At 46.3% G+C, this 60,948-nt stretch overlaps 2 protein-coding genes, 2 long non-coding RNA genes and 4 other non-coding genes across 8 annotated transcripts; 2 read left to right on the forward strand and 6 right to left on the reverse strand.

The window, feature by feature from the left end:
- Positions 1–1,533: 1,533 nt before the first annotated feature.
- On the reverse strand, positions 1,534–1,615 carry TRNAL-AAG (transfer RNA leucine (anticodon AAG)). The gene has a single exon. It is a non-coding gene; the product is annotated as a tRNA-Leu (tRNA).
- Positions 1,616–6,652: 5,037 nt separating this feature from the next.
- TRNAL-UAG (transfer RNA leucine (anticodon UAG)) lies at positions 6,653–6,734 on the reverse strand. The gene has a single exon. It is a non-coding gene; the product is annotated as a tRNA-Leu (tRNA).
- Positions 6,735–17,072: 10,338 nt separating this feature from the next.
- Positions 17,073–17,154, reverse strand: TRNAL-AAG (transfer RNA leucine (anticodon AAG)). Its single transcript has one exon. It is a non-coding gene; the product is annotated as a tRNA-Leu (tRNA).
- A 3,910-nt stretch (positions 17,155–21,064) lies between these two features.
- TRNAL-UAG (transfer RNA leucine (anticodon UAG)) lies at positions 21,065–21,146 on the reverse strand. Its single transcript has one exon. It is a non-coding gene; the product is annotated as a tRNA-Leu (tRNA).
- Positions 21,147–27,500: 6,354 nt separating this feature from the next.
- Positions 27,501–33,522, forward strand: LOC126537558 (sperm-specific sodium:proton exchanger-like). The gene is made up of 2 exons (XM_050184669.2): positions 27,501–30,623; positions 32,104–33,522. Exons 1-2 carry the CDS (start codon positions 27,501–27,503, stop codon positions 32,455–32,457), a joined length of 3,477 nt encoding a protein of 1,158 aa, XP_050040626.1. The 3' UTR covers positions 32,458–33,522.
- Positions 33,523–34,811: 1,289 nt separating this feature from the next.
- On the reverse strand, positions 34,812–41,187 carry LOC126537425 (uncharacterized). The gene is made up of 3 exons (XM_050184435.3): positions 40,824–41,187; positions 39,284–39,567; positions 34,812–35,824 (listed from the first exon to the last, which is right to left on the reverse strand). Exons 1-3 carry the CDS (start codon positions 40,983–40,985, stop codon positions 35,533–35,535), a joined length of 738 nt encoding a protein of 245 aa, XP_050040392.2. The 5' UTR covers positions 40,986–41,187; the 3' UTR covers positions 34,812–35,532.
- Positions 41,188–46,621: 5,434 nt separating this feature from the next.
- Positions 46,622–49,096, reverse strand: LOC129386447 (uncharacterized). Its single transcript, XR_008613828.2, has 3 exons — positions 49,005–49,096; positions 48,799–48,889; positions 46,622–46,973 (listed from the first exon to the last, which is right to left on the reverse strand). It is a non-coding gene; the product is annotated as an uncharacterized lncRNA (long non-coding RNA).
- Positions 49,097–55,045: 5,949 nt separating this feature from the next.
- On the forward strand, positions 55,046–55,734 carry LOC140217129 (uncharacterized). The gene is made up of 2 exons (XR_011893633.1): positions 55,046–55,260; positions 55,627–55,734. It is a non-coding gene; the product is annotated as an uncharacterized lncRNA (long non-coding RNA).
- Positions 55,735–60,948: the final 5,214 nt, after the last annotated feature.

The raw sequence follows: 60,948 nt of genomic DNA on the forward strand, positions 1-60,948 counted from the left end.
GAAATATGTGGCTTGATGTAATTAATTAAAGAGCGAAATGGCGTAATTACGGGTAATTATTCGATTGAACATTTTGATCTCTCGTGAAAGTAAAGGCCGCCTCATGGAGTAATTCAGATCAAGAATTAGAATTCTGCTACCTGCCATAGCAAATCTTTAAAAAAAAAATATGTACAGCTAAAAGAACACCTTGTATAATTTCATTCCAACACTACGCTATGCGGGGTAACCCAGACAAACAAAACAAAAACAGTTTAGACCGACAAAACATTGTTTTAAAACATCACTTTGTGCATTGTTGTGCTTCAGAAAAATTCGTCACTATCGTTCGCTGTGGTCAGTAGCGCTTGTCCCGTCTGTCTCGCTTCACCGTACTCAAATATGAACCACAATCTCTCCCAAATTTTTCTACTCTTCAGAACAGGTTTCGAAACTTTGTTTGATAATTTTACGACAATAGGCTGATTGTTAGCTCTATAGCTGAATCAAAATTTTCCTTTTTTTCTTTCTTTTTCTTTTTCTTCTTCAGTTTCGCGCCGGAACCCCTTCGTCCGCCGGTACACGTCAGCGTGACGTCATGCATTTCCAAGTATGTCGCCTTGTTCTGGTTGTTGTGGCGCAGTATACTTTCCCGAAACTTTGCTTATATCGCAGAAGCATATAATACTTATACGGTGAAACCTACTTTTCTTCCTGTTAGTGAACCGTTTAACGATTAGGCTTTCTGCTCACTGAATGTTGATTCGTTACGCGAGAGCCTTTGCATTCGAATTCACGCACTAGGCTGCACGACACTACGTATTAGCCTAATGCTTTCATTTGCTTTTGCGCAAATAAAGAATATACATTCAAACCGGCATACTTTGTTGACAAATGTGTGCAGCAGGGCAATAAGACGGAATTATCGGGGCAATAAAAGGTGGTTATAGAGTGCACTGAGTGGATGTGTGAGTGCGTGCGTGAATGAGAGGACGCGGCAGCGAACATTGGTCTCAACTCGCTCAATGGCGCACGTGCCGAAATTGTAATGTAAAATCATATCATATCTGGTGGAGCGATGAGATTAGGAAAGTTGAAGCCTGCATAGGATGTGTGAGTGGTAATTGAAAGTAACACGGGACAATACTTTGTCCGATAGGTTCGTATCAAAGTAGGTGGTGTAGGTGGGGGGATGATGATTATGATTACGATGCTGTCCTTGCGAGCGCCTTGTTTCTCTTAGTACTATACTATATCTTTCCAGGTCACAAGTAGGGTGCATTATATGTTCTAGTTTTGATTGACAAGAGGAGTGGAAACTGAATGGCCATTTTAATCGACATAAATAGGCGCCTATCCAAACCGTATTCCCGCTGAGAATAACAGCAGATAGCTGTCATAATAAGTTAACGTACCAATAAAGCAAAATGTGAATCAAGTAAACAGTGAATGCGTGTAAGTCTTAGTGTCTTAAAAGAACCGCAAGGAAGATAAAGCAAGAAAGAAAGCTCCCCGAATGTTTATATGACTAAAAAGCAAGTTTTAAGAAAATCTTGGCAGCGGTGGGATTCGAACCCACGCCCCCGAAGAGACTGGTGCCTTAAACCAGCGCCTTAGACCGCTCGGCCACGCTACCGTCACATTCTATGCTCTGCGAGTTACAATCGGCCCTCGCCCATGTGCGCTCGATAGGCAACCTACTTCCTTTGCAGCTGCACGTCCTGCCCGCCTCATTAATGCGTCTAAACGCAGCCAGGATAAAAAAACGTATAAACTAGCGTCGCCGTTAACCCAAACACAACACGTGTTACTTTGTCTACGACCATTCGCACAATGCACACCGAAATGGGAGCCACATTCGACAAGAACAGTGACATTGTCTCTTCCGACAACAGAATAATTTTCGCTCTTTAAGTTATCCTGTGAACGGGAATTTCGCCGTTTTTCACTTCTCTCTCGTTTTGCTTTAGTGTTTCTCCCGGCATTTTTTTTTTTTCCTCTCTTTTCTGCTACTTCTTCTCGATTCCGTCATTTTCCCTTAGCTCATTTTTGTCATTGTGCCTTTTTCTTTTACATTTCTTCTTTGGTTTTTCCCCTCCCCCTTTTTGTCGTTAGTCATTTTTCTTCGTCTTTATTTTGTGCTGTTTGTTTCGCAAACAGCACAGAATGCGAAAAGAAGAAAAATGTGATGACGATCACGAAGGTGAATGCAAAACTTGCGTTTGCTCCCGTCATCACAATAAGTAATTTCTTATTGTTGTTAGCAGTACCATAAACAGTACTAGTTAGTAGGAGCAATAATAGCAATAGCAGCCATCCGTTACATTTGATCCAGTGTGGACCGTAATCTTGAAACAGGTTAAATATTATCCCGTTTTCACAAGAATAACAGCACCTGCTCGGTTACTCTCGTCAAAGCCCGTGGTGGCTTAGCGCCTATGGCGTTGCATTACTAAGCCTCAGGCCGCGGTATCAGTTCCCACCCATGGGGGCCACATTTCGATGGGGGCGAAATGCAAGAACACCCTTGTCCCGTGCATAGGGGGCACGTTAAAGATCCCCAGGTGGTCAGAATCAATCCGCATTCCCACACTACGGCGTGCCTCATAGTGAAATCGTGGTTTTGGAACGTAAAACCCCAGAATTCATTCACTCATTCACTTACACTGATCAACTGCTCGAAAGAACGACAGCGACAATCACTAACTATTGAATTTATTATTAAACGAAAATGTATACAAAAAACCTGGCAGGGCGCGCCACCTTGTGGCACCTCGTCCAGGTGTCGACCCCTGTCAAAATATCTCAGACGAGTCAACGCACTGAAAGCGCGCTTGTTATCTGGCAGGCTGCGGCAGACCGCGCGGGAGCGTCAGTTGGTTATCTCCCGTAGTTGACATCTGTCAGATAAGATACATGACATACCCTGTCTAGTGTGCATCGAAGAGTTCTGCGTATCAGACAGGTGCTTCCACCTTAAGGTTGCCAGAACTTACAGAAAAAGAAGAAAAAAGCCTTGAATTTGAGCTTGATAATGCAACACATTGTCCCGGGTGGATGTATTACTTTTTTTTCGACGATGTCCAATTTCACCGGAATATCACTTTTATCAAGTTTTCGCTCGGTGCAACACGCGCCTAAATAACCCGAAAATTTTCGTACGTTGTCTCCCATTCAATGGTAAATGGGGCGTGTCTGGTGAGATTGCGCGCAAGTCGCGAATATATTTGAGCATTGTCGAATCTACGCGAGCATCAGTGATTATTCGGGATGCTACGGTGAAGCACTTATAAAACGCGAACACACCCTCGCCATTATCATTGTGGTTTGAGCACATGGTTTGAGTGTTGCATGCGTATCCGGGCTCACCGTCACGGTAATTTCACCGCCACTACAACGTGACAGTAATTTCGAAACAAGCACTGAGCCACAAAGCGAACCCGTGCAGTTTCCGCGGAAACAAAGCTTCGTCATGGAAGAAAAGCTCGTCCTGGTCGGCCGAACATTTTTATTCAGCGAAGAAGCCTTCTTGCTGTTGAATTATGACATTATATTAGAGCATTATACCTACTGCCTATTAGTATTAAAGCCGGCATTGTTGTCCACAACGGATGGTACCGAAAATCAATGTGACGTCATCAGTATCTTGTATGACGTCAGTAGTAATACAGAAAATAGTAAATGGGATCACAATGTTAAAAAGTATTAATTATAGGTAATTCCTGTAATTTAACGTCAATTAAAGTGAAATAAAGAGAAGTAATTTGAATTAAAGTTAAAAAAAGTTGGAATAAGGTGTCTCAAGGTAGAGTAATGTGAATACAGGTGGATGAAGGCGGATTAAAGTGAAATAAGGAAGATTAAGGTTGGTACAAATGAGAGCAAGGTGAATTAAGGTAGAGTTGTGAAGTACGCGTGAAAATTATTACGCTACGTACATGAACGTAACCAAGCAATTCGAGAAGTCATGAAGATCTGGCTTTCAAATCACGTAAGGATGCTGACTTGACGCAATCTTTACTTCTTTTTTTTTTTTAAGCGACGAAGCTCCCTTTCTGATGAATCCCTATGGGTGTGCTTTGTATATAGTCCTTCTCATTTTGGGTAAATGAGTATTCTTAAGGCATGTCAAGGAAGGAAAACTTTTGATACATATTAAATAAAATCATTAAAAGGAAGAAAAAAATTGAACTTTGAATAACGAATCGTATACCGAATACTTTGTCATTTCTAAAGAAATATATATCCAACGTTTGCGTGAAACCCATTTGATAAGTAAGGCTGGCTTATGTTGATTCGTACATGCATATACCGGGTGTTTGAGCGTACACTTTCAAAATTTTTTAAAGGTTGCCTGTGGCAAGTAGCACAATTCTGCTTCATGAGCTGGTCTACTCGAAGAGGCGGACATTACTTGCAACAAAAAAAATGAAATGCATCGTCGACTAATAAAAAAAAATCATGAATTAACTTTTCACCTAATTACCACGTGGCTCATATTGCACTTTGCAAATTCTAACCGCGGAGTTCGCAAGGGATGCTCACTTGAAATGAATTCTCAGAATTACACCATCTTCAAGACAATAATTCCCGAATATTGCGGACAAATGCATTGGAGTTCCTGTTACTTTCTTAACAAAACGTCGTTTTACGCATTCAAGCACAAAAATGCGTTTTCTGCGCCGGACAAGCTTGCTAAGCGATGTTACCGAACTTGCGGTGACAGCAAGGAAGGATGTCAAATCAGGCACGGAACCACCCACATCCCCTGTACCACCAGTGTGGTTTCTGCGTTCTCACTCTCATATGGAAAGACTTACATTGGGCAGGCAGGGCGATGTATCAATAAGCGAGTTAGGGAACATGAGGGAGCAAAATGGGAATAATAATGCAGGCAAAGGGGCACATCTTGTTGCCCATCTTCATTCTTGCCGCAATCCTAAACCGCGATTTGATGAGACGTCTATTCTTGGCAGAAGCATGAATGAACACGAGTGGCTGTCCTTGGAGGCCTTCCACATAAAGAAAAAAAGCAGACGACTGTATCAGTGATACATCCTTCTCCCTGTAGTCAGCCGAACATAGTTTCTTGTGCGCCTGTCTTCGATAACTGGCTGTGGTGTAGCATGCGTATTTTTATGGCTTGCATTGCGTGGGCATGCGTGGTGAAGTGATTAAAGATATATATGCGCTGTAAATAGAATCAGGAACACCTTAGCCTTCTGTCGACCAAAGGCCCAGGTAGGATTCCGTAATGGCTACTCAACAATAGACCATATTCACACTATCAATCAGGTGATAGAGAAATGTGCGGAATATAACCAACCCTTATATATAGCTTTCATTGATTACGAAAAGGCGTTTGATTCAGTCGAAACCTCAGCAGTCATGGATGCATTACGGAATCAGGGTGTAGATGAGGAGCCGTATGTAAAAATACTGAAAGTTATTTATAGCGGCGCCACAGCCACCGTAGTCCTCCATAAAGAAAGAAACAAAATCCCAATAAAGAAAGGCGTCAGGCAGGGAGATACGATCTCTCCAATGCTATTCACAGCGTGTTTACAGGAGGTATTCAGAGACTTGGAGTGGGAAGAATTGGGGATAAAAGTTGATGGAGATACCTTAGCAACTTGAGATTCGCTGATGATATTGCCTTGCTTAGTAACTCAGGAGACCAATTGCAATGAGTGTGACCTGGAGACCTCACTGACCTGGAGAGGCAAAGCAGAAGGGTGGGTCTGAAAATTAATCAGCAGAAAACTAAAGTAATGTTTAACAGTCTCGGAAGAGAACAGCAGTTTACGATAGGTAGCGAGGCACTGGAAGTGGTAAGGGAATACATCTACTTAGGGCAGGTAGTGACCACGGATCCCGATCATGAGACCGAAATAACCAGAAGAATAAGAATAGGCTCGGGTGCGTTTGGCAGGCATTCTGAAATCATGAGCAGCAGGTTGCCACTATCCCTCAAGAGAAAAGTGTATAACAGCTGTGTCTTACCAGTACTCACGTATGGGGCAGAAACCTGGAGGCTGACGAAAAGAGTTCTGCTTAAATTGAGGACGACGCAGCGAGCTATTGAAAGAAGAATGATGGGTGTAACGTTAAGGGATAAGAAAAGAGCAGATTGGGTGAGGGAACAAACGCGGGTTAATGACATCTTAGTTGAAACCAAGAAAAAGAAATGGGCATGGGCCGGACATGTAATGAGGAGGGAAGATAACCGATGGTCATTAAGGGTTACGGACTGGATTCCAAGGGAAGGGAAGCGTAGCAGGGGGCAGCAGAAGGTTAGGTAGGCGGATGAGATTAAGAAGTTTGCAGGGACAACATCGCCACAATTAGTACATGACCGGGGTAGTTGGAGAAGTATGGGAGAGGCCTTTGCCGTGCAGTGGGCGTAACCAGGCTGATGATGATGATGATGATGCGCTGTAAGCAGAAAAAATTTGTTGTTATCAACGCCAGTGCTTGTATCGTCTCTTATTTGTGGGTTGTCTTGTGTGTGTGCGCTGATTTTTTTACCTAAGAAAAACGAACAAATCAGCTCCAGAACTACAGTACAGTGAACCAGCAGGTTATTCTATAGATAACTCTGCAGCCGTATCGGTGTCGTGCGCGGCGCTACAATTCATAATAAAACACGGCTTGAATGATCTTAAAAAGATTCTGGCAGCGGTGGGATTCGAACCCACGCCCCCGAAGAGACTGGTGCCTAAAACCAGCGCCTTAGACCGCTCGGCCACGCTACCGACGCCGAAAATGCGCTGAATTTTTCTGTGTGCCTCGGACGACGCTTCGCGGACAGATGGGTAAACTCTGCTGAAGTAGATAGGCGCGGGGTTCGGTCCCGATTAGACGCTCATTTCGGGCAAATAAAGGAGCCCGAGTGCTCCACGATGTCATCATCTCTTGTCTATCCGTATTCCCCGTTCCCTACTCTCGCAGTTCTGGCATAATAATTAACCGGAATGAAAGGGTGTCATGTTCGAACGTTTCTTTTGACGTTACCTTGGGTATGTATATGTTGAGACCAAAAAGAAGAACAAGGAAAAAGGAAAGTGGGCGGGCGATGAGAATAAACCGTATTTTTTTCTAAACCGCATTCTCTCCTGCCAAAATTAGAACCCCGTGCTTACAATGCAACTGCTTCGAGATTGGTGAAGCCTACGTAAGGAAAAGCAACTCGTTAGGTACGGAGCGCACTGCATGTCGACGAGCACAAGATGATCCGTAAAAAATTAGTTTCCGGTTCCATCAACGTCAACGGCTTCGAGGAAGTACACCTTACACATGCCCGCGACAGGTACCCGCAAATGACAATGTAATCGTAGCGTGGTAGTTGCTTCACGTCTTCACGTCGCCTCTGTCGGGCTTGCCGTCGTGTTTTCCGCACCGGTTAACGACATTGGGCTCACCTTCGTATCACAACCGGTTTCCAGCGAAACGCGTCGCGAATCCTGAAGCATGGCCTCCGCAACCACGAGAGCAGCGGCAGCGACGACTTCAGGTCGAACACTCTCGACGCGAGCAGCACCACGCTCTGAGGCATATTGTTTGTTTTTTTAGGACTCGCGCTGTATCTACCACATAAAGAACCTACGCGTGGCAATGCTGAAGGCATGGATACCATTTGACCCTGTCCACAGTTATGATTTCGAACCAGCATGTGGTCTGGAAAAGATCTAGACTGACGGAAGGTAATACCAGTGGTTTGTGTCAGAGACAAAATGCAAGTATCTTAAAAACGCATTTGTCCCGAGAAGCTATTCTGACCCAAAACAAATAAAGAACAAAGTAAGCTGCCACACCATAAATGCTATACACATGAGAGAAATTTATGAAACTAGACATACGCATAACGATCAAACTAACCCTCGGCTATATATTGTTCTTCCGTTTGACTAAAGAAAGTATAGCTTACTCTTCTTCCGTTGGACTAAAAAGAGTAACAAGAAGTCACGACAAATCTAACGTTCTGACCATCGCCAGTCGTGTCGGATTTCGGCCCAACCTGGCATATGGCGTCGGCCTGTGTGGTTCCGACGTGGCGTGCACGTCGACCTCCGTTGCAAGCGATTGGGTTGTGGTTCTCTTCCGAGATCCGCGGGGCACACCATGCAGTCTGGGCCAGTCGGGCGTGGCGTCACTGACTGGACAGTGGCCGGTTACGGCAGCGTGGGGCAGGACCCGGGCTGTGGAGCACAGCCACGGCGACGTCGTCAGGGCTATATGAAATTGGAGCTGCCTCCGACCAACTCTCTCCTCTCCGGTCCGTGACCATCGAAACTGCCGCTTCCCGTCTCCAGAGCACAGCTGGAGATGTGTCTGCCCTGCTGCTCATCCACGTCAGCAATGCTAACCCTGCAGCCTTTATCTCGTTTTTCCAGCGAAGCTGTAAATGAGAGTTTCGTGCATTTTTGTTCTGCGTGTGCAAAAACTAATATCCCGAATTTGATGCGAAATCGTTTGATTCTATCCAAAAGCTTATACGTCTGATCACTTGGGTATCCATTTTGAGTACGTTAGTTATCAATAGGCACTATTTTCAATGTCAGTAGACTCTCAGGTAGATAATAAAGGTTTCATAAACATTTGCCGTTGTGCGATCCGCGTCGGCCATGTTTACGTTCCCACCGCGCTCTCTTTGTCAGCGTTCCCAGCGCTTGCTTATCTGGTTTCCTTTCCTTCCGGTCTGCCGTGGTAGCGGTCCCGTCGAAACGTCACGCGTGTCTAGTTTCCTTCGGCTCCTCGGGGTACGGTCCCGCCGTCCACGCGAATATATATTTAAAAAACCTAGAAAGACAAGTTGTCTTTCTGCGTTTTGAATTTCACTTCTCTTCTGTCGTTGTAATGGAGACGCCGCCTATGGTTCAGACTACCGACGAGCAATGCGCCTACGAAGAGCGACGGCAGGAACAGAGACGAGAATTCCATCCAAATGACCACCGATCAAGACAATACATATGTGTGCGTACCTTTCGTCACGATGACAACCGATCAAGGCAATAAATTAGTTCGTCCCCTTGTTCAAAATTCTGTCACCTCTTGGTCGTGTGAATTTCGCTTGTCATCCATCTTGTCTTGTCTTGTCTCCCAAACACTGGCGTATATCCAGTATGAGAGATTGCCCAAAAAGCAGGCGGTTTCCAGCAGGTTTAGAATTAAAAGAAAATTAAATTTTAATAGTGGAGCGTGGGACTAAGAAATGAGATTTAGAAGTTTCATAAATATATCAAAAATTTTGAGGTAAAATAATAGAAATAACTGATAATTTTACAAATTCAGTAAGGTGCTTTTTTTGTCTCTCTAATGAAATTGTAAATTGCAAGAAAGGTATTCCTGTGGCTGGATCCCAGTGAAGTCGCCCCAAAGGCAAGAATGGTTGGCGAGGTTAGCGATAGCCCAACTTTGCTACGTGAGTTTTCTAAGAAATTCCTTTGTCAAGATAGATAGATAGATAAACTTTATTAAAAGAATAATCAGAAAAGCCGCTAATGGCCGGGGCCCCTAGTCCAGGGCTCCACTGGCTCTTGCCATCTTCTCAGATCTATGTATCAGCTTGAGCTCTCATTGCTCCCTCGTGGTGTTCGTGTTGGGGTGTTCTATGCTGTGTAGTGTGGAAAATCGGCGGCACGAGAGAAAGTAATGTTCGACAGATTCAGGTGCATTACAATAAGAACATAGGGGGGACATAGCGAGATCAGACCTACGTAAGCAAAAGTTTAGAGGCGGTATACGACATCTCAATTTTCTAAAGGAAACTTCCAATTGTCTTGAAGAAAACCAATTATTACGGCGCGGGAAGCCAAAATGGGGGAATTCAGAAAACGGTGTTAGAAGGGATATTGCAGAATTTTTCGATGTAGAGAAATTATTTCGGCCAAACAGTTATGATAGGGCCATTGAGGGATGCTCGTGCAAGGCACTCAGTCATTTCGTTCAAGTACAACCCACCATGTCCCAGTACCCAAAGCAAACATACTCTCAGTAAGTACGAAGGTACCATCGAACAAAGTGTTTGTTGAATTCGTGAATTTGAAGATGCAGTAACTGTTGTGCACAACAGACAGCGATTCGGCCACAATAACAGCTAATAGGTCATATTGTGGAAGATTTTGTAATGCTAATATGATAACTAATAACTGTGCCTGAAATATGAGTGTGAAGTCGGGAAGGCCAAGAGAGTAAGACCATTGAAGAGATTCAGAGAAGATCCCCCCTCCTGCCGTCTCATTGCACACAGAAACGTCAGTAGCTATTACATTGTCAGTGGTTAGCTGGTGTAGGTGGCCATATAAGATATTTATTAAATGTCTGCTTGCTAATAGTTTAGTATGATTTGGAAATACGTCCTCGAACTCAATTTTGAGATTGGTAAGGCGTCATTTGAATGACAAACTTGACGCATGGACATATCCAGTTGTTGTATCTCTGATTGCACAGATATTATCTCAGGGCTTTGTAATCTCGACCACGATACTTCAAAAAACTCAGACGGCTCAGTGATAAATGCATATTGCGTACATCTGTTTAAAAAGTCATAATTTTTTTAAGATGTCTGAACCGTAAGCATGCGGAATCTGCAATCTAGGGTGGGTATATGAGCTTCCTGATATAAAACGGCGTTGGCAACAAATGTTGGTAGCCCGAGGCATGACCGTAGAGCTTCTCTTTCTAAAAGTATGAGAGGTTCAATTTTGTAGACGGGGTCAGCGGCAAATATTGCTCAGCCGAATTCTAATATGGGCCAAACATACATCTTGTATATCAACAGTAAGATGTCCCTGCGTAGTCCAGAGCGACTGTGGCTGAGCCGGTGGAGCATAGCTACGGCACGTTCTACCTTTGTGTTAAATGTTCAGTGACTCCACCAGGTGAGCTTGCCGAGGTAAAGAGCACCAAGTTAGTTGACTGCGCTAATTTGAGGAATGATTTCCTGGTGGCATTGCAAGATATATGCCCCTGTGCAGTTAACGGAAAGACTATAGTACCGCACTTTCGCTAATTTAACTACATGCATAACCCCCCTAGCCAAGTTTCCAGCATTCCTTGGTATTTCAGCAACGACTCGTCTAGTGAATCTATATTATTTGCGGATGTAAAAAATGCGATATCGTCCGCATAAGCATGTACTTCCGGAGACAAAAGAATTATACTTAGCAAATTGTTAATTAAGATAGGAGAAAGATCGGCAGCCTCTGGTACCCCTCTTGTCTGCTTGTGTTTAGACGTCAAAATACCGGGTTGGCAAAAATAAAAATCCCTATGCCTCATAAATTCAAAGATCCAAGAGGTTATATACCTAGGGAATTTCGTGGACTGAAGCTTATCGAATAGAATACAATATTCTACAGTGCCGTATGCTTCCGCTACATCTAGTGTCACCAAAGCTGCGTACCCTTGTTTGAGGCGAGCAAGTTTAGTGCGGCCATCTAAATCTACATGTGGGCACCATATGGAGTGGCCGGGACGAAATATAATCTGACAAGGACTGAGAAGTGTATCATCTTGCATAAAATTTGTTATACAGCCGTGAACAACTCTTTCTATTAATTTGACGACATTGGAAGTAAGAGAAATTGGTCTTATGTTGTCCAATTCAAGTTCAGCTGCTTTCTTCTTCAACAGTGGAATAAGTTTAGCTACTCTCCGCTCTCTTGGGACCCATGAATTTTCGAGAGAGAAATTTACTGTGTTTAGTAGGTCCTGAGATGCATAATCGAACATAACTTTTAGCATTAGTGTTGTAACGCCATCCTGACCTGGGACGGACGCCGTTGATGATCTAATAATGCCCTCAAGCTCTGTCGCTGTTACTGTTACAAAGTCGTCTCCCGAGGGAGGTTTCCTTAGTACTACCGGCAATTCGTGTTCGAAACGTCGCGCAAGACCTTGATCAATTTTCTCAAGTGACTCTGATAATTCTTTTGTTGATATAACGACACAGTCGATATTCACGGGCACAGGTATAACTTCACGGTATCGAAGAAACTTAAACAGGGCTTTTTTGTTGCTAGACTTCGGAAGATATGTGTCGTGCTTGGAATCATAATCCTGTTTAGTATTTGAGACTGTTGGATCAAATGTAGTAGCTATATATGTATAATCAGCCCAATTACCAGGGCACTGACTATATAAAAGTTTTTTCCATGCAGCTTTTCGACGTCTAAAATCTCACTCGCAGCCAAAATTCCACCAGGGACAATACGATGCACCCTTAGTAGATTGTACAACAAATTGAGCTTTTAATGATGGTTGTTTTAGAATTGAGCACAGGCTCATTGCTTTAATATCCATCTATATATGCCCTCCTGAGCGCTTAAAGCTGATTTTAACTCATTTCTAAATTTTGCGCAATTATCAAAAGTGCGCACATGACTATCTAAACTAGTTAACGGGGTAAGCATTAAAAAATTATAGGGAGGGGATCACGGTTAGTTCCAGAATCAACAGACTTCCACGAGGTTACAGAAGTACTCGAGGTAGCAAAGGTAAGATCTAGGACAGGTCGCGATAAACTTCGAACAAAAGAATGCGATCTCGAATTTAAGCAAGAGAACTGATTTTATAAAATCCCAATCCCACAAGCGTTTGCCACAAATGTTAGTTCGAAAACCCCGCAATACAACATGGTAATTAAAATCGCCCACTGGTATGATTTTCTTCAGAATGCAAGTAACAGAAGTATCGAGATAACGGATATCTTGCACTCCAGCGGAGATGTAAGTGTTAATTATAGAAAAAGGCCTGCAACCAGGAAGGATTATATCCAGTGCTAATATTTCACAGTCTGGTGACATTCTCTGGTATGCTATAGCAGCTCTATGGCGGATTTTTTATGAGACAAACAAAACTAAACCACCGCCTCGGGAAATGCAATCCAATGGAAAACATCGGAAATTTTTTAGATCAAAGGTCTGACCGGCAGCAAGCCCAGTTTCCTGTAAAATAATATTATCTGGAGAATATCTAGAAATAATATATAATAAATCTGTTGCAGCGGAAAGCATGAAACGAAAGTTTCAAGGAATGACTGTTGAATTTCGTATGGTGAATAAATCCGAGCAGCAGAGACTGGTTGGTCTGAAGCGGTCTCTTTTAAGAAGTCCTTCTTAGTCGGAATCTCTCTAACGTACTTTTTTTGCCTTGGAGTTGGTGGGAGAGCTAAGCTTTTTCTCTATTGATGACCTTGTTCGTTTAAGATATCGGGGGTCTTCATAGAGCTAACACAAACACTCACGTTACCTGCCCTCACCTGAACGCAACAAATCGGATGTTCTTTTTCTTTCCAAATAATTAAATGGAAAAATTTGCTGCTCGCACTTGTTTCTAACGTGTGCTCTTACATTCCGCAGAAAAGCACAATTCTCATGCCACCGCTGACGGCAACGGCAGAAATGGGCCTGCAGTGCCTTAATTGCTCTCGCAATAAAATTTGGAGGACGCTTAACCTTCGCCTTTAAGAGTGGAGCGCGATGGCATTAAACATCACTGAATGCTTCTCACGCTTCCCGACAACTGCAGGTTATGCAACCGTAATATTTACCGGGAAACGCTGGCAGCTAATGTTATGCACCAAGGCGAGCTATCTGGTAGAAACGCGGCAGGTTGCGGCGGATGCGAGCGCCATCTTGAGGTGTTGCAAGGATCCTGACACGCAGCTTTTTGGCTTTTGAGATTTTGAGCGGTATGAATTATCAGAATAAAGAAAGAAAGCTGCGACTGTTTTCAGTACACGACATTATATCACCGTATGTCCGTGCTTTGAGGCCTTTGAAATATTGGGAGAGATTTACGTTGTTATCCCAGAGCTTATGCAGAGGTCGCGTGACATATTTATAGCATGACCGCAATTTGCCACATAGCAACGTCTCCGTTCACAGTGGAGGGTCCCTCCTGTCGAATCCCCCTGCAGAACCAACGTACATGTTCGAACCTATGTGAAGCAGTCAATTACGACGCGTGGAATTTTCTTGACCTAGGGTGTTCGTCGTGCGAGGGGAAAAGGCTGCACGCGTCGACAGCGTCGAGGCTTTCATCTCCTGACTGTAGAGCGAGCCGGTGCACTAATGCTTGAATGTGTTGCCATGTTGTACCATGGCAACTATGTTGTACCACGATGTGCGAAACAATTTATGTCACGTCGGTTCGTACAATGACGTCAGGAAATTACTCATATTGCGTTCGGGTGCAGCCGTAATTACAATGCGCTGAAATGTATCATGGCTGAGGGGAGCACTGTAATACGCCAACATTAGAAGATATCATAAGAAGCCAAGAAACAAAGACACCAAGGACAAAATAGGCAATATTACTGGTACTTACTAATTGAAATACAGAAATTATAAATTAACGTAATTATCAAAAAACAACTTGCCGCAGGTCTTCCACGTCTTCGGATTACACGTGCGATGCTCTACCAATTGAGCTACCGCGGCGCCGCCTCCCCATCCACTTTCTTGGGTATTTACGTCTTTACTACTAGAACTAACCTTGGGAGTGGTAGGCAGCGCCACCACTCACTAACCTTGGCGACGGATAGGCAACATCCTTCCTGTCATAGGCGTCACGAGTACGGCTGGAAGTCTCACACGCCGAGCCGTGGCGTATTATCTGGACGCCGCCTCCGCCCCGAGAGCTGGGTGTCGGATCTGCCGGATCGGGAAGCTACAACAGAAACGCAGCAACAACAGGAATCTCAATAGGCCTGGGTCGATCGCCACGTTCAGAGACCTCACCCAACACTACACAGACTCGAAAGACGCACATTACCGCCACCGCACGATAAATTAAACAGGAACGAGGCCGTAAGCTTACGCCTACTGCGAACACACACCTGCCCTAGCCCGGCCGTCTTACACCACTGTTGCCCAGAATTATCCCTAACTGATGCGTGTAAAGCTTGTGGACAGAGAGCAACGCTGTTACACATGCTCTGAGAATGTGCCGGCAAGAGCGCTACTGAAACCGCCACCGTTCGCGACGCGTTCATAACCGCGGTCGTTACCAGCGTACATTAAGCCTCGAGCTCGCCCTGACTGCGATGGCCACCGGGGACCTTCTCCGTCGGCGTCGATGCCGCTGGGAGGCGGCTCTCAAAAGTTCGGAGCTGGGAGACCAACTCTGGGCCGTCCGGCAAGCCAAAGATGCCGCTCGAGTCCAAGGACTTCGAGATGCCGCCTGAGGCCACCACAACCAAAACGGCGGGGCCATTCTTTTTAATAACGTTTATTTTCTTCTTTAAGAAACCGCTGTTTTGTGCGTTGAAGCACAAAAGTAACTGGAACGCCACTGCATTTCGACGGACACCTTGAATATGAATATACCCGAAATGGTGCTGTCCAGAGAATTGGTTCCAGGTGAATACGCCAGTGCAAATTCGCGGGCTACAATTTGTAGATGAAAATACGTGCTTTAATGTAATTAATTAAAGAGGTAATTAGCGTATTTACGCGTAATTCTTCAATTGAACATTTTGATTTCTCGTAGAAGTGAAGGCCGCCTCATGGAGTAAATTAAGATCAAGGGTTAGAATTCTGCTATCTGCCATTGGCAATGATTAAAAAAAATTTGTACAGCTAAAACAACACCCTGTATAATTTCATTCCAGCACTACATCATGCGGGGCAACCCAGACAAACAAAAGCAAAACAGTTTAGACATACAAAACATTATTTTAAAGCATTATTTCGCGCATTGTTCTGTTGCAGCGAAATTAATCATTATCGTTCGCAGCGGTCAGTAGCGCTTGTCCCGTCTGTCTCGCCTAACTTTGTCCCGTCTATCACGCTTCACCGTACTCAAATATGCACCACAATTATATGTCCAAAAATGTTCTACTCTATTGAATATTACTTCAAAGCTTCATGTTTCTTAATTTTACGTCAATAGGCTAATTGTTAGCTATATAGATAAATCAAAATTTACCTTTCTTTCTTTTTCTTTTTCTTCTCCAGTTTCGCGCTGGAACCCCTTCGTCCGCCGGTATACGTCAGCATGACGTCACGCATTTCCAAGTATGTCGCCTTGTTCTGGTCGTTGTGGCACAGTATATGTTCCCGAAACGTTGTTAGTATCGCAGAAGCATAATTTACTAATAAGGTGAAAGCTACTTTTTTTTCCCTTTTAGTGAACCGTTTAACGATTAGCCTTTCTGCTCACTGAATGTTGATTCGTTAGACGAGAGCCTTTGCATTGGAATTCACGCACTATAGGTTGCACAACACTGCCCATTAGCCATGCTTTCGTCTGCTTTTGCGCAAATAAAGAATATACATTCAAATTGGTATACTTTGTTGACAAATGTGTGCAGCAGGGCAATAAGACGGAAGTATCGGGACAATAAAAGGCGGTTATAGAGTACTGAGCGGATGTGTGAGTGCGTGCGTGAAGATCGGTCTCAACTCGCTAAATGGCGCACGCGGGCAAATTGTAATGTCAAATCCTATCATGTCTGCTGGTGCGATGAGGTTAGGAAAGTTGAAGCCGGCATAGGATGTGTGAGTGGTAATTGAAAGTTTGAATGAATGGTTTGAATGGTTTATTTCGTCATCAGTTAAAGCATACATATCCAGTGGTACTGCGGGAAGGGGTGGCGAAAAGGCAACTGAATGCCTGACAATGCGCCGTTCCCCGCCCTAAGTAACACCACGGGAGAAGAGTGTCCGATAGGTTGGCATAAAAGTAGGTGGTGTCGGGGGGGGGGGGGGGGGGGGTGATGTAATGATTATTATCATTACGATGCAGTCCTTGCGAGCACCTCGTTTCTCTTAGTATTATACTGCATCTTTCCAGGTCACAAGTAGGGTGTATTATATGTTATAGTTTTGATTCACAAGTGGAGAGGAAACTGAATGGCCATTTTAATTAACCTAAATAGGCGCCTCTCCAAACCGTATTCTCGCTGAGAATAACAGCAGATAGCTGTCATAATAAGTTAACGTGGAGTAATAAAGCAAAATGCGAATCAAGTAAACAGTTAACGCGTGTAAGTCTTAGTGTCTTAAAAGAACCGTAAGGAAGATAAAGCAAGAAAGAAAGCTCCCCGAATGTTTATATGACTAAAAAGCAAGCTTGAAAAAATATTTTGGCAGCGGTGGGATTCGAACCCACGCCCCCGAAGAGACTGGTGCCTTAAACCAGCGCCTTAGACCGCTCGGCCACGCTACCGACAAATCGCGCGGCGCTGCGTGTTGTGATCGGCCTTCGCCCATGCCGGCACGATCCGCGACCTACTTCCTTTGCAGCTGCACGCCCTGCCCCCTTCTTTATTGCGTCTAAAGCAGTAAGCACAAAAAAAGGCACAAACTAGTGTCGCCGTTAAACATGCCACGACACGTATTACTTTGTCAACGACCATTTGCACAATGCACACCGAAATGGCAGCCACATTTGCGAAGAACACTGGCATTGTATGTTCGAATAATAGATTGATTTTCGCTATTAAAATAGTCGCTGCCAACGGGCATTTCGTCGTGTTTCCCTTCTCTCTCCTTTCTCGTCTTGCTTTCGTCCTTCTTTCTTCCTGTTTTCTTGTTTTTTTATCACTTCTCTGCTTTTTTTTTCTGTTCCTTCATTTTTGCTTAGCTCATATTTGTCCTTGTGCCTTTTTCATTTACATTTCTTCTTTGGTATCCTACTTCCCCCTTTTTGTCGTTATTCCTATCTTTTTCTTCATTTTCTGTTTTTTGGTGTCGCATCAGCACAAAATGAGAAACGAAGAAGAATGTGATGACGATCACGAAGGTGATGGCAAAACTTGCGTTTGTTCCCGCAATCACGATAAGTAATTAGTTATTGTTGTTAGCAGTACTATAAACAGTACCAGTTAGTAGGAGCAATAATAGCAATTGCAGCCATCCCTTACATTTGATCCAGTGTGGACCGTAATCTTGAAACAGGTTAAATATTATCCCGTTTTCACAAGAATAACAGCACCTGCTGGGTTACTCTCGTCAAAGCCCGTGGTGGCTTAGCGCCTATGGCGTTGCGTTACTAAGCCTCAGGCCGCGGTATCAATTCCCACCCATGGGTGCCGAATTTCGATGGGGGCGAAATGCAAGAACACCCATGTCGCGTGCATAGGGGGCACGTTAAAGATCCCCAGGTGGTCAAAATTAATCCGCAGTCCACCACTACGTCGTGCCTCATAGTCCAATCACGGTTTTGGAACGTAAAACCCCAGAATTCATTCGCTCATTCATTTACACTGATCAACTGCTCGAAAGAACGACAGCGACAATCACTAACTACTGAATTTATTATTAAACGAAAATGCATACAAAAAACCTGGCAGGGCGCGCCACCTTGCCGCACCTCGTCCAGGTGTCGACCTCTGTCAAAGTCTCTCAGATAAGTCAACACACTGAAAGCGCGCTTGTTATCTGGCCGGCTGCGGCAGACCGCTCGGGAACGTCAGTTGGTTATCTCCTGTTGACCTCTTTCAGACAAGAGACGTATGACATTCCCTGTCTAGTGAGCGTGGAAGAGTTTTGCGGGTCAGATAGGTGCTTCCACCCACCTTAACGTTGCCAGAACTTGCAGAAAAAGAAGAAAAAAAAACGTGATTTTGATCTTGATGCTTTAACACATTGTCACACATGGATGTTCTACTCTTTTTTCTTTTTTTTTGCCGGCGACCAATTTCACCGGAATATCGCTCCCACCAAGTTTTCGCTCGGTGCAACACGTGCCTGGATTATCTGAAATTTTTTGTATGTTGTAGCCGATTCAGTGGTAAAGGCTGAGTGTCTGGTCAGATTGAGCGCAAGTCGCGAATATATTTTTGCATTCTCGAATTTACGCGAGCGTCAGTGATTATTCGGGATGCTACGATGAAGCACTTATAAAACGCGGACACACCCTCGCCACTATCATTGTGGTTTGAGCACAAGGTTTGAGTGTTGCCTGTCTGCCCGGGCTCACCGTCATGCTAATTTCACCGCCACTACAATGTGACAGTAACTTCGAAACAAGAGAGAGAATGCAGTCGTCTGCCCGTAACTATAGCACTGAGCCACAAAGCAAACCCGTGCAGTTCTCGCGGAAAAAAAGCTTCGTCACTGAAGCAAAGCTCGTCCTGGTCGGCCGGTCATTTTTCTTCAGCGAGGAAGCCATCTTTCGGTTGAATTATGACATTATATTAAAGCATTATACTTGTATGCCCCAAGAGGCAAGAAAAGCCGGCGTTGTTGTCCATAACGGATGGCGCCAAAAATCAATGGAACGTCATCAGCGCCTTGTATGACGTCAGTAGTAATACAGAAGGTAGTAAATGGTATCACAACGTTCATAAGTAGTAATTATGGGCAATTTATATATCTTAAGGTGAATTAGTGAATTAAGGGGAATTAGGGTGAAGTAAATTGAATTAAAGTTAGAACAAGTAAGACTAAGGTGACTTAAGGTGGAGTAAAGTGAATGAAGGTAGATTTAGGCGGAATAAAGTGTAATAAGATGGAATCAAGTGGATCAGGGTGGATTAAGCGTGGTTCAAATCAGAGCAAGATAGATTCAGGTGGATAATGGTTCGTACAAATTAGAGCAAGGTGGGTTAAGGTAGAGTTGTGAAGGACACGTGAAAATGTATGACATTGCGTATCATGTACGTAGCCAAGTAATTCGAGAAGTCATAATGCTCTCGCTTTCAAATCACGTGAGGATTCTGAGCTGACTCAATATTTTTTTTTTCTTCTTCTTCACCGAAGAAGCTCCCTTTCTGATGTATCCCTACGGGTGTGCTTTGTATATAACCCTTCTCTTTTCGGGTAAATGACAGTTCTTAAGGCATGTTCAATTGAAAAAAATTTCGAAACAAATTAAATAAGACTATTAAAAAGAAGACGAAAAAATGAACTTTCAATAAGGAATCGTATGCCGAATATTTTCTCATTTCTAAGCAAATAAAAATGCAAAGCTTGTGTGAAATCTATTTTATAAGCAAGGTTGACTTATATTATTTGGTACTTGCACATACCGGTTGTTTAAGCGAACGCTTTCAAAATTTTTAAAGATTGCCTGTGGCTGATAGCACAATTCTAGCCCATGAGCTGTTCTACTCGGAGAGGCGGACATTACTAGCAAAAAAATTGAAATGCATAATCGGCTAATTAACAAAAATCGCTGAATAATTTTAACTAATTACCTCATGGCCCATATTGCAATTTACAAAGTCTAGCCATGGTGTTCGCAAGACGGATCCACTTGGAACGAATTGTCTGGATGACACTAGTTTCGAGATATTAATTCCCGAACATTGCGTAGGAATGCATAGGAGTTCCGGTTACTTTCCTAACAAAACGTCGTTTTATGCATTTAAGCACAAAAGTACGTTTTCTGCGCCGGACAAACTACCTAAGCTGTGCTCCCGGACTTGCGATGAAAGCAAGCGAAGATGCGAAATCATGCACGGAATCACCCACATCCCATGTACCACCGCTGTGGCTTATACATTCCCTCTCTCGTGTGGAAAGACTCACTTTGGGCAGGCAGGGCGATGTATCAATGAGCGAGTTAGGGAACATGAGCAAAATGGGAATAATAATGGACGCAAAGGGACACATCTTGTTGCCCATCTTAATTCTTGCCGCAATTGTAAACCGCGATTTGATGAGATGTCTGTTCTTGGCAGAAGCATGAAGGAACACGCGCAGCTGGCCTTGGAAGCTTTCCACATAAAGAAAAAAAGCAGATGACTTTATTAGTGATACATCCTTCTCCCTGTAGTCAGCTGAATATAGTTTATTTTGCGCACGTCTGCGGTAACTGACTCTGCTATGGCGTGCGTATTTCTATGGCTTGTGTTGCGTGGGCATGCGTGGTTAAGTGATTAACGATACATATAAGCGTTGTAAGAAGAATAAAGCGGTTAGTGAGCGCCACTGTTTGTCTCGTCTTTTCTTTGTGGAATTGCCCTTTGCGTTTGCGCAGAATTTTTATACCTTACAACGAAACCTAACAAATGAGCTCCAGAAGGGTGAACAAGCTGGGTATTCCATAATTAATTCCGGAGCTGTATCAGTGTCATGCACGGCCCTGCAATTCATAAGAAAACACGATTTGAACGACTTCAAAAACTTCCTGGCAGCGGTGGGATTCGAACCCACGCCCCCGAAGAGACTGGTGCCTAAAACCAGCGCCTTAGACCGCTCGGCCACGCTACCGATGTTGCAAACACGCAGAATTTTGCGGTATGCCTCCGACGACGCTTCGCGGAGAAGGCAGGGGGGGGGCTAAACTCTGCTTAAGTAAATAGGCGCGGGCTTCGGTCCTGATTAGACGCTCATTGCAGGCAAATAAAGGCGCCCGAGTGCCCCACGATGTCATCATCTCTTACCTATCTGAATTCCTCGTTTCCTGTACTCTTGCAGTTGTGGCTTAAACTTACCCGGAATGAAAAGACGCCATGTTTTAACGTTCCTGTTGACGTTATCCAGGGTATGTCGGAGTATGTTCGGAGCAAATAAACAACAACAACAAAAAAAGAAAGGGGGCAGACGATGAGAACAAACTGTCTTTTTTCAAGAACGCTTCCTGCCCCGGCAAAATGATAACCCCGTGCTAGCAATGCGACTGCTTGGAGGTTGTTGGATTCGTATAGAAAAGCAACTCGTTCGGTATGGAGCGCACTGCTTGTCGAGAGTGCAGGAAGCGATCAGTAAAAAATTAGTTTCTCGTTCCGCCAACGTGAACGACGGTAAAGAAGTCGTCCTTGCACTTGCCGAAGACAGCTGCCCGTGAATGACAGCGTAATTGTAACGCGGTATTTGCATAAAGTCGTCACATCGCCTACTTCAGGCTTGCCGCCGTGTTTTCCGCCCCGCTTAGCGACATTGCGCTCACCTTCGCATCGCAACCGGTTTCCAGCGGAACCTGTCGCGAATCCCGAAGCATGACCTCCACACCCGCCAGCGCAGCGGCAGCGACGACTGCAGACCCCACGCTCTCGATGCCAGCGGCACAACGGTCTCAGGCACATTATATTTTCAAAACTCGCGCTGTGTCTAGCTAATGAAGCACCATCGCGTGGTAACGCTGAAGGCGTGGATACCATTCGGCCCCGCTCCACAGTTATGATTTGGAACCAGCATGTGCTCTGGAAAGGATCTAAACTGCCGGGAGGTCGTACCAGCGGTTGGAGTGACCTGAAGGAGGTCTGAACAACCATCCGGTGGAAGTAGGGACATTTATAGTCACCGGTCTTAAAAGTAAGCGCGAAAAGTAAGTGTAACAACCGCGCATTTCTCGCCACAAGTTTGACAGCCCTTATTGACATAAATTGCTGGGTTTAAAATTTGTTCAAAGTGGATTCATATTGGGAGATCAGTTGCTTCAATTCATATAACTTGTTATAAATATAGATTCATATATTCGCAAATTTAGTTAACTAAAAAATATGCATTTTGATTTTCAACGCAACGCATCATTTTTATTCCATAAATGCACACAAAACGCACACGCACACATATGTCATGCCCTTCATTTCTCTTTATTATACCGTCTAACATCCAGTGCGTCGCCTGTTGGTTGTATCAGGAGGTTTTGGCAGGCAAATTTTCAAGGCGCGAAATCCAATCTGCGAAAGGTTAATTTTTTTTTTTTTTCCGGCATGAAAATCGACGTGAAAAATTGCCTAAGCTGTGCCTGCCACATGCCAAGCGTATTTCCCCTCATTGCGGTTAAAAGCAAGCCAGGTTTATAGTTTCTAGACTAGCTGTTTTTAAGCTGGTAATTATCAGTATTGGCAAAACCGCAGCGTCTCTCAGTGTTTGTTATTGCGACAGGGCATGTATGCTGACCTATAGTGCACTGATATGCCCAGCCATTAAATCTTTGCTTGCCTTCATAACTGAGAACTGCTGACAACAAACATATCAAGCATTGTAGTTCCGAGCGCTTGAGTTACAAACTGACTGACCGACGAAGCGCGAGTACAATTTATTGTTACAATTTGCAACAGAGGAAAACTTCCGTTGCAACCGGTCAGTGCGATGTATTAGAAAGAAAATGCGCTGTCATCGCTATTTTCAACAAGACATAGAGGACCTACGGTGCTTTGCATTCGTGTTATATGTATATATATATATATATATATATATATATATATATATATATATATATATATATATATATATATATATATATATATATATATATATATATAGTGAGAGTCTGGCATGATCGGGTAGTTGAACAGGCACATGTAGGTTGAGGACGCGCGTACGAATAAAACGATTCTTTATTTCCTATACGTTTCGCCCGGGGTCCGGCCTTCTTCAGGGAATACATGAAACGGTAAGACGTTGTGCTTAAATACGTACGTGGCATAAGGGATCCCCATATGCGCTTATCCATTGTGGAGACACATTGTTGCTGTAAAGTGTGTAATCCCGTGACGAATTAGCGGTACACATCTTAAAGGTGGTAATAAGAGAAAGAAAGAAAGAAAGAAAGAAAGAAAGAAAGAAAGAAAGAAAGAAAGGAAAATGAGCCAAAGGGTGGTTGTTTGAACAAGTTTCTAGAGCAACAAATGTAACACAGCAATACATACAACTGAAACAGGGTTTACAAAAAAGTTGACACGTGGCTAAAAAAAGAAAAAATTAAAGAACAGCAAGAAGAAAGAAAAAAACGAAAAATATAGAGAAACAAGTGTGACAGAGGACAGATTTTTGCTGTAAGGTGCTTAGACCCGTGAAGAGTCACCACTACACATGTCAAACGTGGTAAAAAGGCGCCACGGGACGGTTGCAACAACAGGTTCGTGGAGCGACAGATGTAATAAAGGCAGGGTTTACAAAACAGCTTAGCAAAAAAAGGTGTGTACGCAATTTTTAACAAAAATGGGACAACCATAATTCGTGGACATCACTCGTCCCAGGTTATAGAATAAAATGACACATCAGCAACCAGAAAATCGTTTGCGGAGAAGCGTGCGCATGTGTGTCGGTATTACGAACAGTTATTCTGGCGACGTAGCATAAACAATGCGATGACAAACGAGCTGGTTGGTCTGAGGACAATGAGAATACGGTTCTCTATTTCGCGTACAAAGAGGTTAATGTACCCGGGTTTTTCTTAATCCCAAACGCCGCGGCACCAAATTTATGGATTTGAAATGATCCGCGAACCTCCCTTTCCAGGTGTGATTTGAAACCAGATTTAAGCATGGTGGTGGTTAGCTTGTCAAAATAGTGGCCCGGGATAGTGACATGTTTGGTTAGCGGAAGATTAGGAAGGCTCGCGGCACGTGATCTATGATTGCTAAAACACAATCTAAAGGCGGTTTCCGTTTGTCCAATGTACTGTAGCTTTCACGTTGATCATTCTAGCATATAGATAACATTGGTCGTGTGAGAATTGGAGACTGATAAAGAAGCTTGAGAACACGTTAAGGACCGCGCAAAGAGCGATGAAACAAATGATGCTAGGCATAACGTTAAGAGACAGAAAAAGAGCGGTTTGGATCACAGAACAACCGCGTTTAGCCGCTATTCAAATTGACATTAACAGAAAGAAATGGAGCTGGGCAGGTCATGCAATGTGCAGGTTAGATAACCGTTTGACCACTAGGGTTAGAGAATGGGTACCAAGAGAAGGGAAGCGCAGTCGAGGACGCCAGAAGACAAAGTGGGGCGGTGAAATCAGGAAATTCGCCGGCGCTAGTTGAAATCGGCTGGCGCTGGGCAGGGGTAATTGGAGATCGCAGGGGGAGGCCTTCGTCCTGCAGTGGACATAAATGATTATTATTATTATTATTATTATTATTATTATTATTATTATTATTATTATTATTATTATTATTATTATTATTATTATTATTATTATTATTATTATTATTATTATTATCGTGTCGCAGTCCAAATTACCTTTTGACTTGGTGCTCATAACACTCCGCAATGTCGCCATGTGAGCGCAAACCTTACTGTGACTTGTTGCAAGGATGACAGCACGTATGTGAATAGGCCTTGTTGTCCTGTAAGACGTTAGCATAATTTTTTGGTCGTCGGTAAACTGCGCGTGGCGGCTCCGGAAATACGTCCCTGACGCGATTACTCTGCATGTGTATGTTATGATCTTATTTTTTAAGGATGACATTAGCGTTTCGAATCGATGCAGATTGGGTTAAAGCTAAATTAGCATGCCTTCGTTGCTCAACCCGCTTATCCAGTCGAAGAAGTGCATTGCGGTCTCCTGCATCGGCTCGCCTAACCGCGTCATTCGCAATTAGAAGCGGATGCTTCTTCATCATGAGAGCATCGCGGAGCCTGTCACAGTTGTTAATAAATCGGAGTGTTGAGAACACAGCCTCTTGAAACGAAGTGCCTGACTATAGGGTATGTTGGAATTGCAGTATTTAACATGGCTGCATTCAAGATGAAGGTACCGGTGAACTTCAGTATATAGGTTTCTTATAAAGCGTGGTAGTTAGTTTGTTTTTGCACATGGATACTGTGACGTCCAGAAAAAAAAACAGATAGATAAGTGTGAGTATGACTGCGAAAACAAAATGGATGTGTGAACCTTATAAAAGTCCGCAATAAGAGCCAGAAGTTCCACCTTCCCGTGGTGCCAGATGAGACAGATGTCATCAGTATAGCGTTTATAGACGTACGGCTTTAGTTCACGTATTGAAAGAAATTCATTTTCCAGCTGTCCCATACACATATTAGCGTAATTGTGACCTATTCTGGTCTTCACTGAAGTGCCGCTCACTTGTTAAAGTGTACGCCGTCAAATTCAAGATTGTTAAGACGCAAGTTGAGTTTTTGCAATGTGAGTTTTAGCAAGATGGCTATAGTAAAGCTATCAACAGATTTGTCAAAAGGTGAGTCATTGTAAGCGTTAATGACTGACTGGGTGCCGCTGTCGTGGGGAATGTTAGTACAAAGGGATGCAACATACAGTGTGACCATCAACGAGTCATCGGGTATGTTAAGATTAATGATATCGGCTAAGAGGGGGAAGGTGTCTTTTAGATAAGAAAAGAAAAAAGAAAGTAGAAGGGACCCCATTAATCAGGCTGTCGACATTGCTTGAAGGTGGCTCGGTGACAGCTCCAACGCCTATCACAATAGGGCGACCGGGTTCATTAGTGTTGTGTGTTTTGGGTAGTAAAAAAAAAATTCCTGGGACCAGACGGAGAAGGATAAACGAGTGCATTGCTTTGACGGCGAGTTTACCATCGCTTATAAGATCACTGATGGTCGTAGAGACAACTCATTTAAAATAGTCGGTCGGATTGTTATCGAGCTACTTGTAGTATGTTTCATCAATTATATGCCATTGAGCCTCTTTATACACGGCGTTTTTTTTTTTAGTTGCACCAACTTTCTTAAATTATAAAAGTATAAATCCCGGTAACGTTATGCTTACCATTCGAGTGTACGGATTGGCAACCTCTAGATAAAGATCATTTACCGCAATTACGTGCGTAATTAGCGAAGTTACGGTAATCAACTTTTTAATTATCAACAATAAATGGCTACAGCAAATGAGTACTTTGGCGCCGTCCTGGACACTACCTATCCGAACGATTAAATTTTCAATCGCGGATTTCATGTGGGAGCTATGCGCACAATTAGTTCCCCTTGGCAGGCTCCTTGAAACCGAAACTGGCTGGAAAAAGAGCGTCGGGGTCGTCGATGTCGCCGCCCTCCCCCCCCCCCTCCCCCCCCCCCCCTCCGCCTTTCGTCACGACTCCGAGGTGACCGCCGGTGCGGCCCCGCGAGCAGCTTACGTTATCTCCTCGCTGTGTGCGGCGTTGGCCTAGCGCTTTAATACCGGCGCGCCGCCAAATTTACTTCGTCATTCCACTGGGCCCTTCAAACGTCATTTCGTCGATGCGGAAACAGTCCAACTCTCACCGTTCCGAGGATTCGGAAGGAGTGAAATTACATGGTATCTCCACTCTCCGGAATGGTGTGGAAAAGGCATGAAGTGCCCGCAGCTCTGTTCCATACCCGGTATTTCTAGTGAATCGTGCTCGCTTCTCGAATCTCCCACTTAATTGTTCTCGATGAGTGTGTGAAGAAGAAATATGCCTCGTCGCACCGATGTTAGCCTTTACTTTTGTGTTCTTAAAAGCATAGCAGCAGCTCCATATTTTTCATGTCTATTTATAAATTATACGCCATCCTTCAAATTTTTTTTCTTCAACTGCGAATACAAAAACATAAACTTTTGGATAAAATTCATATTTTTCTAGTTTCTCTGGCTATTAGGCCTTATCTTGCGTCTATAATAATAACGAAATTATTATTTTAATTTGACGAACATAGTTATTGTTAAGTGCTCCAAAAAGTTCTCTCACGTCGACGCAACGCCATAGTGCACCTAAAGGTGGCCCTTTTAGTTCGACCAACAGCCCCCACACAGGATGCGCGTGGCACAATCGGTAGAGAACGAAGTAGTGTCCCGGCGCTCACGGGCCACGCGAACATCGCGTGAGGGCGTTCTTCGCAACCGAGCCGGTAGCCTCAGTGCACGTCATTCGAGCGACGAACGCAACCGCGGAGATGAATTCCCTGATCGGCCAGGAAGGCGACGTCGAGTTCAGCCTGCACGACAGGCAGGTCAGCATGATCATCGTCCTCCTGGTGGCCGTAGTGGCCGGCGTGTGCCGCGCGCTGCGACGCTTCGTCAACATCCCCGTCGTTGCCGTGGTCGTGGCACTAGGCTTCGGCGCGGGCCGCCTCGTCGGCGGCTACAACCTCAAGGAGAAAGTCCTTCCGGTCACCGACCTGCACATCCGGGAGCTGCTGTTCCTCTACCTTCCCGTGCTCGCGTTCACCGGCTCGATCAACCTGCGCGGCCACCTGTTCAGGCAGTGCTTCTGGCAGTGCGTGCTGCTCGGCTTCGGGGGCCTGCTGTTCAGCACCCTGCTCTTCATGCTGTACATGTCGGGCACGCGGGACGCCGAGAAGCAGCACCTGGCCGAGACGGTGCTCATCAGCCTGCTCACGTGCTGCCCCGAGCTCATGTTCGTGTCGGACATGAACGCGCTCTCGTCGGCCCGCTCGCACATCCTCGAGACCATCATCATGGGCGAGCCGCTGGTCGGAGCCACCGTGCTCTGGATGGCCTACCGGTTCAGCACGCTGCCCGAGAAGCTGACTATTTATGCCTTCCTAAAAACGGTCGCGTGCACACTGTTCGTCGGGCCACTGGTTGGTAAGTTAATCGGTCACGCGCTCGCGATGGCCATGGTATCGCTGGCGCAGGACCTGCCCGTCTCATTCGTGGTGAGCGCAATCAGCGTGATCGCGACGTGGGCCTTCGCCGAGCAGTTTATGCACGGCGCTGGTATCAGCACAATCCTCTCGATGGGAATCGCCACCAGCTCTCACTCGGCGGCCACTGTGTACAACCCTGTCGCGCTCAAGAAGTTCTGGATGCTCATAAGATACGGCTACAACGTCGTCGTCATTTTCCTGTCGGCTTACCGGATCGGCCGAGACACGCGGGAGTACCTTAGCTGGCACGAGATAATGAGCCCGGTCAACGCGTACGTTGCGAAGATCGGCGTCCGATTCGTGACCATCATCGTGCTGTATCCGCTGCTGGTATCCGTGGGTTATAGCCTCAGTTGGCAGCAATGCTTGATTGTGGCCTGGGCGAACTTCAAGGGTGCCATAATGATCGGAATGGACTTGACAAGGGCTTTCCCGACCGTCAACCTCGAGTACGCTCTTAAGGAACAGTTCATTCGCCTGGGCACGCTATTTCTTGTGCAAGTCCTCAACACCACTACGCTTCCTAAACTCATGTCGATGCTGGGGCTCCTGGCGCTATCGGACGTGGAAAGGGCCAATATGAACATGGTTATAGTTGCGCTTCGCAACACCGCGAATTCGTCGACTAGCTTTCAGCGGCGCGACAAAAAGTTCTCTGGTGCCGACTGGAAGTGGGTTCAGATGCACACGTGCATCGACAACCCGTATATCGGAGCCGATGAAGAAGATCATGCCGAACAGACAGAGACTTACATGCCCGCTCGCGTCTACAGGAATGCTGCTGCAAGAAAGGCCAGCTGCTCCATCCTAAGGCTCCAGAAAGTCTGCTGCAACAAACAATATGAAGACGGCATGATTCACAGCAAAACGAGGGGCAAAATACTGGCCGCCCTGCAGTATCCCATGGAAAAGGAAATCTACCTCGATTATAGCATGATGAAGCCATTCGTGACCGTCCCCGACTGGATCTACGGGCTCAAGGACTTGGTGCAGCGATTCGCCGGTAACGAGGCCATCGAGAAGCGCCAATATCGATCGATACGTTCCAGCCGCTCGCGCACAGACGACGACGATGAGGAAAAGGAGCAGGTCAGCTTGCTCTCTGCCATGCTCACAGAAGGCTGGTACCACGCCATAATTGGGTTCATTGCTTTGGGTTTCGTCTTGCTCCTCAGTGGCCTGGCTCTGTTCCTGCTCAAAAAGCGTGCGGACCCATCACAACACGAGCTGCTCCTGTCGATCATCACCTCTGTGCAGGGCGCCTACGTGCTGCTCTACTCGATTGAGATGGTGCTTCTAGTGTACACCGTTGGCATGCTGCACGTGGGCAAGGATATATGGAAGCAACTTGACGTTATCATGTATTTTCTGGTAGTCACGGAGTTCGTGCTCATCAGTATGGCATCCGTGACCAGCGGTGGCAAGCCTGACACCGCTTACACCAGCTTCCTGCAAATAAGCTTCATCACTCTTATCTCATGCCGGATCGTGAAGACGCTGCAGAAGCGCGTCGTGCTCTTCCTGTGGATATGGGACCTGCTGGACGGGCTGCTGAACCGCAAGCTGTTCTACGCGTACGACCTGAGCTGGGCCTATATCACGGCAGAGGACGAGGCCATGAACAAGGTGTCCCGTTTCGTCTCCACGCCGCAGTTGGCAGCCGCCATACGTGAGAACAGCGGCTACAACAAGCTGGAGACGCTCAAGAACGTCGTGGACATTCAGCAGCGCTACCCCAACATCGAAGTGGCGACCAAGACGCGCCAGGCGGCGCGCAGAATCCTCAACAAGGCGCTCGATGGCCTCAGAGAGCTGCACGAAGGGGGCCTGTTGGACGACAAGCAGTTCGGCCTGCTCTTCTCCAACCTCTCCTGGATGATCCAGCGCGCCGACGGCATGCCCACCAACGTGGCCGTGGGCAACGCGGCGTTCAACACGATGCTCAGCGTGCCGTGGCTCACGCGCGATGTCGTGCCGCGGCTGCTCAATTCCTTCTACCAGTACCTGAAAGAAGGCGAGCTGCTTGTTGAAAAGAACAACATGCACGACTGCGTCTTCATCATCTGCTCGGGAATCGTCCGGGTGAGCGGCTGCAATGAGGAGCCTTGGGCGAACCCCGTTCAGCTCGCCAACTCGGACTCTACGCATTTCTACTTCTGCGAGGGCTCCTTCCAGGACTACCTCGTAGCACCCGACGCGCTCGGGCTGCTGGGCTTCTTGACGTCCAGGCCGTCGGTGTGCCAGTGCGTGTGCGAGACGGACGTCGAGATGTGCTGCATCCCCATGGAGGAGATGACGTCGCTGGTCGAGCAGCACCCGGAGGCGCCGAACCTGGTGTACCGCATGTGGTTCAGTGTCGCCATCCGCATCGGTCTCGCCGTGCTCGTCAACCAGAAGCGGTACCAGGTGAGCGTGTAGCTGCGGTCGATTTCAATTTTGATGTCGCGTCTATTCATGGGGCAACACAGGACGTTCTTCGGACGTATTTTTGCCACGGGGCGTCGGCGGAACTGTTTCACGCTACAGAAGGTTGACATTGTAGTGTAGTAGCCGATGCGGTAAAAACCCGCATATGTAGAACCCAGTGGAGCGCATACTACAACTTGGACTTTGCGGGACAAAAAAGGTAAAGGCGGCGCCAACACATCGAAAGTTTGTCCGGATACGCATCGTGTTGTTTACATGTTTTACCAAAGTTTAATTATCTTGTGCAGTTTTGAAATTCCATTAAGCAAGCAGGGAAGAAGGGGCAACACAAATTATTGTCTTTTCCGCATCTTTTGTCTGTCTTTCTGTTAAATTGTTTCACTCTATCTTTCACAAATTTCTTTTGACACCGAGCGAAAGATTTCAGTAAACAAACTTTATAAAAGTATGAGGAGCCATTCTACCTTGCGAAAGTGGTTGACCAGCGTAGCTGCTGTAGTGGTATAAATTGTTGGTATAGAGTTTTGTTGGTACGGTAACTGTACATATAATTATGTATATGTCATTTATAAATGCCAAATACAAAGAAATTTCAGGCGCGCACTACGTCACGCACTACGTCATGCATACACAAAGCTACCACCGAAGGGCTTTTACGAGGCCCCTCTAAAGACACAAGTGTTGTCGACGCAGCTGTGACGGAGCGCCGTTTAGACGCAGGTGGCCGTGAAACCGAGCCTCGCAGCGAGCGACGATATGCGTTGACCGGGGTGCATTTCAAAAGAGGTCTCGGAGCAAAACACGCTTGTTTGCAATTTGCGATTGAACATACTTCCTAGTTAATTATCTGAATGAAACTTGTAAGCACTAGTTTTATTCTAGCGGACAAACATGGGGCTGTCTCGCTCCCGTGAAGCCCATGCGGTGACAGCAGACAGGAATTCCACAATATTTAAAACTTCGCTGTGAACTACGTAATTATGAAAAGTAAATGAAACTCGGCGTAATGTTAGGGTCGTCTTGGCGGCTAATCGTCATTTAATTTGTTTCGGGATAGTTTCGATAAAGCAAGAGTTAAAGCCGTTTTCTGTAACCATATTCCCTCCGTAGATGCGTAACGTTTACGACTTCACTGTGAACTAGCTAATTATGACAAGTAAATGAAACTCGGCGTAATGATAGAGTCGTCTTGGCGGCCAATTCCACTATAATTTTTTTCCAAGATACCTACATTGGGTTGAGAGCTACAGAACATTAACGAGAACGTTGGCTTTCCCTCAAGGCGTTTTCTGTTCGCCGCCACGCTTTTTCTGGGAAGTAGCCATAGACAGCTCCGCTCTAAAATAGGAACGGACGCCTTCTATGCCTGACAACCATGTTCAAATAAATTTAAGCGATGGCAAAAACACTCTAACGAGGAAAGCCCGCGGCACACGCGTTCACGCTTTCCCACTCGCAGGAGTGGACGCACGACAAGCTGAAGCGCTTCCTGGAGAACGGCATTATGCCCAACTTGTATTACGCCATTGACTTCTCGCTCGACGAGGCCGTGCTGGACGTGATACTGGTCCAGGGCGTGGTCCAGTGCTCCAAGACGCAGGAGCTCTACACCGGCCCCTCGTACATCCCCAGCGCGGTGCGCGAGATGACCCTGCCAGGCATCCCCTCCGATCGGGCGCGACCCGTAATGCTGATCACCACGATGATGCGCTACCACCTGCCGAGCGACCTCGACTGGTTCCACCAGCCGCTTACGCACTACGACTACAAGAAGCAGCGCGCCGTCTCCATGGCCGTCGTCAGAACCAACTAGCCGTTCGTCTCACGGCCGAAAAGACGCGCCACCGGCGGTGGTCGGACCTTTCGCCATCCCGCCGCCGACACCGCCGTCTGTCGGTGGTGGAAGAGCCTTTGACAACGGTCGCACAGGCTGCTTCGAACTGTACAGTTTAATTTCAGTGTTTCGTTCTTTGTACACTATCGCTTTATTGACAATCGAGCGTCGTTTGACCTTTTGCATTCGTAGTGTTTTGCCATAATTGTTTTGTAGTAATTTGCGCGATCATCCGTCACCTTGTACAAAATGTCCCATCGAAGCGCACTCGTCATTGTAAGGCTTGTTGTAGACGCGACCAGCCATGAATGGACACCACAACGTGCTTTAGGTGCACCAACGGACACTTAGTAATTACTGGACTTGAAGACGGGGTTGTGGGGGCATTGCGTTGGAAGCGCGCCGCATCGTTTCACACGCAGACCTAGTTGGTCCGCGTTGCGCGTATTTTCACGCCGTTCTTCGAGGATTCCACTTGCATCGGCCGGCGGGAGGGCACACCGCACGTTGTGCCGTGAACCTTGTGAGAGGACTCGATGAACACGCGAGCAGCGTCCACTTCGTGTCGGAAGCTGTGCGTTGACCAGCTGTGCTCCGCGGGTGCGGCTGTCTCGAAGCAGCTGGGCCGCAGAATACGCACCGACGCGCCCGTCTGAACGAATGGTTGAAATAAAGTTCTCGGAATGGGGTTTTAATGGCAAAGTCTGAAGCTTGTGATTCATAGTAACATACGGCGAACATATGCGAGCTATGCGAGGCATCTCAATGAAACGTCGTGTATTCGTGATGATTATACCTTCGCGCATCTTCGACTCGTGTGTGCGTTTTAGCATGTCCTCCTCACCTCGTGCGAGCCTGAATACACGCCTCTCGAATTGTAACGCAGTAAGCGCAGCCCACGCTATATAGCTTTGAAAACTAACGGCAAACGCAGGACGGGGATACGAGCAAAACACATCAACACACAGACAGGGCGCTAATTTACATTCTCGCACTGTGACGCGCGCGCAACCACTGGTGCAGAATCTCGAACACACCGCTCGATGTTCATGCATTTGCAGGAAATTAACATTAACGCGGAAAATCCCATTCTGACAGCCCTCATTACAGAAAAGTAACATGTATAGCTGTCGTCAATATGCAGTGAAATTGCCTTGCTCCATCAGGATAACGGACATACCTGTCTTTTAAAGGCAGTGCAGTCACCAAAAATATACTGTACCTACTATATCAAAGTTGCTGAAATACACTAGGTCAAGTCTTGTAGAACTTGATCCTATCAGGTTATAACCGCAACCAATACAGTGACGTGCCATCAGCGAAATTTTCGGGGCCTGAGGATTAGGTGAGCAAGGACTACTATTGTACCTCTACGCAGTGGGAAGATTTTAGGTTTGCTTAATCATGCATGAACAGCCGACCGACTGAATTTTCAAAGCAATCGCAAGCCTATACTTAACCACTGAACTTTTTTGACAGATAGAATTACGGTGCCTTAGCCTCACACGTCGCTTGCGTGACTCGCCGTACTCAAGCCTGCGAAAAAGGGGGAAAAGAAGATATTGCGTCGTTTCTCGCCCCGAGCATCAGCATGAGGCGATACGCCATGATTTCTACTTCGATGTTCTCTCACGTGGAATTACTGAGATGATGTGACCCGTGGCTTGCTTTGCTCTACCTCTTCCTACACATAAAGACAGCAATAGTATGCTTGTGCATGTATACAAAGCAGTGGCAAGCCCAAAAGTGTCCTAAGCAGTGTGCTAATCGGCACCCGCATAAACGCCCACAGATAATTCGACACAGCTGCGCGTTTGTGCTCGATTTTAACAACTGCGTCCTGAAAAGAGAGAGAGAGAGCCTAATTATGCGCATTTATCCCTTCGACGTGGTCGTAACTGCAGCTTCATCCGCATTGAACTACGGGTGTATGATATAACGCGCCCGTGAAGGTGGCATTAAAGCCTCTCGACGGTAGATAGGAACAAATGAGACGGTGAGAATGTGATATCATGCCTTCGAGAGATAAAGGCCTAGGTCTTATGGATTTTGACCACCCATGAACGTCACACCTCGGGCTTTATATTTTTTTACGCTCATAAACTTTTCGTTAGCATACGAAAAATCTCCCGTGGAAGCAGATAAGTCCCTCGTGCACAAAATTATACAAGGGATACAGCCCGTCTACATGTCTAGCTTGTATTATACGAAACAGTTCACGTACGAGAACTGAGACTGTTTGTATATGCTGATTCATCGTTTCTCCTCCTTGCGCACGAATGAATAAATTCGTAGAACCGGGCCCTCACTAACAACCATTGAATGAATGAGCTTATTTATTTCAAGGGCAGACACATGGACGTATTCTGGTGAGGATCAATAGGGATGGTACTCTACACTTTTCACTTAATGCTTCTTTCCAGGACGTAGGACCACGGTGACTCGCGGCCTCGCAGATGACTGATTGATTCACTTCTTGGAAGAAGAAGAAGAAACTTTAGTAAAGAATAGTCCAGCAGTTCTTGATGGGGTGGCCTCAGGTGACGGCTCGAAGTTCTTGGTAGCGCACCGCAGTGGCATAAGCAATTTTTTTTCAGTGATAGAAGGCACGAATTTGACTGGGGATTGAGGGGAGAGGGGGTGGGGCAGACCGCATGCTAACATTTAAAATATTGGAGGGAGGGGGCAAGGAGCACGTGCCAGGTGTATCCCCCCCTCGCTGGCTACACCACTGGGGCACCGCACCCTAATGGCGCCGGCGCGTGCTATTTCAGCTAGGGGCAGGTCCCTCGCAGGTGTCGAAGGTTGGGTGCCGTTTCCTGACATTTGACGGTGGTTTTAATAACCTTGCGAACGGCTGAGCTGGTGGCACCGCATCTGGCGCGCTGTCGGCCCTACTGTCATTCGTTCGTTTTCTCATGCGTACACGTGCGCCATTTCTGCAGCGAAATAATTTTGCCTCTGGTTATCTTTCCCGTTCTTCTTCTTTCTCTCTCTATATAACTAGCTTCGAAGTCACTACGACGTTGTTCCGTCGCTATGTGCGGGACGCCTCTACGGGCGCGGCGCAGCCATTCTCCATCCTCGGCGCACTGCTTCCGCGTGCCGCTTTCTCGTAGCGTGGAAGTGCGCGAGGTTCTCGAGGAGCAGCACTATGACAGCGCCACCCAGGCCAAGGCCGAGCAACAGAAAGGTGGCGAGAGAGTGTCCGAGGCTGGCCGAATCGCCTCCCTCCTCTACCTCCGTCTCCGATGACGACGCCTGCCACGCCACGGACTCGCAGCCGGGAGCGGAGATCTCGGCCAACCACTTTTCCAGCAGGCCACTCTGTCGCATCTGGCCCAGCCTGCGGCAGCGAAGTGAGGGAAAGAAGCCGTCGGATTTTTGCAGTTGTGAACAAATTGAACTCAAAGAGGGCCCACATGTCGCGAAACATCAAGGTTTATGTAATATAGGATGTACTCACAGGCTATCAAGAACGGCCAAGAAGACATCGAAAACGTATCAGATATTCGTCAGTAAACTCAAGACGGCGTGTGAATATGGAATAATATGTTATATGAGAAAAAGACAAAGAAATACATAGTCGGGAGTATGAGTTAAGTGTTTATGAGAAGAGGAAGAGCATCTGTTGTTAAAGGGCAACTCCGGCGATTTTTCGATGTCAGCGGATGTCAATGAGATTAGCTGGGTACGTATCATCTGTACACTTCCGTCATGTTCTCAAAAAAGCAGGTTTGATGGCTGCGCAAACTTTTTACAAATGAATTTCGTTGATTCCCTCGAGCCACTAGCCTTGCAGGCTCCTCGGCTACTGGCCACATTGCGTTACGACGTAAAGGGCGGCATACGCACGGAATGCTGGGAATGAATGGCAGGCAACAGCTTCAGCGTCGAGGAGCCGGTGATTGTGAGCTAGTGCTTGGCGTGAGAAGGTTCTGACGCGAGAAGTTACGTTGTGTGTGTACGCGCAAGTGATGGATGGCACGTGACGTTACATTGTCGGCTGCATGAACTTCAGCCCTCGCCAGCCGCACGCACAGTTTGAGGCGATGTCGATCGCGTTCAGTCGAGTTTAAGCGTATCACAGACACCGAGTTCGTGCGCCTACTACCCGCGGACCTGATCGACTGACCTGTAGCTAATTAAGCCATTAGGATGAAGAAAACTGCTTTTGTAGTTCAGCTTTGACCATACTGATTCTTCATTTCGTATAGTGCAAGCACAGAAAGCAGCGCACTATCAACATCGGTACGTTGCCATTCCAGAAAGCTGCCCGTCGCGCTCGCCGGCACCTCACTGAATTAAGTGTGACTACGCAGAAGGGTGTACTTTTTAGATATTGTCAGGCTGACTCATCATTTATATTCCGAGGCGCACTGTTTGCCTCTTTTCCCAAATGGGGAAAAAGCGGAGGCCCCTATATAAGTTTGGTACAGCAGCTTAAGCAACCGCTTGGTCTATATCTGCCGAAGGCATCGGCGTTACCGCGAAAAAAATTACGGGTTCTCTAAATGAACGATATTACGTGCAAATTTTTAATCTATGTCTATATGATGAAACGCATGAACTGAGTGCATGAAAAGAGCACGAAGAATGATAAGTAGTCGTAATAACTACGCGTGCTACGGTCTCCCGCTCATTGTTTTCGAAGACGTCCGGTTGCTCATACCAGCGCGACTCAGAGTGATGCGACACAGCTTATATCCACAGAATCTAAGTATTTTGCTTTGTTCTGATATTTTTTTGGTAGCACTGATGCGCGGCTTGTGTTATATTTCAAGCGAATAACGAGTGGTCGCTGTACGGTGCCGATGTTAACAAATGCTCCGGTGAGTGTTTTGGACACTCAGGGAGGCGTTTTTCCGGGGAAATCGTGCGCTTCTAAGTCAAAATACAAGTGCGGAAAGCAGCACTCCACAACATCTTATGGGGAGTGTGCTAAACGCTTTCTTGAGAAGAGGTAAAACACCTAAATTAGCAAACAGCACGTTGTTAAAATCTCAGCGCTGACGCCCGTTGTTGCAATCGGACCGCTGGCACGAGTTGTTGCAACTGGGTCGCAAGCCCCAAGGGTAGCGTTGGCCTGGCGGCCTGGGGCACAACTGGAAGCATCCGAAGGTCCTGGCAAAGCATGAGTCGACTGCTAACAGAACAACTTGTTTATTCTAGCATCGCAAAAGAGCGGCCGGTCAGGTCGACCGAAGTGGAGAGACGGGAGAGCACGTAACTCGACGGAAGAAATCGGCGCCTCTCTCGGCGTCCGGGGGGCAGCTGCTTTTATACTCTCGGAGTTGAGGGCAAGAGGGAACGCCTCGATGGAGGCGCACGTGATGCGGGGCACGGACAGGCTGAGTGACACGTTGAGACGAGTGTAGTGACGCATCCGCCGGGCCGGCGCCGGTCAGACCTCCTCGCTTCACACTTGGGGAGCTCCTCTCCCCGGCTGCCGCGCTTTGACAAGCGTGGGCACCAACATGCACACACACACACACACGCACACTTGAAGACACGTGGCATTGAAACATGCCTGGATGCGCTTGGCGGGGAGACATATCAGCGGCGCTGAACGGGCCAAAATGTCCGCCGCTTTGAACGAAGCCCCGGCGTTCGTTGCATCCGCGCCGGCTATACCGCGCGTCGTAGGCGAAACGTAACAACGTATCAGATCAGTGGTTAGGGCTGCCCATATGTCTTCATGTTGCAGCGCGATGTGTTACGTCAGGGCGCTGGCTCTTGTGGTTGCGGGTCGAATGCGAACGTCGATTCATGCCTATTGAATTCGTCGGAATTGTAGAGCTACAATAACAGCTCTGTCATCGTTTGACAGCTCCGAAAAGCTGGTGCAGCTGACATTTTCACCCAAAGAGATTGTGTCAATGGTCCAGCGCTGTCACGAATCTGGGGACATATTCTCGAACAATCACTTTCGGCGATACCACCGCCTTCGCGTGACGTAGGGCTCAGCCAGCCAATCAGCTTATCCACTTTTGCTAAAACAGCCAAACAGCGCGTGCCTGATGGCCGAGGCGACAGTATCGCCGAAAGTGATCCCCCCAGAATACGTCCCCAGCTGAGCGCCTGTTCTTCATCGCTTTCGTTCTCCGCGATAGCGAGACCTTGCGCGCCTTCCCCGGTATAGTGTGCCACTCATGACGTCGCGCGAACTTGTTTGCTCGGCTGCTAGGTCAGGTTTGTGTTTCGTTTTCGCGCTTTCTTGCTTATTTACATTATTTTCCACTTTGCCTGTGACCAGCTCCAGAGAAGTGCGCGTTCTTGCTGAAACGGTAGTGAGACACAAGCTCATATTTAACAGTCAACGGGGTGCAAAGAGCACAACATATAAGCCGGTTCATTGACCTAATCAAAGATAGAGGTCAGTGAATAGTGAGGATCACAGAGTAAAGACAAATAAAGAAATAGATAAATAATGTGTGTTCATAGCCTGCCAGTAAAGCCAGCCTCTCGCACTAACTCCTGTAGAAAGTGCGCAGCTCGCAGGGCATCGGCTCGAAAATGTGTGTCCATGCCTCCAGCGAGGTATAATAGCTTATTCTTTTCATCATCGCTCCTTATACCCCTCTTTTTTCTCCTCTTCCCCGAGAGAAGAGCAGGAGGCTACAGAGGACTACTACTTCAGGCCAATACCTCTGCGTTTCCCCTAGTAAATTCTCGTATATCTGTGTAAAAGCCGCACTCAATAAAAGGAGTTAGCTCGACGCGACATCAATCGCCGCCTTGCGGTTCCGCACTGCGCATACATACGGCTCTGTTTTTTACGCCGCCTCTTCGGGCAGCGCCTTACTTGTCGTCCAGCGTGCGCCGCACCACCCGGGGCATTCCCTTGCGCACGAACATGGCCATGGGCACCTGGGTTACCGGCTGCCGGGCGTAGTAGAACTCGCCCTGCAGCATCGGGCAGTAGCGGTGCAGCCGCCGGTTGATGGCCACGCGCGTGAAGAGCATGGCCGCACGCTCGGCCTGGATGGCTCGCAGCGTCGACAGGCTGAACAGCTCCGCGGCTGGCAGCGCGCCGCCCTGCTCCACCAGGCGCCGGTAGACCTTCTGGAAGGACTTCACGCGAGTGTACTGCGCACGCGCGGTGTTGAGTTGTCAAGCGGTCACTCGGAGATACACGCATAGGCGCTATGGGAGGAGACACGTGGGCGTAATAAGCCTGTTGTGTACAGCCTACGTACACTATGAGTGCGACCTGGCCGTGGTCGGTTTCAGACGAGCGCGAGATTACGGGGGTGGCGATGTTGCGTTGAAAAGACTGATCCAAGCAGGCTTAAGCCCCGCGTTTCGTCTTGGCGCATACTGCGCATTTGTGTTTTTCTAGCGCTTATTGTTCCGTGTTGTTTTTATTTTCTGTATATGTTTGTGTTCGTTTTAATAATCGCTTCTGAACTCTTGTGTACGTTTGATTGAATCTATACTTGGCTTTCAACGCCATTTAGTGTCGTCCTCCTCCCTTTCCTTTTATCATCTTTCTTCTTTAGTTGGCCGCTGTAATGACAAGTGGGACACAGTGCCCTTTCATTCGTCATTATTTTCTCCCTTTGTTTGCTTACCTAGTTTTTGAACAATGAGCTAAACTAGCTACAAGGAAAGCGGCCCGTGATCCCTTTGAAGACGTCGGCGCTCAGTACGAGCAGCTTGAAAAGAGAACCCGCCGCGGTTGCTCAGTGGCTATGGTGTTGGACTGCTGAGCACGAGGTCGCGGGATCGAATCCCGGCCACGGCGGCCGCATTTCGATGGGGGCGAAATGCGAAAACACCCGTGTACTTAGATTTAGGTGCACGTTAAAGAACCCCAGGTGGTCGAAATTTCCGGAGTCCTCCACTACGGCGTGCCTCATAATCAGAAAGTGGTTTTGGCACGTAAAACCCCATAATTTTTTTTTTTAAAAGAGAAAATGCTTACCCGCCACCGAACCTCCCTAAAGTCTGCGCGTTATCTCTACACTCCTTCTATATCGTCGCTCTGCGTGCCTGTCATAACAATGCCCACTCCTATTTTACCTGTGAGCTGCTTCAGAGAATAGCACGTACGTTCTTGCTGACACCGTAGTGAGAGACCAGCTCACATTTAACAATCAACGGGGTGCAAACAGCAGAACATTCTGCTTCTTAAACTTCTCCGCGTAAGCGCTTAAGAAGTTTGAACAAGCGCAGACCATGTTATCGGGTTTCGTCTGTCGATGTCCTCATGAATAGAAAAAGCTTTAGACAATTTTGCTCGTCCTTCTTGCAGTGTTAGAGCCCGAAGAGGATTTACTAAAGCATTGTATTTGTTCGCATTTGACATGGTTAGATGCGATGACGTGACCGCAGCCTTGTACCTTCATAGCCTGGTAGAATCCGGACCCGCGCAGCAACACCGGTCGTATCTTTTCCTCTCGTGCCAGATCCTCGATGTCCCAGAGCTTCTCAACATCTTGCTTCACCAGCAAGCTGGCCTTCATGAATGCCGTGAAGAAAGTGGTCACCAGAATGACTCCCATCAGCCAGAAACACGTCACCAGACGCTGGCTGACAGGGTTCGGCTTGCTCCAACGAGGCACCGCTGCGAAGAAAGAGCAAGGCGAGAGGATCAACGCTTGCTATAGCATCGAAGGCTTGCTCACTTGTCAGCGACCTTGAACGCGTTGAATCACTTGGAGCGCGTTCATGTTGGACACAGGTGTGTACCCGATAAAGAAAATCTAAATGATGTCTGCGAAGGGTTGATGAAGCACACATGTGCTATGGAGGCAGCAATTAAAGGTGAACACCTGAACTATATCGCTCCGCAAAAGGTCACGCACTCTGTGCTCGGAGCTTGTAGGTGTTCTCGTTCCCAAGCAACGACAAAGCCCAGTGCTTAGATTCCGACACGCGACTTCGGCTGTGGCACGTTCGTGGACCATCGCAATGTCTTGGATCGGAACTGCGTCGTACTAAAGCTCTAATAGCATTCCTACGGGATACAGGGCTCAATGAGGCTGCTTGAATAACTTTGTGGTAGTGCATTTAGCGCGTTTATGTATTGTTATTTATTTTTCTCCCTCCCATTTCCTTTCTTTTCATCCTTTATCCTCTCATCTGGATTAGCACGCCAAGCCTGTCGCTGGGCTATCTTCTTTAAACGAAACTGAACTTTATCTCTCTCTCTCTCTCTCTCTCTCTCTTCGCTTCCGTGGCGATCAGACGTGAAGCGAAGCGCGGCATGAACTCGTGGTTGTCTTGTATAATATACGCGGACCTTCGCTATCCTGTAATCAGTTTTCATTTTTCCCGGGGTTGGGTGGGGGGGGGGGGGGAGCATTTCCACATTCCCCACTCACCTTTCCATCTCTCTCTCTATCTTTCTCTCACACACCAATGGGAATTTGGGTGCCATTTCGCTGCTACAGACGCTGGCTGTTTCGTTCAACGGGCCATTTGATGCTTTCGGATAAAAAATAAGCATTACGTTATAAGCGTAAGGAAAGCGAAACTACCATTTGCTCATACAAAAAAAATGGAAACGAGGGTCTGCACTGATGACTTTGACCCTACTTTGCTGTCCGGGAAGCACAGTCGGTCAGCTACTTAAAGTGTAGGTTCAGCATGTCCCTCTTGTGACTCCGCGAGCTTCGCTAGATCTTTGTTGTTGTTGTTGTTGGTGGTGGTGGTGGTGGTGGGGGTGGTGGTGGTGGTGGTGGTGGTGGTGGTGAAGCCGGCTTACTTTTCACGCCCTACCTGCCTACCATCGTTATTTAACACTTCCGAACATGCAAAAATCGTTAAGCCTTGCCTGTCATCGACACAGCAGTAGTGAAAAGGTGGGGCGAGCGTGCGAGTTGGGAGTGGGAAGGACTTTGTAATCACTGTTCTTCCTGATCATGGTGTTACTATCAGCACATACATGCATTTGGTGCTCGATCGGTTCTGCTTTCCTGGCGTACACTGTGCTCTAGAGATCCACAGGTCTTTCCTTTGTCTTACGTTATATATATATATATATATATATATATATATATATATATATATATATTCGTTTGTGTCGATTTCTAAAGCAGAACATGTAAATTCATGAAAATCTGCATTTAAGCTACATCATGATGTGCAGGCTGCGCAACAGAGGTGGCATTTACAAAGCAACTATCTTTTTGCTTGTCACTGCCAGAAGTTTAGAAATATTTAGCTGCATTAGTAGAAAATGCTTATCGAGACTCGAAAACTGCGCTCATAATAAATGTTAAATAGAGCACTAATCCAATATGCCGCATATCTTAAGGCCGCATTTTTCGAAAGCGGTGCAAGCAAAGCACGAAAGTGCTGTCCAATTGGTGTGCATTGCGTACTAGGTAGCTTCAATTTTGCATACATGTTACAAACTGTTGCTGCAAGCTTAATTACTGGTAAATGTAAGTAATTAAGCAGTTACTTCGTGAGTCGTTAGCGCTGCCTATGCTCGGAAGAGAAGGAATAATATTGAAACGCGTGTAATTCTCGTTTATTACGCACGTAGTTGAAAACGACTCCACCGTAGGAATCACTGCAAAAAAGTCTGCAGGGAAATTTTTCCAGATTAAACAAAAATACACCAGACCTGGGTGACTTTGCGCAATCACGACCCAATTACGAGCGAAGCCGTTTATTTCGAGCAGTCGGATTACAAATTTCAGTTAATGGTAAAAAAATCCTACTTTAAAACGTTCACCGCCGATGACTCACGCGTCACTGTTTCCTGCAGGCTATAACGCTTTCGAGCACTCAGTGCTATTTCTTTCTTCTTTTTACATTCGTATTTACGGCTGTTTGATCGTGTTACCGCACCGGCTCACCCAGATCTTCTGACTTTTGTTTAAAAAAAATTCAGCCAAGACTGTACTTCACCCACGCGCTTTTAACTTAGCATGCATATCGGCAATATAATGTTCCCCCCTCTACGAAATTTGATATCGGTGGCTTATTGTTCTCTAAGGGCGGCGGGCTAGATTCTACGCTGTGATTCAACGATACACTTTGAACTTTGCCTACACATTACCCATAACTTCCCCCTTTATTACCGGTATATAAACAAGGTAGCTTGTTTATTCATCGGGAACACCACAGGTGTCTTGCATAACGCATGAAAATTGTGAAGGAACGACGGTTCAATAAGTATTTGCAAAAGCTCTTTAATCATTTAGAAACGTTAACGTTCGACCACACGTTGTGCATAACAGTTTTCACCAGATGTAAACAAGTTGTGACATAGAGTCCTTTCGGGGCATAGGGAAATACAGCGTATAACAATCGTATAACGCATTCGAGCCGTTGATTAAAGAATTTTGGATGAAAGAACAAAGAGCTCGGAAAGCAGTATTCTGACGATTCGCTTGGTCTTTCTTCGATATTGTACTTCGCCTATATAGTACCATAACATTCCCCTTATCTTCAGAGAGTATATATATATAAACAAAGTAGCTCAAATAATGCACCGAAGACACTGCATAAACCGACTACGAGCGTCGTATGTAACGCATTACGTAAAATAAAGCAAAAGAGAGCGTTAAATATTTATTTGCAACACTCATAATCCAGCCATAAACACGGAAGTTTCACCCCACATTTTGCTGAACAGGACTCGCTGTTTTTGCCAAATGTAAACCCGGCGTGACGTAGAATTCTCTCGCGGTACTGGGAAACGTAGTTGGTAATGACCACATAACGCTTTCGAGAACTTGCTTAAGAAATTATTCGCAAAGGCTGTAATTACCTGACGCTCTTCCAAAATGTGTCCATGCATCGGGCTTATAATGTGCCCCTATTTCCTCAGAATGTCAACTTTGCGACGTGTTGAGCTTTCTCAGGACATTCGGCAAACTTCCAGCGTAGCTCATAATTTGCTTGCGTAATGCTTGCGTAGCTTCCGGTACACGTCACTCATAACGAGTCACCTATTCTGTGCAGATTGAACTCCTACCACCTTTGCTTCTTTCACCGCGGCGGCAAAACTGAGAGTGTTTTAATAACACTTATACATAACCAAAAACCAAAGGTTTAGTAATTGTCCTTAGTCGTTATTTAACCAACACACGTGAAAACTTTTCTGTGTATTACCCCTAATACTCCCCACATTCCCTTTCTACATGGAGGGTGTCCCAAATATCATGCACCAAGATTTAAAAAATACAAATGCCACGTAGCCGGACAGAACCAAGGTAAAGTTGTTTGCCGTCGCTTGGAGATACCCAGATTATTTTTTTGCATTCCGACTAAATATATAATTAGTCTTAATTAATTAATCAATTTCTTAAATGCGCGTATTATAATTTGGTGAACAGGGTCAATGAGAAAATTGTAGAGCAACATGACAAACTCCCAATACAGCTTTCTGTTGCTCAATACGTGCTGCATAAACATGTTTTTCCGAGCGTGAAAGAAGCCCGCGAATACAAGCAAAGTACGTACCTCAAGCGGCCGGTCGCGCGGCAATTTTGCGTGTATTCGCGGGCTTCTTTCACGCTCGCAAAAACACTTTTATGTAGCACGTATATTGAGCCACAGAAAGCTGTATCGAGAGTTTGTCATGTTGCTCTACAATTTTATCATTGACGGTTTTCATCTAATGAAAATATTTCAGAAGCTGAATAATAAATTAGCACTTTTGTAATTAGGCAGAATGCAAAAAAATCATCTATCTCCAAGCGACGGCAAACATTACCTTAGTTCTGTACAGCTACGTGGCATTCGAATATTCTTATATCTTGGTGTGCATGACAGTCGGAACACCTTGTATATAATTTATATTTATACAGGAAGCACACTCGAAAAAACACGGACGCAAAGAAATTAAATGCTGCGAAAATTCAGCGCTTATTGAGTGTCCCCCATTTATTGCGTCCACGTTTCTTCAAGTGCGCTCCTACAACTAAGTCGTGAATAATATCAGGACGTTTTAAGCTCTAAACATAAACTCCGTAAATGATCTAGTTCTCCCAGGGCACCATTAGAAGCATGGAACACCGTGTGCCTGGCGCAATATATTGTGGAGCAAAATGGTGTGCTTGCGCAACTCACTTTCTGAAAGAACGCTGGTGACGAAATGCCAGATGAAGTAGCCCGGACCACGAGATTTCTTTGAGCCTGTTCTCAAAGCTCTTTCGATGACGTAGTGGACTAAACCGCACGCCAGAAGACTGCAGAAGATCAACATCCATACCTGAAAAGTGCAACCATAAAAATCACTGTGTATCACGTTGTGCATTCCCGTTGGAAATTCAAAGCTGCCGTACATCATAGCGCGAACTCAGGCCATACGGAGACGAAAAATCACCCTTGGTTAACATCAACTGCATGGATTAGCAAGTAGCCGAAACGGTCACGCTTGCGTCGTAGAGCTCAGACATCGACGCAGAACTTTTTTATCAAGCGGCTTCAAGTTCTACGGGAATCGGCTGTTAAAATTTATAAGTCCCTACCGAGAATCCATATCGTAAAAGTCATTGTTCACATGTCTTGATGTCAGCTGATCGCTCAGTAACTCATTGCCTTAAGCCGTTGTCACAGTTTGTCGAGACTGATTTACGTCAAGTATAGTGCAAAGTTCAGATCTTGCGCAGCATCCTACGCGACCCTGTAGAGGTAACGGTAAAAATCTGATTTTGAAGGTTGACACCAAGACACGACTGCGATAGCCATGGCGCCTACTGAAACAGTGCACGTATTGAGCTCATCACGGTCGTCGATTAGTCTGTATTGCCTCGGATATAGGGAGCCGTGGTCCAATATGACTTATACTTACTTGAATGCAGTCCCTAGAAGGCACTATAACAGCACGCATTCTACTCTTGTTTGTCGAGCGTCTAGCAGAAACTTGCATTGAACAGCTCTTATAAGGCAAATTGGCCTGAAGGCAACAGTCAAGATGTGTAGAACCATGTAGCCTCTGGGGCGAGGTTATTGGAAGACATTTCTTGACAGCGTTTGAATGACCCGAACATACTGAACTTGCCTTCGTAGTTCAACATGCAAATTCTATGTCGGCATCATCTCTGATCACATATTTACGTTAAGTTTCCCCATTCCCAAGTGCAGAGTAGCATGCAAGCTAGAGCGCGCTACCTCTTTCTCTCTCTCTAACTCTCTCTCTCTCCCTCTTTCAGAAATTTGCGGTGGTTATGAGAGGCTGAACGTGCGCAGCCTAGTGTAAACACTGGCGGAGTTTCCTGCACCTTTTGGTGTTGAAGCGTTGTAACATGCGGGCTAGTTTTGAACCGCTGTTTGCAGTGATGTAAGAAAACCCAAGCGTCACTGACGGTCTTATTAATTTTTTTTTTTTTGCCCTAACCATAAGTGCAGTATAATGACATGGTCACCATGGGCGAAAACGTTAGTGCGATGCTGAAGAGATTGCTGCTGAACTGCTTGGGCCTCCCTCCGAGGATGACCATGTCCTCGTACGAGTACGGCACCGTTGGGTCGGCCACAGACACTCGCTGGGAAGTCACCACCAGAGGACCTGGAGCAATGTCCGCCTCCTGTAAAAAAAAAAAAAAAAAAAGAAACGTTTGGCGAAGAGAACCGTAATATCGCAAATACGTGCGACTATTTTTAAAGACAGGAGAAATAGAAAGTCGGGAAAAGATCCGAGCAAGGAGCAGAACTCATCTACGCGGAAAACACAGAAAGCAAGCACACGAATTTTCGCTATCAAATTAGTGCCGAAGTTTGCAGAAGTATGTCCTTTTTTATATTTATGAAACTGGATATGCCTATGAAGGATTTATACATGGAACAGCCTGCCTAAAACTGTTACTTATTGGGATTCTCAAGCCCTGCAAGCTGTATTGCTTCCCAAGTACAACTTTGTTGTTCCCTAATTTTTCTTGTGTTTTAGTTTGTTTGTTTGCTTTTCTTTGATTTATGTATTTTTTTCTTCGTCAATTCTAATACGTGCAATGCCCCCCCCCCCCCCTGCAACAATGGCTTGTTGACGCGGTGAGAAATTGTGATTAAAATGAAATAAGTAGAATAGAGGAAAGGTAGCTACTTTTCTGCGTGATATATTACGATGTTTATGTTGCATTATGAATTTATGCAAATATTTTTTTTCAGTCATCTGTCTAAAACAATTTTTTTTTGTCCGCTGGCTGCTTTCCCGTGCTACTGCCTAATATGTGGGGTGATCATATATTTTAAAGTTTTCCGCAATTTTTAAAGATCACCTATGGGATATAGCATAATTTATGTCCTTGACGCGGACTATTTCATGACGAGTACATCACTACCACGAGAAATCGAAACATTTATTAGTTACTTTTATTACTTAATTTCTTTACCTTACGTATTGCAATTTACGAAATATCGCCGGTGAATTTACAAGAAGTATCTGCTTGAAATTGATCCCCAGCGTGACAGCAATTTCGAGATAATAGCTCCAAAAGTGTGGGACCAAATATATGGGCGTTCCAGTTACTTTTGCACTTCAGTGCATAAAAGGGCGTGTTGTTAAAAAAAAAAAGTAACTAGAACAACAGTGCACTGTTACGGCGAGTTTGATGGCGCATGTCTCCAGTCTGCTAGTGTCATTCTGTAAATTCTTTGCAAGCGAAGTGCAAATGCCTTGCGAGCTCACCGCCTACAACTCGTTAATTTCTATATGTGCCGGAAAGTAAGTAATGAAGAACTTTATTAGTACTTGTTTTAAATTAGTTGTATATGTGTTTCAATTTCTCGTACAAGCAATGTTCGCCTATACGAATAATCCTGCTGAAGGACTAGAACTGTTATATGCGACAGACGATTTAAGAAAAATTCCGGTAAACTTAGAAATTATCACCATGTATAGGGCCAATGGCCTTGTAAAACTACTGCTTGATGCAGTCTTAGCAACTGCCCTCTTCTTGCATTTTCAATAAAAAAATTAATAAATTTGACCTGATTTGATTTCAATTAGGTCTTCGCCCCAACGAGGGAGTCAAAATTTTCTGTCGACGTCTTGCTTGTTCTTGTGAGCGGCCGAAGTTTAATGTTTATCATTGTTACGGCTATCGCAGTGTGTGATATCCTTTCCGAGGAGCTTCTTTTGCTTGCGTATCATTCAGACGGTTGATAACCACTCGGAAGCGGCAACACTTCTTGCCTCTCCGGATAATGGTCGTAGAGTTGATAGTGAACTGTCCACATTTCAATAACTGGACTCTTTGGAAAACACTTCGTTCGTTTACTTAAAGTATACGAAAGCTATTTCTGTATCCCCAGTCGTACGTCTCGCATTTAGCGCATAATAAGCTCTGTTAGACAAAATGCTATTGCGTAACTTTCTAGTGACTAAAGCTAATAGTTAAGTGGCGTGAAACTTACGTTTTTGACCAGCATTCCAACGATTCCGGGCCAGGTGTTGTTCACAGACTCGCCGCCGAACGTACCGTATCTAGGCTTGACGAATGTACAGCTTTGAGAAAAGAAAAAAAAAGGGGGGGGGGGGGGGGGAGGGGTGACAAGCGATTGAACGATATTACGCTGTCTGAATAACAACTAATAGCAACGTGGACGTCCCTACGACTCACTTAAGTCTCAGCGAGTCTATTGTGGCATGAGTGATCTTTCCGATGAAGCCCAGCAGCCTAACGTGTCCGTTCTCCACCTTAGCGTCGATGTAGGGAAGGTACTGAAATTTGACGACAACACCTCCAAGTGAATTTTCGTCGTTTGACACAGAACAGCGAGACAGAAGAAAACGTAGTCAATGGAGACCTCACAGAAAGCCGATTAGTGTTGCAACATGCTTCCGTTTAAAACTGTACGCAAGCTACTGAAGAAAACGTCGCTGAAGCTGAATTTCATTTCACGTTCAGGGACACGGAGATTTTATTTTCTGGATATGCGTGCTTAGATTTGCTTTGTGAGTATGTCGATACGTTTCGCTGGGATGATTAAATTCTGTTTTTTCCTAGGAATATTTGGAGGAAAAGTTGGCCTCGCCTAGCCTCCTACGTCATCTCTCGCTCGCTCGTTCATTTACGATAACGACAAAAGGGAACTCGAAATTCCTTCGTGATGTATGTTGCGCATATGTTTTCGAACATTCCAAAGCGTCAGTCGGCAAATGCCGTTAATGGTCTACCAACATCATTACGTTGAGAACTAATAGCAAAGTTTAACTAAATACGCGAAGTCGGGCACGAAAGTTTGTGGACCATGGGTGCCTCGAGAAAGCTGAATTCGCGTGAAAGCCCGAGCTTTACAACAATAGGTGCGACATAATAGCACAGGAAGGCTAAGCACACGTAGTGTGCGTCTCAATTTCAGCTTAGTGTATATATACGCTCGTAGATTTCATCAAAACTGCTCACTTTGATGGCTGCCGCATGTCTATAAAACATTTGGTCCTGACTGTGCCTCGTAAATACCAATATTCCGAGAAGCCTCGTAGATACTAAATTTCTGAGAAGTTTTAGGAATGTTCGATAACCCGAAGTTTCCTGGTTGAAGATGCCTATATCGCTTCGTGTACCATCACTTTTTCTGGCGGCTAGTTGGTTGCTTTCACGATTTTTTCCTACCACCTATCGGTGTGAAGCGCTAAATACCTTCTTTCCGCGTATCAACCAACAGCTTTTCTAGCTTTGTAATGCCGTTTGGCCGCGAGAATGAATGAATGAATGAATGAATAAATAAGTAAATAAATAAATAAATAAATCCATGCGATATTTCGCAAATTCAGTGATGTCTCTGCCCTTCCAGTACAATTTGCGGGAAGTATACTTCTGCCTACCGACAAGTACGCAATCTTCCAATGCCTCTCACGTAGGGCCTCCATCTTGAGACGTCCGTGCTCGTCGTTTGAATCGGTCTACACTGCAGTTCACTCGCGCATGCGTATGTCTTTCAGGGAGTCGGATTCCCGGCAAGTAAGTATTGATTTAATTAGCGGAATGACCGCTGTTTCACTGCTCGAACTTTTCCAACGACCTACACGACTACTCCCGATGACCTGATGAGCGCAAGCATTCGCAAGCGCGTATGCGGGGAGAGGCGGAACATTATAGGCAGGATAAGTTGGGCAGTAATCTGTCCTTGAACGTAGGAAAAAGTTCACCGCGTCGTGTCGACGGGAGACGTCGCCTGTACACCGTGTCAACAGATATGAAAATTGTGCAGTGAGACAGAGTTAGCAGAAATCAATGGGCTTGCAGAGCAACCACATTCATAGTGCTGCTCGCTTCCCGAGGTTAATTGGACAGACTGGCTGGAGTGCATTTCGATTTCGCCTTATGCCGACGTCTCTTCATTGCTCCTTGATCAAACAATACGCTAGAGCGTTATCAACGCGACCACGGCTTTCAAATGAATTGGCGAACTTTATGCCGCGTCTGTTCGGCGAGACTATATATAAGCACAAGTGAAAGCACACCATCGAGTTATTTCAATGTTGCTGCTGTCATTGCAGTGAGAAACAACCAGAATCTGCCACAGCATAGTGAGGCACACGCACGTATATTTATTTACGGCGAGGTAAATGCAGCGCCATCGCAATGAAATATGTGCTTATTGTTTTCAGCGTTCTCTTATATTCGTCATGGCACCAATCAGAAGCCGTTTAAATCTCACAACGTGCCGCCATGGCGTGGTAATCAACGCCATGGTGATCAGCGTGCCGCCATGGCGTGCAGCTGTATGTAACAACAACATAAAGAAATGAGAAAAAAGAAGGAGCCTGCGCACGATGAGATCGGTTTAAATCCAAGCATTTGTACTCAAGCCGTTAAACACGGCATCGAGTCCGGGCGGCACTGAAGAAATGCGCGTGCTCCTGCGCGATCTCGTCGCCATCAAGCCACCAGATTTATGTGAGTCGCGACATGCAAAATCGCGCGCCGCGCACTGAGCCGAGACATGGCAGTCCATTTGAACGCTAATTCAAATCCCCAGGGAAAGCTCAAATACACGTGGCACTTCCCATAACACGGCGAGAATAAAAATAGCCGTAGAAGGTCGCCTGCCATTCCGCCATGTACGCACACGATAAATGGTGCGTTGAATAAATTCTAAGCACTGATGTGAGTAAGTACTGACGGCACTGCAGTGTCGCGTGCATATTGCCCCGACTTGTTTCGTGAGTTACGTCACGCGTCAGCCGCGTTTAAATCACTAGCTGATCATCGAAGAATTGAGCATCAGCAATGGTGCTTCAGTTGCATTTTTGGCAACCGCGCCAACAAGCATGCTTAAAGAATATGTACAGTACAGAATGGTCATTTATGAAAGAGAACAGCTGTTTTCCCTTGAATCAATTATTAATTGAGAAGTAAGACTCCCGAGACCTGTTAATATTCGCGGATGATGTTCGCTTGAAGAGTACGCGTGCCCTGCATATGTAACACTTTTTATATAGCTAAGCTCAAAAACAAAGACTTTAATCGGCAGGACGGTTAACGAGACTTTGTCCAGTTTTATACTGTGGACGTGAGGAGGGTATGGGGGAGTCATTGGAAATTATGTAAATTATTACGCTGGGTACTGTTACGTTTCGCCTCCGACGTGCGGTATAGCCGGCGCGGATGCAACGGGCGCCGGGGCTTCGTTCAAAGCGGCGGACATTTTGGCCAGTTCAGCGCTGCCGCAACGCTTCCTGCCAAGCGCGTCCAGGCATGTTTCAATGCCACGTGTCTTCGTGTGCGCGCGCGTGTGTGTGTGCATGTTGGTGCCCACGCTTGTCAAAGCGCGGCAGCCGGGGAGAGGAGCTCCCCAACTGTGAAGCGAGAAGGTCTGACCGGCGCCGGCCCGGCGGATGCGTCACTTCTCGTCTCAGCGTGTCCGTGCGCCGCCGTCACGTGCGCCTCATCCCAAGCCGTTCCTTCTTGCCCTCGACTCCGAGAGTATAAAAGCAGCTGCCCCCGGACGCCAAGAGGGAGGCTTCGAATTCTTCCGTCGAGTAACGTGCTCTCCCGTCTCTCCACTTCGGTAGACCTGACCGGCCGCTCTTTTGCGATGCTATAATAAACAAGTTGTTCTGTTAGCAGTCGACTCATCCTTTGCCAGGACCTTCGGATGCTTCCAGCTGTGCCCCAGGCCGCCAGGCCAACGCTACCCTTGGGGCTTGCGACCCAGATGCAACAGTATATTTACATATATACATGGAAATGAAGCAACGACATGACATTTTCTACTTCTTTAAACAGAGATTCAAACCTTTCAAACATAGAAAAACTGGCTCACAGGCAGGGGAGGCTCTAAAGGGTGGCCGATCTCCCAATGTTTCCTCCTGCCTCCCGCCTCTCCATCACCTCCTCCTACCACCACGGACGGTCCTCCTGCACCTCCAATGGAAATGGAGAATCACGTTCTGCACTCCTAATAGATACATCGTGGTGCTGTGCCTGCTGACAGGCAACAGAGGGCTCCAAATAATTTATTACAATATGTTTTTAGACCAAGTTTTAGAAGCACATTTACCGTGACGTCGTGAGATGAACGTCATGCCGTTTACGTGTAAGCGACGTTGTTAATTATCCGTTGCACAGCCCGACCCTTAGCACTTTTATTGCGGTAGCAATTACGTGAACACTCCAAGCGCATTTCCGCCGTCGGCGTCGCCGTTGGCCTGAGGTTCAGCATAAAGTCCAAGGGCGCTAACACCATCGCCGCGCGCCCTACGCAAAAAGGCGTGCGAGGGAAGCCGACAATCGGCGCTCAATCGTTGCTCAAATCTCGCCCGCGCGATAGAGACGAAAGCGGGCAGGAAGCGCGCAGCCTTCCGTCACCCAATGTTGCGAGGCAACGGGGGGAAACGAGAGAGGGGGCGGCATTCTACTCCAACTTAGGACTAAGCTCGGGCCCAACTCTGATGCCGCTTATTCAAATACATGTAAAACGCAGAAACGCTTTTCTGAGATGACCACTGGACCGATTTTAATGAAATTTGCTGCATTTGCGAGACGAAGTTAAATTCTAGTGACTGTTTGAAGCGAAATTTTGATTTAGGGCCTGAATTTTGTTAAAAGAATCTTCAAATATTCGAAAGTTCGAAAAACATAGAAGCACGAAGTTTACAAATTAATAGCTCTGCATAAAGAAACAGATATTGTGGTTCTGTAAATGGCATCCATTAGATCATTCAAGGCGGACAAATTCTACATGTCAATTTGTATCTTACACGAATTAGTTACCTGTGTACAAGGGTACTGCAAAAACTGTATTTCCATAATGCTAAATTCTTTGACATTCATTTGTAGCATATCAATTTTGACCGCTTTGGATGTAATATTAGGTGCAATTCACAGAATTCTGATATCATTTTTCATTGCTGAGTTACGGAGTTGTAAAAGGGATAGTTTCGTTTTCTGAAACTTTTCAATTTTTGAATTTTTGACAATCTTTATTAAAAATTGATGACCTATATCAAAAATTGGAAACCAACAGTCACTAGACTTTAAGTTTTGCTTTTAAATGCAACAAACCACGTCAAATTCGATACACTGATTTCCGAGAAAAACCAATTTTCCTTTTACATGTATTTAGATAGGAACACCCGAGCTAAGGTAGAGTGTAGCTAAAGCTTTCTCTTAAAGTTCGCATGTGGCGGCTTTGCGCGGTAGCTCGTCCGTATCTTGAGAACGATCTGCGTTGGGGGCAGAGTCTAGCTGCGTCAGTGGCTCGTAGCTTTTGTGCGTGCTGTGTGTTCTCGGCTCTCACTTTGCGCAGAAACGATGGACAGCACGAATGTCACTTCGCTCGCTGCTGCTGCCGCGTTTCGTCACGCCAACGTTTTGACAGCGAGTTTCCGCGGTCATCGAGTCAGATGTGTTCATGTTTTCTTGTGCGCGCATGACACTGTGCTTGTTAATTTAGTTAGTGTGCCTGTATTCACATCATTGTACGGCCAATAAAACCCCTATTCTTACTCCGTATAGCTGTCCGCTAATTTGCTATTGCAATTGATGCTTCGCCTTTCGGGCCAAACTGCGACTTTTTTTATTTCACTCCTCCCTCGGCCGCGTAGTCATTGGTGGTGAGGAGCTTGTTGTTACTGCTAATCTGGATATCTGCGTATCGCTTTTGCTGCCAGTTTTACTGGAGAGTTTTAGTTTGTCTGTAAACTTTTTTACCGTCGGCGGATTACCGTGTTATCGGAGCCGTGGACAGCAGTAGCAACGCTGCTAGCGACACCTTGGGGTTTTTGTCAAACTACCATGCGTTCGAAAAATTTTTTTGTTGCGTCAGTGTTATCGTCGAAGGAAAATCACATTGACACCAGCAGTTAAGTAGTACATGTAAGTGACTGTTGTATCACGTTTGGTGCTCTCTAGTTAGATTGCGTCATCAGATGTCGCTAGTTTGCTCTAGAGTCTAGTGTTCCTGTATATGCTCCCGCAGGGAGCAGAGTTGCGCATACCTTTTCCGGCGCCGCTCGCCCCGCTATTGGTCGAGCGTGCAAAATGACGTCAAATGATCCGCGCCGCAGCGAAGCCAACTTTACGGGCGCATCGCCGACTCATGCGAACTCGTTGTTTCCGTCAGTGCCATCGCCATTGCAATCAGCGGACCGTCGATCGTGCGTTCAGAGAAGCAGCTGCGGGTGTCAGGTACGGTATTCAACGATGTGAAGTCAAGGACCTTGGTGAAGTGATACGAAACACATCCTACTGGCACTTGTATTCCAGTATGACGGGGTGCAGCGCACCACACTGCACAAACCGCACGGAAGGCGGTAAAGCGCTCTACGCGGTGCCATGCGGACGGACAGACGTGCGCCGGCGACTTGTGTGGCTTCTGCGTATCGGTCGAGACCGGCCGGCTCCGAAAGGTACGAGTATATGCGAGGTGAGTTCGCCTTGTTTACACCTAAAGCAACATATATCTCGAGTAACACCTCTGTTAACGCTGAGATGCGTACGCCTGGCATAAGGGGTGGCTCACTTGACGTAAAGTTTCCTTGCCTCTGATGTGATAGGTCACAAAGCTTTGTAACCTGGCTTTTTGGCCAAAGCCTGCTTCAGTGATTTCATTGACTTGATACGGTGTCTTCAACTACTGGCTTTTCTCTGAGTGGTAAGAGATCAAGAAAAATGTGTTGTCAGATTACAGTCTGCACTGTGTGAATAATTACTCTGCAAGTTTGCCATCTTGATGTGATTAGTGCAATAAAAATAACCTGTTGTTACTCTTAATAGCTTGTTGCCTTTCCAGTTTCTTTGAATTCTGCCCCCAAGGTTCCAAGAACCAGCACACTTGGCCTGCTGCCAGCAGCCGTTCATGCATTCCCTTGTATGAAATAAATTTGGTCTAGAAGCTCTTGCATCTTGAATCTTTTTCTATTTGCAGATTTGCTGCTACTATATAGCTGATTAGTCTGTGGTATGAATGAATCGTAAAAGTAAGCTTTGCTTAAAATGTGCGCATGTGAACATTTGAAATGCGCTTAAATCTGTGTCTGCACCGCATGTATCGAAAACGTGCAGCTGTTGTGAACGATGGTTAGTGATAAATGACGCTCTGTTAACGGTCACTCACATAACTGCGGGCACGATAGCTCTCTTGGCGACGGTCATTAATCGGTTGGTTTCGGCAGCCAAAATGCGCTAAGTGTCCACCTTACGTGCGTGAAGTTTTAAACACTCTTTAAAACATTTCTTGGTTTCTGACAATGATAAGGCAACTTCATATGCATGCTGAAAATCATTGCACCGCCTTTTGTGGCAATGTACTGCGCGTTTGCGAGCGAACCTTGGAGCTGTTCGAGCCACGGGAGTATGTTATTTTGGAGAATCTGTTGTATCTGTGCAACGTTTATCACGCGTATTCCCTTGTCACTGTGCGCCGCGTATCTGATGCACGCGGTCATTGTTCACATGTGCTGTTGTATCGCCAGCCAATCGCATGCCTCGACTGCACCCATGCTCCCTTTATAAGGCGAAGCCACTGAATCGTTGCTGTCTGTTTTGTTCATGTTGCTGTCCGAATAAATACTACTTGACTTCACGGCGTCTCTGGTCAACATGGCGACGAGGATGGGATCGTTCGGGCAGAGGCAATGACCAAGCCTGAGGAAACTGCAACGACGCCACGGCAAGCGAGGACATCAGTGATGACCACCACCCTGGGATCCTTGGCCGAGTTCTGCCCAGACTCTGGCAATATCGAAGTCTACCTGGAAAGGTTCGACCTGTATGCAACCGCCAGTGGAATAGACGCAAGTAAGAAGTTGCAAGTCTTCTTAACAATCCTGGGTGAAAAGGCTTACGTGACTCTGCGTAGCCTGCTGCTGCCGAAGAAACCAACGGAAGTCAAGTACGAAGAAGCTACAGAAGCTCTCCGAAAGCACTATGCTCCAAAACGGTCAGTGGTTACCGAACGGTATCACTTTTACCAGCGAAAGCAAGAGCCGGATGAAAGCCTAAAACAGTTCATCGTTGAGCTGAAAAGACTGGCTGCAATGTGCTCGTTTGGAAGCTTTTTGGAAGAAGCACTCCGGGATCGACTGATTGCTGGAATCAGGACGGATTCGATTCGATGCCGTCTTCTTGCCCTGTCAGACGACGAAGTCACCTGGGAGCGAGTATGCAAAATTGCCACCGCCTTGGAAACGGCCCAGAAAGACACCCGAGAAATGCTACCGGAGGGGTCAACCGCCAGTCCTGCGGACGTTTACTGGCATCGGGAGCCCACCACGCAAGGCAGGCGACACGCGACGAAGACCGCTAGCAACGAGCAGCGTGCCCCCCAAAACGGTCCAAGGAAGCAACGTGGGAAAGGCACTGTTCGCGCCTGTTATAGATGCGGCGGACTGCACGCGCCAGTGAGTTGTCCTTTTCTCAAAAGTACCTGCTTCAAATGCTCGAAGCCAGGGCATGTAGCGAAAATGTGCAAAACAAAGGTCGTGCACAAAGTTGAGGAGACCTTGCTGTCAACAGACTTGCTTACTGTTAGTACGACTAACCAAGTTCATAGCTCTCCGCCTATTGTGCTTAAAGTAAAAGTAAACGGCAAGGAGATTCCGATGGAACTAGACACGGGAGCAGCTGTGACCATAATGTCTGAAAGAGACTTTGATGAAAATTTTCCAAACTATCCATGTTCCAAAGACGACGTGCGTCTAGGAGTGTATAATGGCACTGCACTCAAAGTGAAAGGCGTAGCAAACGTCAATGTATCTTATCAGAACCGAAGCTACAATCTGCCTCTGATAATTGCAAAGCAAGAAAATGAAGCCCGCATGCCGACGCTTTTAGGTCGCGATTGGATGACTACACTAAAAGTTGACTTGCAAAACGCTGTTCAGCAGTTGCAACGTGACGTGGATAACGTACAGGAGGGCAGGCAGATGGTAGCAGCGGAAGCTGAAAAGAAGTTGAAACAGTTGTACGGTGATGTGTTTGAGCCAGGCTATGGTTCTATCAAAGGATTCACTGGTAGTATACGGATGAAAACCGATGTGCATCCAACTTTTTGTAAGGCGAGACCAGTACCATATGCTTTGCGCGAACAAGTGGAGAGTGAATTGCGTGACCTTGAGAAAGCTGGTGTGGTGTACAGAGTCAGGCACAGTGATTGGGCTACACCGCTAGTTATCGTGCCAAAGAAAACAGGAAAAGAAATTAGGATATGTGGGGATTACAGAGTCACGGTCAATCGGGATATTGAACTTGACCACTATCCACTGCCTCTGCCAGAGGACATATTCGCGTCACTGGTTGGAGGGACCGTGTTCACCTTACTGGATTTGTCGAAGGCTTACCTACAGCTTGAACTGGATGAGCAGGCACAGCAACTGCTCACGGTGAATACGCACATGGGACTTTTCAGGTTCCGGCGATTGCCGTACGGAGTGGCAAGCGCACCCGCAATGTTTCAAGCCGTGATGGACCAGGTTTTACAAAACATACCGGGAACAGCCTGTTACCTGGACGATGTGTTAATAGCAGGTAAAAACCTGACAGAGTGCTATCACCGTTCCCAGCAAGTGCTACAAGCGCTTAGTAAGCACGGCATTCGTGTAAACGCCGGGAAATGCAAATTTTTCCAAGAAAATGTTTGTTACTTGGGGCACGAGCTAGACAGGCATGGCGTACACCCAGCAGCAGAAAAAGTAAAGGCGATTCAAGAAGCGCCAAAACCAAGTAATGTGACTCAGCTAAAGGCATTTTTGGGCCTAGTAAACTACTACGCCAAATTTTTGCCTGACCTAGCAAATGTGCTAGAACCTCTCCACCAACTGTTGCGCAAGGGCAGCACATGGAAATGGTCAAGCCAGTGTGACGCATGTTTCAGTCGCTGTAAGAATTTGATCAGTGAAGACATGGTCTTGGAACTGTATGATGTAAGGAAGGAAATACAGCTGACATGTGACGCTTCTGCTTACGGCTTAGGCGCAGTGCTATCGCACGTGGTTGAGGGCGTAGAGCGACCGATCGCGTTTGCATCGCGGACGATGACGCCTGCTGAGCGTAACTACGCGCAAGTGGAAAAAGAAGCGCTTGCAGTTGTTTTTGGAGTGTAGAAATTTCATAAATATCTGTACGGGCGTACTTTCAGTGTGATCACTGATCACCAGTCGCTAACAGTCATATTTGAGGCTAAGCACCACACAAATGCAGTAGCTGCAGCTCGAGTCCACCGCTGGGGAATTTTTCTTGCTAACTACAGCTTTCGTATTTTGCACAGACCAGGAACAAAGATAGCCAATGCAGATGGTTTATCACGCCTTCCACTGCCGGACGCCGGTGACGAGGCAGAAGAAATCTTTTATTTTTCGCCTGTCAATAAACTGCCCATAACTGCGAAAGATATCGAGCGTGAAACTGTGAAAGATCCAGTTCTGAGCGCTGTTCGTGAAATGGTATGGCACGGATGGCCGCGTACTGTGGACGCTCATTATCAGCCTTTCTTCGTGAGGCGATTTGAACTTTCAGTGGATTGTGGTTGTGTGGTGTGGAACAACAGAGTCGTGATACCACATTCGCTTCAAAGTGAAGTTATGTGTTTGTTGCATGAGCAACACATTGGCATTACAAAGATGAAAGCTCTTGCAAGGTCAATGGTTTGGTGGCCCAAGATAGACAACTGCTTGGAACAAACTGCAAAGCAGTGTGAAATTTGTCAAAGCACAAAATCTGTGGTGCCACTAGCGCCGCTTTCATCTTGGAAGTAGTGCACAAACAGTTGGGAGAGGATACATCTAGACTTTGCTGAAAAAGAAAAAAAGATGTTCCTTTTAGCTGTAGATTCCTATTCCAAATGGTTGGAAATAAAAGTCATGACGTCAACGACCGCGCAATGCACGATCGAAACAGTGCGCTCGTTGTTCGCAAGTCATGGCCTACCGAAAGAGGTAGTCACTGATAACGGGCCGCAGTTTCGTGCAAAAGAGTTTAAAGACTTCCTATTGTCAAACGGGGTTAAGCACACGCTTACTCCGCCATATCATCCTCAGTCTAACGGTTCGGCCGAACGTGCTGTTCAAACAGTAAAGCAGTCGCTGTTGAAGCAATTGCTGGAAGACCAGAGGAATAGAAGTTCCAGGTCACTGCAGCACAGAATTGATAATTTTCTGTTCGCTTATAGAACGACGCCGCATACATTCACCGGCCAAACACCAGCTGAACTCTTTGTGAGGAGGAAGTTGCGCACAAGGTTGTCGTTATTGAAACCAGATCTGCAGGATGCAATAAATGCCAAATCTGAGAGTAATGTACGTAGTGCAAACAAGAGGAGGAGTTCACCCAGAGTATTTTCTGTTGGGGATAGAGTGTTTGTGCGTTCAGTACGTGGGGAACAGGTGAAATGGCGTCCAGGCAAAATTGTGGATGTGAAATCGGAAATGACATTCCTTGTGGTTGTGGATGGACAGACGCGGTTTGTGCACGCGGACCATTTGCGACATTCTTGTGTAAAGCCTGGTAGTGTTAAGGAAAATGATGTACCTCTGCCACATGCAAGTGAACTGCTTGAAAGTGAAAGTGTCCTTGCACCCGCCTCAAACCGGCCAGTGTTGGACCGGAGTGATGGTGGCCCACCCTCACGTGGAGCCCAAAGTGCGTCAACGTCAGAACAGAACGATGCCGGTTCACCTGTGCTGCTCAGGCGCAGCGCTCGTGATAAGCGCAAGCCAGATCGTCTGACGTATGACAGATTCTGATCTTGTTGGAGGGGAAGTGTTGTATCTGTGCAACGTTTATCACGCGTATTCCCTTGTCACTGTGCGCCGCGTATCTGATGCACGCGGTCATTGTTCACATGTGCTGTTGTATCGCCAGCCAATCGCATGCCTCGACTGCACCCATGCTCCCTTTATAAGGCGAAGCCACTGAATCGTTGCTGTCTGTTTTGTTCATGTTGCTGTCCGAATAAATACTACTTGACTTCACGGCGTCTCTGGTCAACAGAATCGAAGGCGGTCCCACCCCCTATTTGTACGTTCATGTGTGTGTTTGTATATGCGTGTTTACATAGCTACACACAAAGTTTCGGTTGGTTGGAAGCCCACCCCCTCCGACTGCACGAATGACTCGT

This window comes from Dermacentor andersoni, chromosome 4 (genome assembly GCF_023375885.2).
Source record: "Dermacentor andersoni chromosome 4, qqDerAnde1_hic_scaffold, whole genome shotgun sequence".
In the NCBI taxonomy this organism is placed as follows: domain Eukaryota; kingdom Metazoa; phylum Arthropoda; class Arachnida; order Ixodida; family Ixodidae; genus Dermacentor; species Dermacentor andersoni.

Bases quoted from the DNA above. Each gene is read 5' to 3' on its own strand.
- LOC126537558 (XM_050184669.2), top strand. From the start codon at position 27,501: ATGAATTCCCTGATCGGCCAGGAAGGCGACGTCGAGTTCAGCCTGCAC. The intron at 30,624-32,103 runs GTGAGCGTGTAG...TCCCACTCGCAG, and splicing joins TCAACCAGAAGCGGTACCAG to GAGTGGACGCACGACAAGCT.
- LOC126537425 (XM_050184435.3), bottom strand. From the start codon at position 40,985: ATGGGAGTCATTCTGGTGACCACTTTCTTCACGGCATTCATGAAGGCC. The intron at 39,568-40,823 runs GTACAAGGCTGC...GCGCGTGCGCAG, and splicing joins GATTCTACCAGGCTATGAAG to TACACTCGCGTGAAGTCCTT. The intron at 35,825-39,283 runs GTAAGGCGCTGC...TCGCTGCCGCAG, and splicing joins CGGCGCACGCTGGACGACAA to GCTGGGCCAGATGCGACAGA.